Source organism: Periplaneta americana, chromosome 12, assembly GCF_040183065.1.
Source record: "Periplaneta americana isolate PAMFEO1 chromosome 12, P.americana_PAMFEO1_priV1, whole genome shotgun sequence".
Classification (NCBI taxonomy): Eukaryota; Metazoa; Arthropoda; class Insecta; order Blattodea; family Blattidae; genus Periplaneta; species Periplaneta americana.
In genome coordinates this window covers 35,371,458-35,432,405 of record NC_091128.1, presented here as the reverse complement: position 1 = coordinate 35,432,405, position 60,948 = coordinate 35,371,458, and the positions used below count along the sequence as shown (strand labels likewise).

The window sequence follows — 60,948 nt, the reverse complement described above, 5'->3', positions numbered from 1 at the left end:
TGTGGTTGATTACACTGTGACACCCATTAGTCAGCAATAGCATGTCGGAGCAATATATCCGCCCCGGTGAGAGTCGGTCAACGTCTAAATCGCCCTGGGCCCCATTGGGGCTCTACGTGAGTGTACTTGACCTCTGGTCCGGGTTCGGCACCTAAACTTGCATATAGAGGCATTATGAAGGGTCCACTATTGCTTTGTTGCTGGGCGCCGTGTCGGACCTCACAATTCGGATGTCATGCTCGAAACCATGGGACAAGACCACGGAGATAGGAAAGATCGCCACTGGTGTGACGGGAGTTATAAGCCTACAAAACTTTGCCTAATAATGAATATAAGTAGCTAGAAGGGGAAGAAATATGAGGCCTAATCAGGTATTCTCAGCAAATCCCGTCATGTAGGCGGAAGTGGCAAGTCTATACAGCGGGGATGGAAAGGTGAAAGTGGCTGTGATGATGATGTGGGCGTCCCACATGCAATGGTGGGTGGCAGTGAGAAATAGTGATGTGAAAGACGAGAGAAAGAAAAGGCTGGATGATGATACGATAAATGTGCAGAAAGGAATGCACGAGAGCCACCATTGCACCCCCCTGGTCACCAACTTGGGGGAACCCATCTCGACCGGTATAGTTATGCATGAAATGCATATAAAAAAAATGGAAGTGGCCATTCTTCTTATTGTTGCACTGCTCCTACAAAATTCCACATTAAATATGTTGTCTCTTCTTCTCCTTGAGAGAGAAATAAGATAGTATAGCTTTCAAATTCTTTAGCAAATGCTCTAGAGCTGGCAACAAGGACAACCATCGAATGGGAATATGCCTTTAAATTCTTGAATATTCCTGTTCCACAAATTATAAAAAGTTCTTGAGTTCATGAGTTTTCTTGCTGGAAGATGACAACTCATTATAAACTTTTAGGACAGTAGGCTACTGGACACTTGATATCAAATTTAATCAATTTTCACGCAATTTTGGCCATATTATGACTACCACGACAATTACAATTCACGTGAATCACATTACTCTTTAAAGATTTCAAATTCTGAAAAACTGAATGGTGTTTTCCATAGTTAACTGTACGTTGTCTCTACCGAAATTTGTTATATTAGAAACTTTCGAATTTTGTTCATTTAAAATAGGTCGAAGTTTCTCAAAAATACTGTCAGCTATTTCATTAACATTATTATAAATGCTAAGTAATTTTTCTTCAACCCCACTTACCTCAGGAAAGACTTATGGTTAATTACCATTGTTTTAAATTGACTGACGAGTTACAGACAAATTATAAAGCTACCGTTCCCAACACAATAATTATATTTATTTAGGTTTGGTGTCTCTTCATTCACTCTGCAATGGCAGAGAAAGGATTTTGCTTTATAACAACTTTTGCGGAGTCTCAATTGATTTAGGCTTTATGGGAATGTGATGAGAATTAGGTTTTTGGATATTCCACCATTTCCTAGAATATGATATTTCCAATGTTTCGGAACTACAAGTATTTACTTATCTGCTCTGAAGATGGAACTTGTAAGGACAGAGAGTATTGCCTACTCTGTTGGTCTCGTTATGCTGGCTCGGTCATCTGGATTAGCCTGGCACAAAGAGGCTAACAGGGAAGGCAATCCCCTCTGCCCTTACCTTGTCTGCCCTGATAATGGAACCTGTATGTAGTTACGAGAAGTTGGAAATGTCAAGTTCCAAGACATAGTGGATTATCCAGAAACCTAATTCTGATAAAATTATCTTCTTTGTTAAAAGTGTGTCTGAATACAGAATGTGATTCAACACGAAGGTACTGAGTGTTACAAATGATCAGCTCTTGCCATCTGTGAGAGAGAAAAAAAAAAAAATTCCGTATGGGTCTTATAGATCCAACCCATTCACTGATGAGAAAAAAACCCTGTGCACCAAAGCTTTAAAAATGGATTCATAGCAATCTACAAGGCATAAGTATGTGTTAAATTTTATGTAATGTATTATTCACAATTGAAAATTTTCAATTAGAACCACATTTAATCATGCCTTTTCCTTAAGAAGCTTACCATATTTGCCATTCTCTGAAAGATTGCCCTCATACAGGGAAAACATATTCAATCTCTAGTTTTAAGATTCTAGGTGGTCATGTGTAAAATACTCCATGATAATGTTCTTATTGTGATTGCAACACAAATATGATTATTTAGAGTGTTACAGAAGGAATATAAATTACTTCGGGATAATGTAGTTTCAGTTAAACTAATCGATTTAACCTGATCTACCTAAGTCCGAAATGTAACAATTGGGAAGTAATCGATTGTCGAATATTTAAATGGAGGGAGGCATTATAGACGTAGCTATTTCTACGTTTAGAACATTGTAATATAATACATTATCGTATTGAAAATTCTGCATCTTGTATTGTTTCGGTAGGTTTATTTCATAATTAAATAAAAACTCAGTAAGAAAATAAAATAATTACACAAGACAAATTACTAAGGTTGCCTTCTTTATGGATTCCATGAATTTTAAATTCATATCAGATGCCAGTACCGGTTCTCTTTCTGACGTCAATGAAACACTTAGCAGCTTGCCAGTATTAGATAAAATCCGGTAAACACGGGAAAAAAAGACAGCTAGTAGAACACATGGATTGGGAAAACGTCGTCTATATTCCTCAACCGCAGCCAATGCATTGCCATCACAAAATCCATACACAAAAAGTATGTCGGCATTATTCACTACGCGAATACACAAATTAAATGTCAAGTGGACGTGTATTCAGTTGTGTGTTTCGCTGGCGTTGCAGTACTCAGAAGCTGCATTGTGCAAATGATCTGGTGTATCACGTCAAAGTATAGCATATGGAACTGCAAGGCATTCTAGTATTTTTCCCCTTAATTTCACCCTAACTGTTAGACTTCAGACATAGGTATAACAGGTTAAATCGATGTAGGTTAACTCAAACTACATTATCTTAAAGTATTTTACATTCCTCCTGAGACATCCTGTATATATTTGGAGGGAGGGGGGGCACTTATACTAAATTAAGATTTATTTTACTCAGATTCTGCCGTACAATATAAAGTACCTACAACGTGCATCTTTGTGAAAGTGTTCATTGAATGTGTACAATGACAGCAATCATATGCTGAAATGAGCAGTTACAGTAGTATATTTAGACGAGATAATGGAAGGTTCTGTGCATAATCAAATTCAAGCACGAGTAGCCTACATTTGAACTCTGTGGTACTTACATATATGTAGGCTATGTATCTAATGCTTACTCACTTCACTCTACCTGATTCGAATTCCGCATATTGTGATAGAGGGCAGGATTGTGACCCATTTTTCTAGTTGCACACCACTTCGGGGCCATGTTGTACATGATGTATATCTGTGGAGAGTTATAGTACATAAGTACTAGAATAAGTGTATATGTAAGTGTTCATGTAAGTGTAGTGTACGAAATGAGTGATGATGATGATAAGGAATGGAGAAGGGGAAACCTGGTGCCAGCACATAGCCTACCCCTGTCGAATAGCACCAAGGGGGCAGCCAGGCTTAACGTCCCTGTCTGACGGACTAATCACTATCAACAATGACATATACCTTTACTTCATATGCACTGTGGAGACATTTGAGATTTAAGCCAGGCATATTGATGCACAATCTAGAGATTAGAAGTTGTGCACTGCCATCTCTCCTAGTCCTGAGGTAGAAATTTTATATGAAAATGCCTGATCCCACAGGGGATCGAACCTGGGCCAGTTAGTCTGGAGACAGACACGCTACCACAGAGCTAACTCAGTGGCATGTACTTACATATATTGTAATTTACAATTAATTTGTGAGTTTGCTTTCTAAGATATCTCACATTCTGCAAAATAATCACAAGAGTCTGTTCTTATCTATCTAAAAGAGTATTCACTGTTTTTCCTGAAATATTTGTGATAGGCACTATAACCCATTTTCAATGGTTCACCTGACTTGTCATAAAAGTAATGCTTGAACGCATTGTACAACTTCACAACATTCAATTCAGGATTGTCAAAATATTTTGTGGCTGTGTTCGATCTGCTATAATGTGCTTCTTGATGAGGAATCTGTTTCCAGTGCTCTTTCACGAGTTGCCACACATTTTCAGTTATTTTGTTTGGACGATTGGCATGTTTTCCTCTACGCTCTTCTAGAACACCACCTGTACAGAATGTTGAAGTGAAAGTCATTTAATTCCTCATTTAATAATAAATGATAAGACAAAACATGTAAGTGGTTTCAAAAACATTTAACCTACCTGCTTTAAAAGAATTCTGTACTGTCCTTAATCTCATTTCTGATATTTGGAATAAGGAGAGTAGAAATTGCCTGCAAACACGCTTATTATCATTCTTCACATTGATGGAGTAACCCCACACATAATTTCTCTCCTTTGTTATTTTTTGTTTCTGGCAAACCTTTTCTTTATTCTTCATATAGCCCAGTAACATAGCATCTTGATGTAATTTGTCCCCAGTATCCCAAAATGCTGTGAAGCAATCCTTTTGTTCTTCATAATTAATAATCTCAAAGCATCTGAAAAAAAAAATTACAAACATTAACGAAAATATTACAGTCGTCTTGATTCATCTTCTCTTTGAATACTGTGGCTTGAATATAAGAAAATATGAAACAAAATATACTGTACCTTTTTCTGCAACATTTATTCACTTTCCTGAACACTTTTTCCTTCACTTCATTTCCAGTTATGGGAGAAACGTAACCTCTGCCGCTGTTTCGCTTAAGTTTTGCAAGGTTCCTCCTCCAATTATTGGGGTCTCTCTTCCTTTTCTTCCCTCTAATGTACATGTAAACATTTATCCATATATTGTTTACCATTACCCACATTTGAATAACTACAAATCGATACACTAGATTTACAATGAGTATTAGTAATTATTATTTTCGTAAATAACATCACTTACTGTAGCCATTTTCTCCCATTCACGCTGCAGACCACAGACCACATACCAGTGTATCACTTTATTCCTTTATGTTTCGGAAGCTCCTGAGCTATGGGAACTGCACATGGAATTAAGTAGCAGTTTGTCGTACAGCAGAGCATTTGTGAATTTTGAAAATAATGTTATACAATAACGACGTGTGATAAAAGCAGAGCCTCCTAATGCTAAGGGACGCATTATACAATGTATGAACTGCCAGGAATATGGTCATAGTAAAAACTACTGTCATAAAAGGGCCTGGTGTGTTAAATGCGATGGAACTGATCCCAATTCAAACTGTAACAAATGTAATACTGTACCTCCAACGTGCGTAAATTGTAAAGGACAGCACACAGCTAGTTACAGAGGCTGTTCTGAACATTTAAAGCTCCAGAAAGCAACGTCTTCATTTCTATATAAGAGAAATATTTATATAAATATAAATCCTTTTCCAATTCGTATAAACTTATCCAATGTGAATTTTCCACTGCTTTTGGTCCTAAAAATAACATTTAATCAAAACTCCTGTGCTGAAACAACTAAAGAGCTTCGGTGCATCAAAGGTAAATCAGCTAGAAGAAGTTCTTACAAGCTAGATTCTCGTTTATCTCTGCTACATCCTCTAATAACTCGTTATCTCAAATTTTACCTGTTCTTGTTAACAGAAAATGAACAATATCTCTAATAAACAATACACATTTGCACATGGATTGCAAGGACTTAGCAATAACTATCATGAACTACTCTTGTTCCTTAATTTCCATGACACTGACATACTGTTAGCAATGGAAACCAAGCTAACACATCAAATCACTTCAGAATTCCTGGCTATATTGCATATCGAGCAGATCATCCCAGTGGTGTGAAAAAAGGGGGTTCTGCGATATTTATCAAATCAGACTTAAAACACAGTGAACTTGTACCTATAATTAAACCTGAAATTCAAGTTGCTCGCATACAAATCATCTTTGAAGGCAATGAATTACAAATTGTATCATTTTATTCTGCCCTTGCAAATAGAGTAACTATGGCGCATTTCTGGGACATTATTCATATCATGAAGACATATTTTCTCATCGGTGATGATTTTAACATTAAACATCCTAGATGGGGAAGTAATATGACCAATCTCACAGGTAAATTACTCCACGATGTAATTTATCAATTTACTCTACAAGCTGTTTACTCCAATGAATCTACAAGATTTAAGCACTCCAAACTTATTACATCTTTTTCTGGTAAGAAAACCTTGCTGATTTGTGTTCAGAGGCTTCTGTATTACATGAATTAAATGCAGATCATCATCCAGTAGTGATTCATTTGTCTATAAATAATTTAGATGCTCCTCTACATCCTACACTCATGAAATTTACATTTAACTGGCAATTGTATAGTTCAACACTACAAGCAATTACTGAAACACAAATACATCTCAGGAATATTTATGTAGCCTAATGAAAGGCCAACTTTTTCTTTAAAGAGAAGCTGATCGCCTAAGAATATAAACTAATGATATATGGACCTGGGGTAAACATTCGCCAAAAGTATAAGTTCCTTTAATATGCCAGCCAGAACTCTGATATTGTCTCCATAGAGTCAAAGGACTTGATTCTATGTTTTGCGAGATTCTCCCAGTGTCCCAGATTTAGAAACATTAAAAGTTTCGGAGATACATGTGTCACTCCATAAAATAAAAAAGGTAAAGAAAGGGGAACAGTTGAAAACCCAGTTCAATTTTTACCAACAGCTATTCTCCAGGACTGGAGTCCATAGGGAATATATCTACACTTGGAGCAATGTGCAGACAGGCAAAATCCTCGTATCACATTGGTCAATGTGAAGCCTCAAATCAGATTTGGTTCTCTTTGTATGATGTTACTAACCAAAGTTTAGAAGAATAATGAATAAGCAAAATGTCTGAGATATGAACCAAAGCCAAGAGGAATGCCATTTGCAATTTTTTTACGTGAAGCATATTCTCCAGACATGACATATATATTCAATCACATCAGTGTGTTGGCGTGAATAAATTTGATATATTTCAATTCTAAGGAATATTTTTCACAAATAATTTATTTCAATCGTCTGTCGTCAGTATGAAGGCGCAAGTGCCTTCTGGGACTTCCGGAATGTGAGAAACGCCTTGCACAAACATCGCGTTTGAAACACTTATCCCTTGCATGCACTACTGCACGCATCCTCAGTTAGCTAGGTCTGGAGAGATTTTTCACATATGCTGCACTCAAAAGGCCTTTCGCCCGTATGTCACCGTATATGTTGTATTCATTCAACGGGAAGGACAATTCACAAATTTCACATGTAAAAGGCCTCTCACCTAAGTGGATGCGTTTCAGATATCCCACATTCAAGAAACACTTTCCAGATGCATCGCATTTAAATGGTTTCTCGCCTTTGTAAAGGAGTGAATGAGTTTTAAGTTGATCAAATTGCGAGAAACAATTTGCACAGCAGTGGCGAAGCGAGAGGTCAAGGCCAAGGCATGCACTAATCAATTACCATAATTTCTCTTTGACGGGATGGGACATTGGTAGAGATGTTTATTATTATTACTATTATTATTATTATTATTATTATTATTATTATTTCGTATTAGCTTATTCAAAAGTAATTTATATTTCGTATAATAGAAGAAATGTTAATTATTTTCATTACTCACCGCTCTATTTATACATGAAATTCGGCCGCTGCTCCTTGACGAATTCCTCAATAACTGCATCATAAAAATTTGAAGTTAATTTATTTTTTATTTATTTTATTGGGTTATTTTACGAAGCTGTATCAACATCTTGGTTATTTAGCGTCTGAATGAAATGAAGGTGATAATGCCGATGAAATGAGTCCGGGGTCCAGCACCAAAAGTTACCCAGCATTTGCTTGTATTGGGTTGAGGGAAAATCCCGGAAAAAACCTCAACCAGGTAACTTGCCCCAACCGGGATTCGAACCCGGGCCACCTGGTTTCACGGCCAGACGCGCTGACCGTTACTCCACAGGTGTGGACTTTGAAGTTGAGATTGTCTTAATTGATTTTAACATCTCCTTTTCAATGGAGATGATGGCAAGTCCACTTAAACGGCCTTCACTCATCATACTGCGGGCATAGGTTTTGATACGTTTCAGTGTGGAAAACGATCATTCTACCCCAGCTGTTACAGGAATGGTAAGAATGAGATTGCACAAATTATACAATTCGGGCAACACTTCTTGGAGTCCATTTGAAGTTATATGGTTTAGAATTTCGCGGATATTTTTCATGTTCTGAAACGTAGGTTTCTTAAAGCAGACATTACACTCACTTCGAAAAGAAACAGTGTCAAAATAGCTGCCGTACGTTTCTTGGAGGCTGGTTAAAGCAGACGTGGGAAACTCATTTTCATACTGCAAGAACTTCGAAGAATCAAGAAGTTCAATGGATTTTAGCAACGCAATATTTTCAAATAGTGTGTTCATTTGCATGGTAATGTTGTTAAAATTTCGACATAGATTATATGGAAGGAAAGTGTTGGATCTGCTGAGGTGTCAAGAACAACACCCCTTTCTTTTTCCTTCGAGGCTGTGGTGGACCAGCCATCACAACACTGCGATCATAACAATCATCAAAATTATTTCTGATCTCCAACAAGAGTTTACTCAGTCCCATCACTTCCTTAGAGCAAAACTCAATGTCCATGTGCTTAGCTTGGAGTATCTTATAAAGGTGCTCCATAAGATAAAAAATGTCGGAAAAAAACTGTGAGAAGAATACAGTTTGTGAAATCCTCTAAAAAAATAAGGAAACCCTCGGACGCAGCAACAAAATCACCATCCCAGCAAGTTGGATTTTCTAGAATTGAATTAAAAACTGCAAAGAAATTCCATTCTCGCTTTTGATTACCCTGATCAATCTTTCATTATAGTTCCAACGAGTTGATGCTACTTTGGGTAAACAATGGCCAGCAATTTCGTTCAGCAACTGACTTCTTTTAGTAGAATGTGAAAAGAAAGACGTTAGACTGCTAATGGCACTGAAAAATATTTAACACTCTTTTATGTAGTGAACAGATTGAGTGAGAACTAGACGAAGCCTATGGGCTAGGCAATGGACAAAGAGGGCATTTGGAAAAGACTGTCTAACCAACGTTTGTGTATTACCCAGCATTCCAGAAAATACTGCAGCCCCGTCATATGCCGGAACTACAATTTTCTTGGAACAATTCAGTGCATTAACTACTGTCATGACATGGGTAGCTAAATGAACTGCAGAACGATCTTTACTTATGTCTGTACAACCCAGAAACCTCTCCTGAAGATGGAGAAACGTATCTGATAACAGTAGAAAGCTGCGACTTGTTGGACACATCAGAGGCTTCGTCTAACGGTATGGCTATAAAAGGAGCAGCTTGAATTTCCTTACTGATGGACCCTAATAGAACGTTACAAACAGATTGTGTTATATCATTTTGAATGTCGCTGGACATGCCAGAAACAATTGTTGAGCTGCTAAGATGCTCAGTTAGCAAATTTTCATACTCAGCTATCAAGTTAATGAGGTAAATATAATTTCCATGGTTAAGTGAATCGAGGTCTTCGCGATGCCCGCGAAATGGAAGTTCCTGAGTATCGAGGAAACACACGACATTTATTAAACACTTCAGTACTTCGTGGTTCCTCTTCTCTTTAGAATTGTGGTTTTCAACCTTCAATCGCCCGTGTTCATTTAGTGCAAGATCTACACGTCCTTTACCAAATTCTTTATATGTAAAATACGCATTAATATGACTGACAGATTTTTTCATGTCTGCTGATGGCAGTGTATAGGTTATGGAGGTCAGAGTAGCCAATACTGGTCCATGTCAATTTAACGTCCGAAATTTCGAACAGTGAACACGTCTAGCAAAATAGTTTTTTTAATCCTTCGCACCCTGTTAACCACTTGTGTTGTTCATAGAGTTTTGTGTTAAAATCATGGTTTATTCCCCTCTTATTACAGCTTATTAAGTTCGTTAATTTAGGTACAGGTCTGTCCTGAGAAAAAATAATTTGTTCTTCTACGAAGTTCAATAATTGAACTGAATTGCAAATGTCACATTCACATATCTCGTTACACTCACCCATCTTTACAAAAAATAACAGTACACACTTCACTATAAGAACAACACTTTAACACTGCACTGTGCAAGACTAACTGAATTCAAATTGTGGATAGTCACAACTCAAGGCTTCTAGAATGGTGAACAATAGTTCCGTCTCAGTGTCGGGATAACCATGAAAGTGTATGGTTTAACTAGCAGAAAAGTGTGCGTTATTCCACAGCATGCAGGGTGGAATTTGCTTTTCTGACAAGAAGATTGACGGGTTCTCACACCCTTACAAATTCCTTTCTTTTGTATTGGCGAAGGTCGAGCCTGTAGATAGTAACACACCTCGAGGCCACACGGTAGTTTTGCCAGAGATGCATGCCTTGCATATAACGTAGTGAAATCTAACCTGGTGGACTTCAGCGTCATTCATACACAATGTGCAGCAGGCCGGAACATTCTGGCCACGTCGGAGAGTTCGCGCGCGTCTGGGGAGAAAGGAGGCGCGCGGGGAGAGGAGACGCGAGCTTTAGCGCAGTGAGAGGGGGAAGGAAACTGACTGCGACAGAAGAAAAGAAACGTCTGGAGACCGATTGTTGTAGAAACTTCGGGATGCGGTACATTCGAGAATGTGTGATCTAATAAATGGGGCAAGTGAGCCGCAAAGAAGTCAATTTAGTTTGGTCAGTCAGTTTGTGAATCAGCAGCAAGCGAGTAAGGAAGCCAACCTTTGAGACCGGGGTTTGACGTGCAATGAACTTGAGTGAGGAACTGTGGCAGAGTCCAGGCGGAAACAACGCGTCCGGAAGTCTTGGGTTCGAAGTGCAGTGAACTGACTCTGGAAGTCTTGAGTTCGAAGTGCAATGGACTGTCTCTGGAAGTCTTGGGTTCGATGTACCGTGAACTTGAGTGAGTGAGCTAGAAGAACTAACCAAGGCGAACGAACTGTGAACTGACAGTTTTGTTTTGTAAATAGTGCTTTGTGAACATTAGTTGAGATTAGGAGTATATTGTTGTTCTTCTCAATAATCCACGTGAATAGTCATTGTCGTTCTGTGCAGTGCAATAACGACTACTGTGTTGCAGTGTTGAGTGGAATACCCATTGTTGACGGGTGTATGATTAAATTTGGAAATAAAAACAACATTATTGTTGAAAATAAAAGTTACAATAAGTTTGCAGTCCAACATGGGCAACTTTCAAACTTGATATCAGTATCTGTATGAAAAAAAAAAAAACAGAGCACACATTGTCAAACAATATACGGCATGTACTGCATGCATAGCATCCTCTAAATATTCGCCACTATTGCACAGACTTCGCATTTGAATGGTCACTCACCTGTATGTAAACGTGTATGTATATTTAGATTCCCCAGTTGTGAGAAATGCTTTCCACAGACATCGCATATGAAATACTTCTTGCAGGTACCGGTATGAATTTGGAGATGACGTTTAAGAGACTGGGGCGTTGCAAAGGCCTTATCACAAGGCAGCGCAATTTCGTTCCCAAACAAGTTAGGAAAGTTATCAGTTAGTATATCCTGAAGTTTCAGAGTTCAAATTCAACCTTGAATGCTTGTGTCAGGACGCTACAAAAGGTAAAACCTAGTTCGGTAAATGATAATAATAATAATAATGATAACAATGATAATAATTAATGATAGTAATAATAATAATAATAATAATAATAATGTTATGCCCCAGGGCTAATGAACGCCCTGTAGCATGATTTCCTATGGAGTATTCAATTCGAAACAGGAACAGTGTCAGTGGAATACATGGTCTTTAGCATAAATGTAATATAATTCCAGCTTGCTAAGTAGATAGATGCTTAGCCAGCGTTATAGAGTATTGTCGCGCATGCGGTAAATCACTGCCTATGATAAAAGTATTTTTACGCCACGATTACCTGCTGGACTAATCGCACTGGTCCAGTGGAACAAAGCATGCATTTTAATTGGTTAAATTATACCACGCATTGTTCGAAATCTTTTCTTATGCGTAGTCTCATTAAAGCGACTTATCACTATATTGCACTGAATCGAATCAATTGTAACAGATGTTTAATTAAGACGACATCGTAAGTACGGTACGTAAAATCGAAAGGGGTTTTAAGCCCATCTCACCTGGTGGATGGTGTGGTTGGTACACCAGGCGGGAAACCGATTAGAGAATAATAAAAATAATAATAATAATAATGATAATAATAATAATAATAATAATAATAATAATAATAATAAGCATTCCAAATTAAATGAAGCACGATCACTTAAAATAATATTTAAAGTAAATCTAATTTGTATCTTAACCCTAAGTTCGAACTAAAACCCACGAGTATGATTTGTTCATCCATGCACAAGTACCTTTCAACACTACACTCATTTCGCTGTCAACTCACTCGCTGGACTGAAACTGCGACACATTTCACTGATACTATCTTGATTTCACTAACACTTCAAAAACATTTTGCTGTTCAAATACTTTGCACTACCACTATAAACTATAAAAGTTCACCAACACAAACACACTTCACTGACACAATACACTTCTTCACTGATAAAACACTTCAAGTAACAAAACATCAATTACTCCCCTTTAAGTAGAGTGTGTAATATACTACCATCTATTAGTAAAGTCCTTAAGCCTATTTTTAAATACATTTTTAATTATTGGTAAAGCCTTTAGTAAGTCTGCAGGTAAAGCATTCCAGTCCCTGATAGTGCGAATGAGAAAAGAAAACTTTCCAGTGTCCGTCCTCTGTCTCCTTTCCCTCAATTTATATGAGTGGTCGTTCCTTGAAGAGAAATTTGGCGGCTGCAAACTAGTTTTTATTTCTCTCCAGGCAGGCTCACCTCTGTATGTTTTGAACATTGCGCATAATCGAATTCGCGTTCTCCTGTCCGTGAGTGTGTCCCATTTTAATGGTGAATTATTATGGCAATGCTTGAGAGCCCGTTTTTTTAATCTTTTCCAATGTGTTAATATGTTCTAACCTGTAAGGATCCCAACATGCACCACTATATTCCATTACTGGACGAACTTGTGATTTATATGCAATCTCTTTGGATTTATCAGAACCTTTTCTTAGTACCCTCATCACAAAGTGTAACGCTCTCCATGCTTTTCCCACAGTGTCAATAACATGTTCCCCCCAACCGAGATCGCTGCTAAATGTTATTCCTAGGTATTTGCATTTGTTAACTTCCGGAATGGTTTCCCCTCTAATGTATACAATGCGATTATTTTATTTCTTTTTCTTGTAAAGCTGACTGCTTTGCTCTTTAGAGAATTTATTTTCATTTTGTTGGTCATTGCCCAATTGTTTATTCTATTGAGGTCATTCTGAAGAATGAATAGTATCTTCATAACTTTTTATATGATACAATAATTCACGAATAAGCGAACCCTGGACGAGATGTTAACTGCCAGATCATTTACAAAAGCCAGGAATAGAAGGGGCCACAAGACATTCCCCTGTGGGACTCCGCAAGTAATTTCTATTGGGCTCGATAATTCCTCTCCCACCTATACTCTCTGAGTGAGACATATTAAAATTCTTTGATCCACTGCAGTACTCTGAAGTCAACCCCCGTTGATAGTAGTTTAACCAACAATATGTCATGTAGGACTGCATCGAATGCACGTGAAAAGTGAATAATCTCTGCATCTACTTGACTATTTGAATCTATTCCATCTGCTAAATCCTGACATACAGTAACTATGTGACTTTCACATGAGTACTCTCCTCGAAACCCATGATGACAATTATGTAACCAATTTGAATCATCCCAATGCTGCCTTAGATATGCTGAAATAAAGTGTTCCATCTGTTTGAAAACCACAGAGGTGAGGCTGACTGGTCTATAATTTTTTGTATCTGAGCGAGACCCTGACTTATAAATTGGTACCACTAGTGCATATTTCCAATCTCGCGGAACAGTACCATTGTTTATTGATATTTGAAATATACACACTAGATAGGGAATCATGCCTTCCCCTCCCAATTTTAACATGTCTCCAGCGATACCATGAGGTGCTACTGATTTATGACTTTTCAATTTACAGGTTCTTCTCCTTATGTCCCTAGGCTTGATTGAAAACTGACCTGTATTTTCCACAGAAGCTAAGTTAGGTATTATTACCCTCATCCCTAAAACAGTGGCATAATAGAAATTTAGCTTTTCTGCTTTTCCGCTGTCCTGTACGATAAATTGATTGTGGTCATTTTTTAGAGGGAGGCTCGAACAGTATTCCTTGCGTCTTCTCTTCACATATTTATAAAATTCCCCCCACCCATTTTACTCACCTTTGGAAAGTTTATTTAGGTAATTTTCCTGCGCTATATTTTTCGCATTAAGCAGTTGTTTCGATAGTTGTGTGAATTTTGTATGTTTTACAATGCTTTCCTTGCGCTGGCTGTAGGATTTCCTTAGTTTTCTTTTCAGTTTCCGAACGTGTTTATTATAATATTCCGGATCAGGATAGTTTGATAAATGTTTAACCAGGATAAATTTCTGTATTCCTGTTAATATAATCTGCTTGAACTCCACGTAGCATTCTTCTACACTACCGCCCTTTACTATCCAAAATGAGTAGTTTTCTCTACGATAATTTTGGAAGTCTGCTTTGTTATATTGCACGATATTTTTGTTCTTTGTTCCACTCTGCTTCTACTTAGGATTCCATAATATGCTGGCACTTGCTTTGTCAACTGCACGTAACTTCAGCTGAGTCTCATAGGTTAGTTGTTCTATCTCCATGTCTTCACGAAGTTTTGAGTCTTTCGTCATTTATTTCATTTACTTCACTCTGTGAATGTCTTCAATGGCCGATCCGCATGAATATATGTAGTTAAAGGTATCTCCAGTATACCTTGAAACCAACAGTTGTTTCTCAAGAATAATCTCTTCGTCTTTTAAGTGGATGAGTTTCATCTGCGATTTTATATAGGATAATTTGTGTTTACAATCTTTACGTTTCTCTTTTGGAAACTTTTCACTGGTCATTAGAAAAATTTCAACATATTCCAATTTTTCATTGATATCGTTCTCACTACATTGCTTCATAATGTTATACATTTCTTTTCTTGTCATTAATGTGACTCTGGATGACTCTATAAAGTAAAAATTAATTCAAAGTAGGAGTATTAAACTTACTAGATTAGTAAATGAATCCTCACAATGTAACGCAACAGCAGACAAATAATTTATAAAAAAATAATAAGTGATATTATTATTACTATATCAGAAAACTTTGTTCTTTCCATGCTATAAACAAAACCACAGGGACGGATCTTGAAGTACGAGGGAGAGTCAAAAAGTTACTTTAATAATTGTTTCATTAATAAATTGAATATGTACAATAAGATTACAAACACTTTATCACTTTTCAACATAGACCTAACTACATTCAATGCAAGTGTTCTTGTTATATTATGTTAAAAGTTATGAAGTGTTTGTAGTCTTATTCTACATATTCAATTAATAAAACAATTATTAAGGTTACTTTTTGACTCTCCCTCTTTAATATTAAAATAAAACCTTACATAAATAATGATATTTTTTAACGAGTTAAATTATATGGACCACATACTTTGTTTAATGCAAAACATGTTTTATTACGTACTTACTACATACCTTCTCAAGGATGATTCGTTATGCAAAACTTCCAACTGCTACTAAGAAACACAAGAATTCACTACTGAATAAACGCAGCTGGAGTGAGTGCTGATTAATAACACATGCACGTTAGGGACTTCAAAATTTAGACTGAGTGCAGCGTCTCATGTTTACGTGGAGGGACAAACAAAGTGTGGCCCATGATTCCTCATCTATTTAATTTTAAAAGCGAGCATTTCATTACTGGCAGTAATGACTTTCAGAAATTTGAATTTTGGCCAGGTTTTCATTGCAAATATCACACTGTGCCATGTCCGACTGCAGCTTCGGATAAGCAGGCGCAAAAGTCTACTGCATTAGCTGCGTCAGTGACAAGTGAAAATCCACATATCACTCACCTATCTGAAAAGACTTCATCTTCTTCCGTCATTACTTCCAGCTTCACCTCCTCTTTCGCTAAGTCCAGGTCACATGGTTTTTCCTGAAAAAAGAATAACAAATGAAACAGAGAAATGGCACATTAAATAAATAACAACCACATCAACTTCGTATTCCGTACGGAGACATGGATTAAAACCATACTGAATCCATAGAGAAGTTTTAATGGAAGAAGACAGTTAAGGGGTCAATTATTATTATACAATACTCCAATTTTCCAAACCAGTATTTCTATATTACTACTATAATAATGATGATGATAATAATAATAATAATAATAATAATAATAATAATCACCATCACCACCACTACCACAATCACAATTGCTCTCGTCGTCATCACAATTATCCAGAATGAATTCCACCCAAAACTCCTAAACTGACATTAAAAGTGAGAAGAAAGAAGTGCCGTAATTCCGTAGAATAAAGAGAAGAAGGGACTGTATGGCTCATAGACAATCAGAGCAGATGAGGAATCTATCCATTGATTCTCTGGATAAAAAGAAATAAGTGTAACAAAATGAAAATAGTTCTGTAGTATGGCATTGGCAAACGAATTTAATGTAAATTCATGCACCCATTCATATGTAAATAACTCAGAATCATGAACTTGGGATGTCGGTAACAAATGAATTACGTTCTGAAAGTATAATGAAAATTCATTATGTGTAACATGCAAGTAAAATGTCGTGTAAAAATTTAAGACACTGCTTCTGACTTAGCCCTCAAAATACAGAGGTGCATTCTCTAAGACTGCTTCAAAATTTTTAATATGGAATGAACCAGTTCCCACCACTCTATGAAAGTGAACGCTTGTCTATTTTCTGGTGGGAAACTGGTGACGCAGTTCACTTAGTGGTATTCAATTACTTCATGTAACTGTAGATATTACAAATAGTAGCTATATTGTTAGCGCTCTCGTAGACTGCATGTCTGTGTAAATGGACTATGTTTTTCCATTCTTGCAATGGATTCTACACAAGGTCCTTCGCAAAAAGTTAGTGTTAGTGATGGAAACTTTGCTGAGGCAGTGCTTGAGTGGACAAAGGATGAGGATAGTGAAGTTAACTCTGCAGGTGAACAAGACTTCATCCTTGAGAGTGATGAACAATTATTATTCCCTATAAAAAGTAGGTAGTGTTTAAAATATATATTTTTTGCTTTAAAAATATATTATTTCAATTTTTACTTCATTTAATCATTAAATGTATATTAGTTCGCTAATTTCATTCAAAACTGAACATTAATACACATTGACTTTTAACAGACGCGTCTAAATGTTTACTCGTGTATTTCCAAGCAGTAGTTGTTTTAGAAATCGACCCATTGGGTGACATGTTCACAATATAACTAGGCTTGTGACTTCCATCAAATTGTAAACTCAAAATGAAATCTATGTTCTTACAAGGAACAATTTTCATATACAGAGTGAATCCCACCTTCGAAGACCAGGACGTAATAGACCACATCAAAACATGCATAAATAAGATAGGAGCCAATACTCTATGTTGCAATTTTTTTCCAAACGTCTAATGGAGCAAGTATTATTTCCGAGGAAAACGTTCTGTATGCAAGGGTATAAGCTCAGACTGCAACTCCCACATGTCCTCGTCAAACATCTCTTACTTCCAAATTAAAATTTCGTTATTCCAAGGATCGTGCACACAGGTTTGCTAGGATTTAATTCAATGCTGGACATTTGGTGGGTCACCCAGCATGCTTTGAAAACTGGTGCCTGCTTGATGTACACAATGTAAACATCATGTGCTTAATTTAATTCACAATGCGAAACAGATGCGTATTGTAGCATCAGTTTGATCTGGAACACTGCACTGAACTGGAACTCACAATACAGTACTTGAAGACAGTTATTACTTCGCAGTTCTTGTATTTAAGCCAAGAAATCCTATTCAGGGATAGGTACATATCGCACATATCACATTGTTGTTGTGTTTTTCATATTTAACTCCAATTACTATGTGCTATGCATAAAAAGTAACCATTACCCTATGTGACTTGCGGTTATTGCCTCTAATATCTTCACAACTAATCATCATACCATGATGGTTCTTATTTCGAGTTTTATCGCCACAATATCCTTTATCACACTCCTCTCTTTGAAGACAGCATTTAGTATCCATCCTGTGTATATATATATACATACCAGAATCTTGTACACAATGGCCCAGAATAAAGTGTACCGAAACTAAAGAACATGATATTTAATTGAGAAACATACAGTACCAACCAGTAATGTATATATGTTGTAAAATTCTCCATTATTCCTTAGACATGTTTCGTAATACTCCTGAAGATTACTGAACATTTTTTCCCACTGTTATATAGTGAAGGATATGTCTCATGGTGACTTTCTTGCAGTGTATGGGGTTGTACCATCTTGTTGCCACCACTGTGAGCAGAAAGATGTCACCTGCAACAAAATCTTCTTAAATCTTGAATCGTAAGGGTCGAATTATCATTTGGTGATACCTATCCTGGTTTACAGTTAAAAGATTGCCATGTTCATCTTCAATAAAGTAAGACTTACAGTTAAAAGATTTCCATGTTCATCTTCAAAAAAGTAAGGCCCAATTAGACCATGTCCTGAAACTGCACATGAAATTGTGACTTTATCGCTGTAATGAGAATGTGTAACACACTTGGATGGCCTCTCGAATCCAAGATATCGTGTTGTTTGCTTGTTAATGTATCCATCCAACATAACATGATTCATCAATAAACAAAAAGGAAATCTTCATTTTTATATACATTTTCAAGAGTCCGAGCACAAAACAGACGCTTTTCATTTAAATCACGTCCTTCCAAACAGTGACTAACCTGTATGCAGTACGAAAATGCACCCAATTCATGGACCATTTGTTGAACTGACATTCCCATCAGATTTAATTCCTTGGCGAGCCATCACTGGCTCCCCTAAAAATTCACAATTTTGTCAAAAACCATACCCGCAAGTGCATTGTCTGTAGTGTTTTTCTTCTCCCACTTCTTCCTTTGCATTGACACAAAACTGAGTCAGTTCTGGGCCATATTGTACCTTGAAAACCATAAGGATTACTGTTGAAAACTCTTCCTTAAAATTTGAAAATTATAGTCACAAGGTAGTTCAAATTTAGGATATTCTGGAACAAACAGGTAAGTAGCAAACGATATGCTGAGTTTCACTCTGTCCACATTATAAACCAAAGACCACTACCAAATGTACAGTAAGTGTCAATGGCGAACTGGGTGATAGTTAAAAATTGGTAGATGAAGAAGATGATAAACAAAAGAAGTGACAGAGTGCCGCTGAGCCCCACTTACCTCAGATTCACATTTTATCATGGTGAAACTATTTGGCTCTACATTTTCCTCAGATTTCATCCCAGATGTAACATCGTAACTGTAGTCCAAGCATTCCTCCTTTATCCTAACCATGTGCAGATCCAATAAATTCCCTTCCTGTAGAACAAAGAGAGACAATGAATATTGCAGTGTGCTATATGCCGCTCACATGTGTTACGGGTCTGCACAATGGTGATTCACTAATACTTGCACCATACAGTAGAAATTATGATACTAATTGGGAGCAGAACAGAGGGCGCATTTTAACAGCTGCATGTCTGAGAAAAGGGAATGCTTCACATCTGAGATTGAATAAATTATCAACAAATGTATAATGGAAACCAATTTACATTATGCAGTAAAACTTAAATCATACGTTTCACATTTAAGCATTTCTTTTTCACTTAATCTGAGGTCCTAGCAAGACTGCTATATTTTTCTTGACGAGTTATTTTGGGTACTGTATATTTGTCATTTGTATGTTCTAAAATCAATTTTACTCGAAATTATGTTTGCTGCGAAAATGTAACATTGCGAAAATACATTACGTGTTCAATGTAACTTTTATTCACAACAATGTGACTTTTAGTTCTAAATCGAAACACACACCCATCAACAATGGGAATTCCACTCAACACAGCAATACAGTAGTCATTATTACATTCCACCGACCGACAATGGCAATTCACGTGTATTATTGAGAACAACAATGTACTCCTAATTCCAACTAACGTTCCAATGTACAAAACAAAACTGTCAGTTCTCAGTTCGTTCGCCTTCACTAGTTCTTCTAGCTCACTCACTCAAGTTGACGGTACATCGAACGCCAAGTCTTCCGGATACAATTCACTGCATTTCGAACCCAAGACTTCCAGATACGCCGCACTCGCCTGGACACTGCCACAGTTGCGGACCTACTCAAGTTCACTGCACGTCGAACTCAGGTTCACCTCACTCCAAGGCTTGAAGACTAGCTAGCTGTCTCACAACTGACAAACTAACTGACGACTCACTCGCCCTTTTATTTATTAAATCACACGTTCTCGAATCTTTGGTTAGCGTGGCTTTTTCGAACCTTCCAGGGGATACGTTTCTAGATGTTCCCCCCCTGCTCCCTCTGCTCTGCATCACCACGCAACGTGCTGCAGCCCCCTCCAAAGCCCGAGCCTCGTCTCCCCGCGCCTTCCTTCGCACCGTGTTGCGCTGGATATGCACCCGCAATCCCGAGGCAACTAGACTGTTCCAGCACGGTTGCCACATTATTAAGATGAGGCCCATTTTGAAAATCATGAAAATTGGAAGATCCCCATACTCTCCTCCTACAATCTTGTGTTCCTTTAAAGATGCTGTTACTGATTTAGAAATGGTGAAACGTTTTGTAACATATCACGATGTAAATGAACAAATTATGGAACATTAATCACAATCTGAGAGCACTGCTTATTCTTTAGGAGCAAGCAGACCACAATAATTGACTTTTTTTTGTAAAATAATCACATGTTTTTAAATTTAATGCTAATTCAATGTTATTGTCATCAGCTTTACGTTGTTCTCACTTATGCTTCTTTTTCTTCAGACCCCCATATAAAAACATGCAAATGAAGTTTTACTGTATGAGGTAGAAAATTATCTATGCAGTCACTGCAATGTTTTCTTGTGCCATCTGCATATTTGATGCAGTCTTCACCACGATACCTGAGAAGCATACTTAAGAAGAAAAACCGAAGTTTTATCGATGTTCAAGCTCAATGTGAGCAATATTATTGACTGCAAACTTCTTTACCGTGTTAAAATGATATTTAAGTGTTAAAAGTTTACATCGGAAAATGAAGAACCCATATTATTGATTCAAGTCACACAGGGGCAATAGTCTAGATGCAGAGCATTTCATGATCAGGAATCTCTGATCAATGTCTGCCACAATGCCAATTGCAGCAGGGAACAATGTCTTTACAAAACCCAATGAAAAGATATTCAGTGGCATCATATAAAGCAATCTTCATGAACAATCCAGAGTGCCTCTGTGCTTGTGACGAAGATGGTCAGCCATAAGATTACATTTTACCTGTCACAACAGGAAGAATCCTGAGAGTGGATTAATAATAATAAAGGTAAAGATAAAGGTAAAGGTATCCCCGTAACATGCCATGAAGGCACTTGGGGGGCATGGAGGTAGAGCCCCATGCTTTCCATGACCTTGGCACTAGAATGAGGTGGTGTGGTCGGCACCACCCTCTGACCGCCTTTTACCCCCAGGAAAGACCCGGTACTCAATTTTATAGGAGGCTGAGTGAACCTCGGGGCCATTCTGAAAGTTTGGCAACGAGAAAAATTCCTGTCACCACCTGGGATCGAACCCCGGATCTTCCAGTCCGTAGCCAGCTGCTCTACCAACTGATTATTACTTACTACTTATTTATTTACTAATATTTATTGTGCTGTACAACAGCCTGGGGCCAATAACAGTTCAGCACAAGATAAAAGTTAGCAAAAGATTTACAGTGAACAAGGAATTACAAAAACAGTGCATACAAATAATTATTAAACTTAGAGACAAATACAAATAAACAATAATGACAAAATGGATAACTCCAACATACATGATATAGAAAAGCTCAAAAACAACATAAATGAATGAAATTGAGATGAATGTGATTTGGTGAGTATGCTTAATATAAGTAGAACCAAACAACTATACATTAATCGGATCTGAATTAATACAATGTAAATTTCCATCTGTCATGCATCTGACAACTGGAGAGATAGATTTCGGCTTATTGGTATAAAAATTGTTTGAAATCTTAAACCATTCAAAGGGGCTCGAAGATAGATATTGCTTATGAAGGATTCACAATCAATATCACCCTTTAAAGCCTTACAAAAGAATAAGTAGTCAAGTTCAAGACTTCTAGTATAAAGACTAGAAAAGTTAAAATATTTACAAGCACGCTCATAATTGAATACAGGTGAATTTGGTAAAAACCTAAAAGCACATAGGGACATAAATTTTCTTTGGGTGATTTCCAATTTAACTGAATCAGTAGAAGTAACAGAATTTCAGGCAACAGATGCATATTCAAGTTTAGATATTATTAATGTATAGTATAGAATTACAAGAGTAGCAGGAGTAGAAAAAGAATAAGTCCTTAGAAGTCCGAGCATTCTAATGGAATGATTATAAAAATATGTTTGACATGATTATGAAAATGTAATTTGGTATCGAGTAGAACTCCCAGGTCTCTAATGCAGTCTTTCCTTATAATGCTGATATTATTAAGAGTATAATTAAATTTAAGAGAAGTGGTTTTTCTAGAGAAGGAAATGACAAAAGTTTTCGATTCATTATATTTTCATTCCATTATCAGCAGACCATAGCTCAATAGCATTTATATCATTTTGAAAAGTTAAACAGTCTGCCAGACTATTAACATCTAACTAAACACACTGGGCCAGTGGTTCATACTGCAGCTCGAAGAGAGCATTTCAAATCCAAGGTATCACAAATACAGTACCTCACTACATGTTTACCTCTGAGAAAAGCTTACTATCCGGTACTTCTGTGTCATCACTTGTATGTATAGCCAATGGGTTGATCTCAGATTCCATCTTGGTCACATCCATCAAAACTGAAAGACATTTAAGATATTGCATTTATCTCTAGAATATTAGCTGTTGTAAAAGTCTTATTCGAAGTGGTTACAACATATTTGCTAAGACTTAGAAACTTCTCATGAACTAATTACCTGCTATGAGAAGATAGAGATCACACTTGGTATTAGATAAAAGGCCATTATGAATTAGATTATGCACACCGCCAAAAAACAAAATCAAATTCCACTTCGTTATAGGATGTCTAGACAGTGTGCAAGCACAAGTGTTAATATGTCTATCAGTTAAGGATACTGCTACGTTAACTACCATGTTTTCAAAATACATATTTTTTCGTATTGTATTCTATAGTGGAGCAGTAGGGCTCTACTGTATTTTAAGATATGTTTTAAATTCTACAATTTTTCGTAACGTATTCTACAGTTGAGTTGTAGGGCTCTTCTGTATTTTACAATACTAAATGTTAATTTCTGTTTTCCTTTTCAGTATCCCTACAAAAATCACTATTTTGTCCTCTGCTGGGAGTAATGGTCAGCACGTCTGGCTATGAAATGAGTGGACCTGGGTTCAAATCCTAGTCGGGGGTATTTTACAAAATCTACAGAACTGAAAGGAAAAATAAACATGGTGAAATCCTATTAAAATTTCGAACCTGGAAAATATTGAATGTAGTGCCACAACTGTATTGCTCAATCATCATGAAACAACAATAATACTGTGTATAACCAACCTATAAAATCCTTGCTCTTATCAGACTTGGACAAACTCATACATACCACACAAAATGTAATTATTTTAGGAGATTTAAATGCTAAACATCAAAGTTGGAACTCCTTAACTCAGAACTCAAGGTGGAAAGTCTTGCAGATTCACAGCACTCAAAATAATTACTGGTATGCAATTGTAACCCCGGACATATCAACAGTTTACCCTTACAATGCTAGATTTGCACCTGATATTCTAGATATAGCTCTATTTCATCATACTGCAAACATACTGTCTCTTACAACAGCTGACTTAAACGCAGATCACAATCCTGTATTAATAACCATTGATTAGAGCGAAGGTCATACACTTTTCACGAATTATAGGAAGAAATTCTTACCAATATCCCTAGAAATACGACAATAAACTAAAAGTGAAATAGATGCAGCTTTTCAAATATACACATGTACAATTAAAGATGCCTTCGAAAGAGTTACACATTACAAGACACATAAACAAGTGCAATATAAAATTATAGAACTTGAATCACTTCTAAACTGTAAAAGGAGATTCAGAAGAAGATGGCAGAAATAAAAGATTTGTGCAGATAAAACTGCACTGAAAGAAATTAAAAATGAAGTTAGAAACTTACGAAATTCAGACAGGATAATTTTGATGAAAAACTTCTATGTGAATGAGACACTTACAAAATGAGGAAAATTAGTCATACCTTGTCAGGAAAAAGAACCAGACCTGAGAACCATACGCTATAAATCTGTGATGAAACAGTAGTGTATAGCAATCAAGAGAAAGTAGATATTATTGCTAGAAATGTATAGTCAAAGGCTTCAAACAAACAATCTTGCAAAATGTAATGATAATTTCACTCCTGATGTAGAATTGACATTTAAAAATTATTTCAGTAAACGTCCTGGAAGTTTGCCAGAAATTATTAAATTTGTTGTTCAGAAGAAAGATAATAAAAGATCAATTCTTGTCTTCGATTAAATTATTACCCCTATGAATAGAAGAAATGAATTGTTATTGCACTCCCAAAACCAGGAAAGAGTTCATTATATCCGGGAAATTTAAGAAAAACCACTGTATTAAATATGATAAAACTTATTTCACAATAAAAATATTAATTAACTTACATACCTAATGAACAGTTTGGGTTCAGAGAACACCACAGTACAACACATCAACTCTATCGTGTATGTAATCACATAAATACTACTATAAGTATTAATCAACACACAGTTTGTCTTCCTAAATGTTGAAAAAGCATTCAACACAGTTACTTACAAAATTGATAATAACATCTGACCTACCTGATACCTATGTTCACATCATTAACAGCTTCCTAACAGAAAGAACGTTTAAGGTGAAAATCAGTAACATATTCTCTCCTGAAAAAAACAATAAATGTGGAATTTTATAAGCTAAACTTTTTTAATATCTATATACCGCAGATTTCTCTCGTACCAAAAAATGTCATTTTGGCCAATATGCTGATGAATCCGTCATATTCACTAGAGACATGGATAATCATAATACATACAGAAATTTAGAAGGTTACTTAAGCAAGACATAAAATTGGCTCATAAACAGGAAAATAAAAATCAATGCCTGTAAGAGTTCTGTAGTAATTTTCACTCAAAGATGATCACAAGAACCATTTGAACTGAAGCTTCTTGACATAGTACCGGTAATTCCAAATCAAAAAGAAACAATTTATTTGGAAATACTTATGGACCACAGACTTTCTTTTAAGCCTCGCATAAATAAAATTGCTGCCAAAGGATCTGCTATGTTTCAATATTTGGATCCTTTATTCAAGTTGCCATCACTGAGTTAGTGGACTAGAAAACTTTGTATAGCCTATAACAATAACCAAAGCTAGTCTGCTATATGCTTGGTCATCTGTAAATGGGTCTACAGAGAAGACTGTGTGGTGTACAGAAAAGAGTTCTGCGCATAATTGCTGGAGCTGATTACACATCATCCAATAAATTTTTACATGAAGTTTTGGACACCACATCAATTAAAGAGTTTTCGGAAACTTGAAAACTAAAATTTATACATATATTGAAAAAAACATCCAAACACTTTGCTACAAGCATAAACAATAAGACCCAAGTTATACCAGCCATACCTTTTATAAATTCATCCTGAATTAACATCAAGGACTGAAGAACTAGACTCAACAATCGATAAGACTGAATGAATTAAGCTAGATTAACAATTACATTAAACAACAAAATTAATTATTGGCATAAAAAATTTATCCCAGCGAGATTCGAGCTTATGTCTTTCCCAGAACAAACCCTATAAGTACACAATTTAGCGACCATAGCTAAACATACACTTAAGAAACGTTATGATAAAACTAGTATATCGGTAAAATCCTAGAATCAGTCGCTGTTTTTCCAGACCAACCAGCATCTGTGAACTGAAATTATTCTATTCTCCCTGGACCTCTCGACAAAGTGGATTATGCAATAGTGTGATCAAAGAATCAGTCGCTGTTTTTCCAGACCAATAGGAGATCTATGACGCGATATGCCATCACGCACAATGGCAATACTTAAAATATGAATTTAATCGGGGAGTGGTCACCCCTGCTGCAACCACTTTTCTTTGTCCCACCTTACACTACTCGATTGCATTCCCTTCTTCACATATTTTTCTCTAGGGATTTATAAATAGCAAGAAAAAAAGGGATAACATTGGCATACGTTAGGTGTAATATAGGTTTGCATAATTGTGTTATTGCGTGGAAGTAAACAAATCAGCATCTGTGAATTGAAATTATTCTATTCTCCCTAGACATCTTGGCAAAGTTGATTATGCAATAGTGTGTTTGATTTGAATTGGGATATATGTGTACGTCGTGTGTCAAGTGAACAGGGAGAAGAGAAATCTAGAGGGAAGGGAAACCTTTTATACCCATATGACTTAGCTATAGCTGTGCATAAGAATATAAAGGTTAATATTTTTTTACTGCTATCATGATATTTGCAAGCGGAAGGTAGAACATCTTGTTTATCAGTGAATACACGTCGCAGAAGACAACAGTAAAATAAAACAGTCTCTTTCACTTGTTTCAATTCTTCTGAAGAATTAGCGTAACATTGTCAGTAACTGCGAGAATCCCTCTTAAGGACATTTGACTCTTCCAGAGCCTTCTTCAGTTACAAGCCGGAGCCATACATCGGTAAAACTGTAATTAACTGTCAAATGGAGGCCTATGATCCATAACATGTGCTGGTGCTAATGCCGATTTTCAATGTAAATTAATGTTACAATATAAGTGTGTCTACGGAATTATGTTCGCAGTCATACCAAACGTTAATTGTTGATGTATTATAAACTAAGTGCGTGTTGGCGATAAAAACAAGACAATAAATGAAAATATGGCTGCAGTCTTTAGCAACTTTTATGGTTATTATTCATGACAAAGTGATTGACAATTCTCCTAAATATTAAATATTGTATAAACTACATTTTTACAGTCTTACTTGTGGTTTGTGGTGTGTCAGAATTCTGGCCAAATTGTTGGGTCTCGCCTGCTATATCAATAAAGTTACGCCGTTGATTTTCAAGCTCATTGTAAACACCTCTTTGTGATCCCATAAATGTTGCAGTTTTGTTGAAGATTCGGAATGCCTGCTGTACGTTAGAACTATCTATAATTTGTAGAAGCATACACTCACTTTGTTGATTTTCAAGGTTTGTTAATTAATATTATTTCTTTTATAATAAATTAGTTATGAACATGTTTCTTTTCACTACGTATTTACAGGATTTAAAGTTCACTGAGTTTACGCTAATTGGCACACACTTAATAGATAATGTTGTGTTTTGTTACGTACTATGTTGAAAGTATGTTTCTTCAGTTTTTCATAGGTCTTTATACTCGGCCTTGGCCTATTTAAAATTATATTTTTTTAAATTTATAACAAATAATTTAGGATAACAGTATTGCTATGGTGACTGCCGAGATTGACTAAACTGGCTTCCCCGGCATCTGAAATATTTATAGAAAAACGCAACAGATGATCACATGAAGTTAAAATGTATATGATATCCTACACCTTTCACGTCAGAGGTGAAACAACATAAAGCGGCAAAACATTGTCAATTTACTAGCCACATAATGGTTAATTGATTGGAATAGGGTATTGCGAAAGTACGTCATTTTGTTTATTTTTGGTAGGCCTACAAGTAACATTTCTTGAAGTATTTATTTATTTTCCCTTGTACCATCAATAAAAAACACGTATGCTTTTAATTTTTTAAAGTTATAAGTGGCTGTATGCAAGTACTTACGCGGTATTCTGAAACTCACATAAAATACCATTTCGGATTCCGTACTAAATTACGTACATCCATACACTGATTTTTTTTTATTTTAGTAGCTTATTTTACGACGCTTTATCAACATCTTAGGTTATTTAGCGTCTGAATGAGATGAAGGTGATAATGCAGGTGTAATGAGTCCGGGATCCAGCACCGAAAATTACGCCGGAAGAAACCTCAACCAGGTAACTTGACCTAACCGGGAATCGAACCCGGGCCACCTGGTTTCACGGCCAGACGCACTAACCGTTACTCCACAGCTGTGGACAATACACTGAATCTTGATCACATGCACTTAGTTTTGTAACAATTAATGTCAAAAATGTACATGTGACAACGAAATCAAAACACTAAAACGTCATACCTTTATTTCGCCTCCGCCCGCCTCCACTCAGCGTTGCCAAACATACACATGCTCCGGCTTGTAACTGAAGATGGCTCCGACTGTTCCCAGATATAATTACATGGTGTTGCTACGAAGTGACGGTGGTATTAAATATTTACCAATTTTTTCCATTGTTTCTTACTACCAAATTGCTATTATGTTTTTTACAAATTGATAAATAATATAGTATGATTATGAACTAGATTAAGATCTAGAAATGAGCTTGAAGCCAAGATTTCCAACATTCACTGCACAGCAACTTGGGTAAACATCGCCAGAATTTCAGCTGACAGTACAACAGGCAAGGGTATTCAGGTTGCCGTGACATCAGCGTATAGATCGTTGCTTACAAGATTTCTTTGTTTCCATTAAATTGACATGTCATTAGTGACGGCAGAAAACACCTGAGAGAAGCGAGATGCAGACATTACTAAACCCCATTTCAGTTTGGTTGATAGGCTTTCCCCTCTATTCACACTCTCTACCGTCAGTAAAGGGGAAGCTGCAACTGTCCATCTTACTAATGATCGACTAATTGACTTTCAACACAGGACAAAATTGTATTATTGAAAATGTTTACCGGTAATCTATATTTTGAAAGCATATACTAAGTGTTAATATTTTCTTTTATTGCTGTTTATATCAACTGGTACATTAGAAAGCTACTGAGAGCAGAAGATAAATTTTTTATTTTAGTAGGTTATTTTACGACGCTTTATCAACAGCTTAGGTTATTTAGCGTCTGAATGAGATGAAGGTGATAATGCAGGTGAAATGAGTCCGGGGTCCAACACCGAAAGTTACCCAGCATTTACTCATATTGCGTTGAGGGAAAACCCCGGAAAAAACCTCAACCAGGTAACTTGTCCCGACCAGGAATCGAACCCGGGCCACCTGGTTTCGCGGCTAGACGTGCTAACCGTTACTCCACAGGTGTGGACAGCAGAAGATAAATGTTTTCTTCACCTCTAGTTGCTACTCTATAGCATACACAACGAGACAATCTGCACTGTGTCACTCCCTCCTGATATAATACAAACTAACATTTCTTAATTTAATTATTAATTGGAAATAGTACGAACGACACTAAAATATACACAAACATGTAATTGTCAAACTTGTATCACTGTATTTTATATCCATTTATGTACTTTATTTAATATTTTATTTTCTTGTTTGTACAGCTTGGGGAGTGCAGGTATAAGAGGTAACAGCTACCCTTCTGTTACTGACGGACTCAGGGCAAGTAGAAGGGGAAAGAAATGCCTTCGCATCCTCTCAACTTGTATGAAATGTCGTTTAAAAGAGAAATGGGGATCGTGAAGAGCAGATGTGCATGTGCATATGAGCGGCAATATTCTAAAAAAAAAAAAAAAAAAGAAATCATCTCTGAGAATCCGGAGATACTTGTTTATGTTTTGGGAAATCGTCAAATGCGGAAACCATTTCTAATCACATATATTGCTGACTAACTTCCTAATTTAATTTAATTCTAACTCCTGATTTAAAAACTGTTTACACACACTAAAATATCACATCATTTGCTATTACAATCGACTACAGATTAATCAGGCCTATTAGATATTTATTTCATCACTGCAAGGTGTGCAAGGAAAATCGCACAATTTTACTAATCCATAGACTTACTAAATAACCGCTAGACCGCTCACTGGCGCTAGTGTTATGCTCCCAAATTGAACAGTCGACGGGCGGCCATTTGTTTGGTTGAGCTGAATAAGTATGTTTCGTTTTTAATTGCAGCAATGCACACGGATATAAAGATAAGGAAGGAAAGTTACATTTCACTAATTAGTTAATCTTTAACCCTGCTGTTCTGTTCGGGTCTATATGACCCAAAGTGAATATTGTTTCCTTAATATTTTCTTGAAATAGTAAAGTATGCTCATGAGATTCAGTGACTTTGTCTAATAATGCAATATACGCTTGTAATTCAAAAGTAATTAAAATTTTTCAAATAGATTTGTTGTAATTTGTAATTGTTATTTATGTAATGTTTGGGTCAATATGACCCAACATAAGATTTTATTGCTTTCTAATGTGGTATTATTACTTTTCTAGAAATTTTATCTTACTTTTATTATAATGTGTAGAAATTCAATTATTGCCGACAATAATATACATCAATTTACAACAATTTACTGGTTTCCTGTTATTTTTCAGAATGAATTCCTTCTAAGCTGTGACATTTTACCTGAATAAATCAGTGGCGTATACTGGTTAAAGGGTTTGGGCTACCACTGACCCTATTATTACACAAAATATATCTAACAATTACTTTAATTTTAATTACTATGGTAAAACTAATAATACAAAATTATTACATTATGTTATATTATAAACTTTTTCTTTTGTAATTTCCTTGAGCTACCGCCGGTAGCCCGCAAAATACGCCCCTGGAATAAATATTTCAGTGTTGTTTCTCAGTTTGAGTTCAGACACCATGACGGAAAGACCATTGAGTAATGTTCAGTTAGTATCAATTGTGAATTCCTCCGATAGTGAAGAGTTGTTTCAGAATTTGAAGATAATGTAAGTTGTGAATCTGAAAGTGAAAGTGATGACGATTCTGACAGTCAATATTGTTCAGTCATTTCTTTCAAAAAATCAAGGTATAAAATGGCAGTTGAATCCACCTCCACAACAGGACCATCTTTCTCCCTCGAACGTAATCAAGACTACACCGGGAGTTACTAGGTATGCCACCACTAGAATAACTGATATAAAAAGTTGGTTTGAAGCAATATTTTCTGCAAGAATTGAAAATAAAATAATATAGATGGCAAACATAGAAGGGTGGCGAGTTTACGGCCAGCAATGGACAAATATCGACAGTATTGTTTTCCAGGCTTATGTAGGACTCTTGCTTCTTGTTAGTGTTATTCTATCTCATGAGGAGTCAACAAAAGTTTGTGGTATCAGAAAACGAACAGACAAATTTTTCGGGCAACTATGTCACTTGAGAGTTCTTGCAAGATATCACGAGTCTTGCGATTTGATAAGAATTCTAATAGAGAATAACGAAGACGAACTGATAAACTTGCTGCTATTCGTTGCATTTGGGAGAAATGGGTGGAGGTCCTTCCTAAATTCTTCAATCCTGGCGAAAGTATGACTGTCGAACAGTTAGTAGGATTTTGAGGTCGCTATCCCGTCAAGGTGTATATTCCCAGCAGACCATAGACATATGGAATAAAAATATGGATGTTTGTGACAGCCAAACTTCATATACATAGGTAACACAAGCTTATAAAGGGAAAGAATATGGAGCACTAGAAAAAATCAGGATATGAGGATAGTGTGTGATCTTACCAGTGACCCAAGGGGTCAAAATGTAACGTGTGACAACTTTTTCAGTTCTTACAATTTGGAACAAATACTTTTGAAAATATTGACGATGTTGGAGACTATACGGAAAAATAAGTCAGAACTTCCACAGCAAATGAACAACAAGGAAGTTCATAGCTCTTCATTCTACTTCACAAATTATATTACTGTGGTCAATTGTATTTCAAAGAAAAAAAATGTTGTGGTAATGAGTAGGCCTACACTGCGTCATGACAATGGAGTCAGCAACAGGAATGACAAGAAGCCTAAAATGATTTTAGATTATAATGTATCCAATGGGGCTGTAGATACATTTGACCAAGTAACATATACATATTATACTTGCAAACGAAAAATAAACAGATGGCCAGTGATACTTCTCTACAACATTCTTGATGTATCTGCTTACAATGCGTATGTCTTGTGAACTTCGATAGACCGAAATTGGAATGCAAACAAATTGACTAGAAGGAGATTATTCTTAGAGGAACTTGCAAAATCACTGACAAAGGAACATTTAAAACCTGAAGTCGACCTGGTTGGCGAGTTGGTATAGCGCTGGCCTTCTATGCCCAAGGTTGCGGGTTCGATCCCGGGCCAGGTCGATGGCATTTAAGTGTGCTTAAATGTGACAGGCTCATGTCAGTAGATTTACTGGCATGTAAAAGAACTCCTGCGGGACAAAATTCCGGCACATCCGGCGACGCTGATATAACCTCTGCAGTTGCGAGCGTCGTTAAATAAAACATAACATTTAACATAACATTTAAAACCTGAAAATGTGACAAGTACCGGTATCAGAGTCTACAACAGGAAAAACTGTAAAACGTGCACGCTGTAAGTTCTGTCCATCAAGCAATGACAATAAAACGAAGCTACAGCAAACATATTTATAAAGGTCATGTTACATACTTGTGTCCAAATTGTAAGCAATGAGGGAGAATTGTGTTATAAATGTATATTATACAATCATGTGATGTCACATATGTGTGTCCAAATTGTATTATAAATGTAGGATATATCGTGTGTTCTAGTTCCTTATGTTACGCAAAACATAAGACAGAAGTTAATCATTGTAACATAGCACGAGCATTTTGTTCAATCTATAATTTTTCATGGCCTAGTGCTGTATTATAAGTTAAACATTTGAGTCAAATTAATGTTTCTTCAATTTGTTGTTATTAATTTTTAATAACAATATACAAAAATAAAATAACAAAAGAATAATACGGCAAAATAAAATAACAAAACTGAATAATAGTAAAAAAGCAAAATAATGTAAGATTATAATAAAATAAGAAAATAAATAATAATAGTAATATTAACAAGAACAATAATGTTAAACTATGTTATTGTAGTCATACAAATGTTCACAAACATAATTTTGTAATTTTATATGTAATTTTAATAGGTCGGGTCATATTGACCCGAACAGTACATTCGTATAGTAAAATGTAACAGAACAGCACGGTTAATTTCTACGACGATTTTTGCTCCGTATTATGTTACAGAAGACAAACTATTGTACTTGTTTATGCTTCAGGTTTCCTCTGGGTAAAGATTCCCGTAAGGATAGTGGATAGGTGCAATATGCAGAGAGAATTTCTACCCTACAATGAATCATTCAGTGTGTTCAACTCATTTCGAAGATAGTTGTTAAATTTCAAACTACGTTATTACCATATAGGCCTACATTGTTATTGTCCTTCATCCACTCCATATACTTCATTTTCTGCAAACAGCTGTTGTTTCAGGTTATACATGAATAATTATTCGCCGAATTTAAAGAAACTGTATAAATTATAAAAAGTTAATTTTTTAATATGACTGATTGAAAGCAACTCTTGTCTTAGTTACGGATTAATGAAACAGTTTCTTATACTACTAGTTACTACTGCTGCTGCTACTACTACTACTACTATTACAAGTCATAATAATAATAACAATAATAATAATAATAATAATACTAACAATAATAATAATAATGATTTTTTATTTCATACAGCAGTTTAACCTACAGATTAAATTAAAAAGTAGACATTAATTCTTCTATTAACCGTGGTTATGAATATTCACATTCAGAGTTTGATATTCAGATTGCGAGAAACACCACAAATGTAGCACTTGAACTTCTCGCCTGTATGTAGGCATGAATGCCTCCTCACAGATCCTGGAATGTGAAAAAATTTTTTTCACATATATCGCACTTATATGGCGTATCACCTGTGTGCAGACGTCCATGTCTCATAAGATCTCACAAAGGCGAGAAATCTTTTCCACAAAATATTGCATTTGAATGACCTTTCGCCTCAATGTTAGAGTTCATGTCGTAAAATGATCTCACCGAGAAAAACTTTTACCACAAACACGTGAAAAGCTTCTCGCCTGTATGCGACGTATTTTTAAGTCTATAGGCCTAGATCGAGAAAAACACTTACCACAAACTTTAAATTGGAATGGTTTCTCACCAGTATGCTGGCATTTATGAGATTTTAGTAATTCCGATTCAGAGAAGCATATCACACACACACACATCACATTTCAATATTTTCTCACAATTTACTACTGGGATTCTGGGAATTTTCTAAAATCTTGGCATTATTATTCACTTTGGTAGAAATCTTGCCTCCAATGCGACTATCAGTCTTCAAGTATTTTTCTCTTGCAAACAATTTGCAGATTTCTCTGATGACATAAAAAAGTAGGACAGTGGTTTATCGTCACAAACTCTTCAAACGTCTTACCTGTGTAATGTGGTGACAATTTAATGGCCTGGTTATCTGCAATGCTGTCACGAAAACATACTATAACTTTTAATTCAACAATAATATGATTTTTATTTCTAACTTTAACCACACACCCGTCAACAATGGGTATTCGACTGTACACAGCAACACAGTAGTCGTTATTGCACTCCACCGAACGACAATGACAATTCGCGTGCATTATTGAGGAGAACAACAATGTACTCCTAATTTCAACTAATGTTCACAAAGCACTATGTACAGAACAAAGCTGTCAGTTCTCAGTTCACAGTTCGTTCGCCTTGGCTAGTTCTTCTAGCTCACTCACTCAAGTTCAATGTACGTCCAACCCAAGCCTTGCAGATACAGTTCACTGCACTTCGAACCCAAGACTTCCAGATACAGTTCACTGCACTTCGAACCCAAGACTTACAGTTAGTTCACTGCACTTCGTTCCCGAGACTATCAGATATAGTTCACTGCACTTCGAACCCAAGCCTTCCAGACGCGGTTCCCTGCACGTCGAACCCAAGACTTCCGGGTACGCTGCACTTGCCTGGATACTGCCACAGTTACGGACCTACTCAAGTTCGCTGCACCTCTAACTCATATCCTCTGTAACATCTCCACTGTCCAAGACAAGACTAATTAGCTCTCGCAGCTGACTGACTAACTTACTCACTCACTTTACCACGATAGTCTAGAACGTTCTGCGTCGCGTAGCTTCTAGACCTCCACAATAATCGGTTTCCAGACGTTTCCTCCAGTCGCAGTCGCTTTTCTTCCCTCTCCCTCCGCACCACGGCTAGTGTCTCGTAGTTTTTCCATCCCTTCGCCCAGTACTGCGTCACAGCGCCCGCCAAAGCTCGAGTCTCGTCTCCCTGCGCCCTTCCTTCTGCAGGATGCGCGCGCGACTCCCGAGGCAACCAGACACGAGCAGAATGTTCCGGCTTGCCACCACAATACTTTCAGTGTGTAAATGAGCCACGAGTCAATAAATAATAATCTACTACAGTAAAAAATCTCCAAGGATCACATTTATAGAACATATTTCAATACAATATCAGAAACTCAAACTCACAATGTAAGATGAATATGAATTCTTTAATTATATAATATTTTTAATAACTAAAATATTACGGGATTCAAAATCAGTTATCGCAATAAGTTCCATAACACGTCTGCTACATCAAACTTTAATGGGAATTCGAAATTATGCCCATGAAATTATCACAATTTATAATATCATCAATAGCGATACAATTTTTACACTAGTCACTACACAACTTCTTTAAAAATACTTTTTAAGGAATCCAAAGGTTCACTGCCGCTTGTCATTGGTCCCTATCCTCAGCAACATTAATCCAGTCTCTACCATCATATTGCGCCTCCCTCATATCTATTTTAATATCATACTCCCGTCTACCCCTTGTCCTCCCCAAAGATCTTTTCACCTTCGGACATTAGTCACATCAGTCACGAGAAATATTCTTCAGTATATTTAAAATGCAGAGTAACATCAAAATGAAAGGTACTCCTGAAACATGCGAAAAATTAAATAACACACGCTTCAAAAATATTTGTTATTTAACGAAAGTTATTCAAGTTTGTAATCGGAAAGATACTTTGTAATAACACTGTATAAATAGTAACATGAGCTGCTTTCAGAAAGTTAAAAGGAGGATAGAAATGACAAAGGAAGCTTTCAATAGAAAGGGGAACATCTTCTGCAGACCTCTGGAAAAGAAACTAAGTAAAAGACTAGTGATGCTTTGTGTGGAGTGTGGCATTGTATGGGGCAAACACACGAGCATTACGACGAATTGAAGAGAAAAGATTGGAAGCATTTGAAATGTGGATATAGAGTGCGAAATGAACAGACAGAATAAGAAATGAAGTTGTGTTGGAAATAGTGGGCGAAGAAAGAATGGTCCTAAAACTGATCAGAAAGAGAAACAGCAATTGGTAGGATCACTGGCTGACAGGAAACTGCGTACTGAAAGAAATGGTTAACAGAAGAGTTCGGGGCAGGAAAATATATCCAATGATAGACGACATTAAGATACAAGAATCACATGCAGAGAGAAACAGAAAGACAGAAAATAGGAAAGATAGTGCTGGGTTTGCAGTGAAAGACCCACGCTTAGGGGGAAAACTAAAAAGAAATCAAGGACTGAAATATTCATCAAGAGTGACTGAATAAAGAAATTCTTTAAACTGTAGTATCATTCCAGTCTGAGGGTCAGTAAAAATTCTATCTTTTATTTTTGCTTGAGATAAAATGAGAACACTTGCCTGATGAGATGTAACTTAGAGCTTCAGAGTTCCTATTCTAATTTTCATAAAAGTTTACAAAGACTAATTTTATACAGATTGGAGGTAATCAATTCTTCTTTCTGGACACAAGCGGTTAATGAATTACACGTTTCAGGCCTGGAGCCAACTCTTTCTTGGTTAGATATCCCTTCCTGCACCAATACCTAAATAGTGTAGCCAATTTGAAGCCTCAGAAGAAATCCCAACATGTTAAAATCGCCACAAATGTCCCACATCCAAGGTTGAGTTTCCTCAAAAGGAACTTGACATTTACATAATTCTCTTTGACATGAGAATGTATTACTCTTCTTTCTATTGGCAGAACAACTTTGGGACTCTTTGCTATATGATATGTCAACTGGAGCAATGGATGACGGTATGTTAGAATATCGATAATATCTCTGATCTTTATACTTTTATAATATGTAATGTCCAACATGCAAAAGAAACAGTTATCGTCAAAGTTTTATAACGTCTCTCCATATTCGTGGATTTGCCGATTAGCACATATCCAACTCTCTAGACTGAAAGCCACCAAAGGACATGTAAGGAGTCCATGCAACATTCAGGTCATCAAGCAGTACTCCAATATAAGCTTGCTAAATCCCACACAACTCTGTTACAAACACAATTTTGTTTACTTGTCTATATCGGATATTATGTCCACAAACATAACAAAATGTGTCTATTGGAAATTTAGAACCTCTGGATACTGATAATGTCCATGTTTCTGCTCCTTAATTAAAAATGAATTAACAATTACCTTTTAAAAAACAAGTAGGCTAAAGGCATATTTGTATTCAGAACGATCATTTTATTCAGTAAACACTAACAAAGGAACATAAAACAATTTTTTGTTGCCTAGTGTTAGCACGGTATCATCTTAATAGCATTACAGACGCAGGTATATCAAAATGAAGACAAATTCTATGTACGGTATACGAAATCTGGTTTCCTAAAGATTCCAAGTTCTTTAGAACTCACTAAAACATATGAATTTTAACCTTCAGTACTGCACGTTCACAAACGTTACTGGATTTTTACTCTATGCTGTAGTAAAGATGTACAGCTATGAATTCCAGGACGCTGTAACAAATTATTCCCGAACAAGGATAATGAGTTACAAGAATGTTGATTTAACAAATAAATATATCCTCCCATTATTACACACCAAAAAGCAAAACGCCGTTAATATCAAAGTTGTTTCTAATTCATTTATATTAAATGACTAGACTGAAAGTCATGAGTAAAAAACACTAAAACAGACCGCAAAGCAAAACATTCACGCTCATAGCATCCGTGATTGTGCACATATTTTAATATGGAAATTTTCAAAAATTCAAAAATAATATAAACAGACTAAACATCTACATAGCTTTTAGTTCGTATATTTGCAAGCATGGAGTTTAAGATAGCTCAATTCACAAATGAGAAATTAATTACGCAGGAAAATAACTTCTTGCTTGAATATTAACGGTCATGCTTACAGACAACCCGACCCCAAGAAATATATAGAACAAACTGACCATTTAAATGTCATCTTATGCTATCATGCATCAAATTTCAAAGTGCATGAAACTGTGAAACGCTTTCCGCAGACATCACATTTGAATGGCATCTCTGCCGTCTCGCATGGATTTGCAGACGGTGTTTCTGTGTGAAACACTTACCACACACATCACATTTAAATGGCTTCTCGCCTGTGTGCAAGCGCAGATGTATTTTGAGAGAATACGCTCTTGAGAAACTGATATCACAGACATCACATTTGAATGGCTTATCGCCTCTGTGGTTACGTAAATGCCTTGTCAAAGTATTCAAAGACGAAAAACACATTCCACAGATATCGCATTTGCAAGCCTTGTCGCCTTTGTGCTGACGTGCATGATAACTAAGATTTCTTGAATTTGGAAAGCACATGTCACATACATCACATTTGAATAACTTCTCACCGGAATGTTGTTCTACAAGTTTTATGAGAACATCCAATTTTGTGACACCTTTTCCACAGATATCACATTTAAATGGTTTCTCTCCAGTGTGCTGACGTACGTGGACTTTCAAATTGCATGACTGTGAGAACCCTTTACCACATATATCACATTTAAAGGGCATTTCGCCAGTATGCTGTCGTATATGTATCTTCAAGGAATACGCTCTTGAGAAACTAGTGTTACAAATATCACACTTGTATGGTTTCTCGCCTGTGTGAATACGTATATGCCGTGTTAAGATCTGGAATGAAGATAAATACATTCCACACACATCGCATCTGAACGACTTTTCACACGTATGTTTCCGAGCATGGGCACCGAGATAACCTGAGGCAGAGAAAGCCTTACCACAAACTTGGCATTTGAAGGGCTTCTCCCCTGTGTGCTGACGTTTATGAATTCCGAGACTTTTCAAATTTGAAAAACGCTTTTCACACACACTTCACATTTGAAAGGCTTCTCTCCAGAATGCGTGTGGATATGTATCTTCAGAACATCCAATCTTGAGACACCTTTACCACAAATATCACAATTAAATTGTTTATGGACAGCGTGATTACGTCCGTGAACTTTCAGTTGGCATGACTGTGAGAAACACTTGCCGCATACATCACATTTTAAGTCAGTTTCGCCACTGTACTGACGTTGATGCATTTCCAGGGAACATGCTTTTGAGAATCTAGTATTACACATGTCACACTTAAATGGTTTATCGTTCATGTGACGAAGCACATGTGTTTTTAGTGAATTTAATAATGAGAAACTCTTACCACATACGTCGCATTTGTACGGCTTTTCGCTTGAATGACTCTCCAAATGTCTTCTGAAAGAGACAGAAGCTGGTAAAATTTTGTTACAAGTACCGGTAACAGATTTGTTTGAACTCTGAATTGTGTTATTTTGAACTAAGCCTTCGAGGACGTTGTTGCTGGAAAGAGCTTCCAACTTATCCTCTTTTTTTAAACATTCGTCGTTAATTTTAAGGTAAACAGTAGAGCGTTTACAACCATAATTCTCTAAGGAACTCGACCCTGGTTGTCAAGTGTTCTTCTAGTGGAACTCCACCACCTTTTAGTAACACTCTATTGTCTAGGATACCTACGATAAAAATCTGTGATGAGTCTAAACTAACGACAACGTAATAACGTTACAAAAAGTCACTAGCCACATCAACATAAAAATATCTAGTTAACACAATTAAAGAATAGACATGAAGAGCAAATTTGATATTATTACCATAGTCTAGTAGCCTACATACAGTCACTAAGCTTGTGCTGATTTTTTTCGTTTCTCGCGATACAATGCTCCAAGAGGTCAGCAACTGAGAATATTAGTAACAACAGACTGTGCGATAGTAGCGATCCTAGTGGCTAGCAACTAAAGTTCAACTGTCACTGGATGCATTGGATACGTACTGAGCCTTGTGACTGTATGTACTACACTGTATTACTACTCACTGCTCTGTGATGAACGCATAAATTTCAACTATAATCTTTTTTATTTAGTAGGTTATTTTACGACGCTTTATCAATATCTGAGGTCATTTAGCGTCTAAATGAGTTGGTGATAATGCCGGTGAAATGAGTCCATGGTCCAACACCGAAAGTTACCCAGCATTTGCTCATGTTTGGTTGAGGGAAAACCCCGGAAAAAACCTCAACCAGGTAACTTGCCCTGACCGGGAATTGAACCTGGGCAACCTGGTTTCGCGGCTGGACGAGCTAACCGTTACTCCACAGGTGTGGACAACTATAATCTTATTGGTGTTTAAATTTCTCTGTAGCAAACATTAGCAAGCGACTGAAATTAAGCTTGATTGGCTGCTGCTTTGTGCTACCGCTTCTCAGTACGTCATCTTGTCCACTGTTGTACATTTTGTTTCACATTAAACATTTCCCATTACTCATGAAAGTAGACCTTACGTTGGTGCTCTACATTTAGGCTAACTAAATCAATGGAGCATTAAGAATTTATATCTTATAAGCTATATAATAAATGTCCTAATGAATTATTATTTCATTTAGACAGGAAAGTTTTTCGGAAACGTATTTCTGGTTGGCTGATTGATAAGCCTTTTTATGATATTGATGACTTTTTTAATCTTAGTGATATACGTTTTTAATTTATTTGTGGTTATGTGGTAATTTTATGAGTTAATTATATGCCATTATGTTTCGATGTGATTTTATTTATACTTGACAATTAATCAAGGCACATTATTATGCTCATGGATTTGTAAATAATACTGTTAATAATAATAATAATAATAATAATAATAATAATAATAATAATAATAATAATAATAGTAAGTCATAATAATAATAATAGTCAAATAATAATAATAATAATAATAATAATAATAATAATAATAATAATAATAGTAATAATAATAATAATAATAATAATAATAATAATAGCAGTTACTTTTTAATTAATCAATAGTCAATCGCTGTTGGACAAAAGTGTTATTCCTGTCAACAGAAGAAAGGAATAAGACGATGCACACTGAAACCATACTACCACGTGCTCACATGCACAACAAGCACAAGTTCAAGTCATGTAATTTTTTTACAAGAACGGACTATCACTCTTTGTATTCATCCACTTACACTGTGAGTAACAAATATAAGAAGTACCTTTTCTTCTACATATGAGTCGATTTACATGTTTTATCGTACACTAAAATTCAAATTTTATTTTAAAATAAATACAAGATTCTAGTCATCGAGTACAGAAGTAGGGAGAATGGTGGGTAGACCCGGACACCAGGGTTTTCTCTAAACTAACAAAAGTTGGTAATCCTGTTTTACTTGCATGACTTCCCATGTTGTTGGACCTTGAATGTTATCAGTTGATTGAGTTGCGTCGACTGGTGTGCTTGTAATATAATTCTTGTGAGTAATTGTTTAGACTTCTGGCAGCGAGATTAAATTTGAAGACTTCCTACCGGGTACACAAGTAAGTTGATGTCTATTATTATGCATCCGGTGTGTTGTTAGGAATGTGTTTTATACGTATTGCATCTTACAGAGTTAAAGCTGATATGGTTCTGGTTCTATTAATTTATAGAACGTTATATGCACAGTGACAATCAATTTGCGGGTAGCCATAGACAGCTTCTATTATAAACTGGCATGTATATTATTAGGTCTAGTAGTAATATTATTACTAGTACTACTACTACTACTACTACTACTACTACTACTACTACTACTACTACTACTACTACTACTACTACTACTACTATTACTACTAATAATAATAATAATAATAATAATAATGACGCCTACATAGTCATGAGGTTAGACTGTCTGACTATAGATCCAGAGGACTCAGATTCGATTCCTGGCACTCCACTCCAAGAAATATGTTCAGAGTAAAAACTAAAATAGTGTTATGCTTATTTGGTGATCAATATAATATGAAAGTTTATTGTCTCTATCACAAGAGCTTTTTTGTTCCTTGCAGTTCTGCAGATAATAATGCCGAATTTTAAGGGAAGGTGCACTAACCGGGATTCCTGGTCAGAAGAATCTATGAAAAATGCGGTTGAGCAGGTCTTAAGTGGGAAAATGTCCATTAGAAGGACAGCAGATTACTTTCAATTGCCAAAAAGCGTACTGCAGGATAAAGTTACTGGAATGAAAAGGGGGAAAGAATGTAATTTTCAACCAAAACTTGGACGTTTTGAGACTACTTTTAATAACAGTTATGAAAGCCAGCAGCACATCAAAGATTTTGATGGCAGATTGATTGGACTAAGTAAAAAAGAATTTCTCAACCTCGCATTTGACCGGGCAGAAAACCTCCGTATCGAATATAGGTTCAATAAAGAGAAAAAGTCTACGGGATGGATTTTTATAAATCGTTCATGTCGAGATTTTCTCAGCTAAGCCTCTGTTCTCCAGAATCAACAAGTTTGATGCAGTGTGTTGGGTTTAATAAACCTCAAGTGAACTTTTTCTTTGAAAAATTGTCTTTCTTGATGGACAAATATCACATTTTTGCATCAAGAATTTATAATGCTGACGAGACTGGTGTTTCAATAGTTCACCAGAACTCTAAAGTTTTGTCTTGCAAGGGAAAAAAAACAGGTGGGAAAACTTACATCTGCAGAGAGAGGTCGTAATGCGACTGTGATGTTTTATATGAACCCTCTTGGTCACTTCATTCCTCCACTCTTTGTTTTCTCACGGAAGAGGATAAATCCGAGACTCACAATTGGAGCACCAGATGAGTCAATTGCTGCTGCATAACCAAATGGCTGGATGAGTGCAGCTACCTTTCTAATCTGGCTCAAACATACTAAGCCCACACCTCAGAATCCTGTGCTCCTGATTTTGGATGGGCACAGTAGCCACAAGGAGCTCACAGTAATCAACTGTGCACGAGAAAGTAATGTGCACATGATCAGCACTCCTCCTCACACAACGCATAAACTCCAACCTTTGGACAGCATGTTTATGAAACTGTTCAAGGCAGCATGTGCAGAAGCTTTGTTATGTGGATTTGGCAAAATGCTGGGCTTCGAATAACTGAGAATGAAATCTCTGGGTTGGTTTCAACCACGTACGCTAAATCTTGTCGCCTGGATATAGCAAGAAATGGAGTTTCCTGCACAGGAATCCACCCCTTAAATCCCGGAGTTTTTACAGAATATGATTTCCTGGCATCACTCCTCACAGACATCCCAGCTCAGGAGGGCACAGCCGAACCACCCCTAGACGAACTACCTGCTGACAACACATCTAGACCAGCTGTAGATGAACAAACTCTTGTACAAGCCTCAGAAGAACGAAATGCTCCCTCAAAGTCCAGGTCAGATCCACATATTTTTGAAAGCCCCACCACGCCATGAAACAGAAGCTCCAGACCTGCAGATGAAAGCACTAAAACATCATTCGAGGTGGACAAGAACAAGGCTATGCCAGTTGTCAATATTTTGAAGTAGCTTTCACCTCTCCCAGAGGCCAGTAAAAGGAGCGAAACTCGGGAAAGGAAATCTCAGAGAAGCGAAATTTTAACATCAACTCCATTCAAGAAAGTCCTTGAAGAAAAGAGCATTCATAAATCAAGCAGACCCAATACAGCACGAGGAAAATCACAGAGAAAGGTTTTATTTGGCCCTACATCTGCGATTTAGTCAACTTCTAAGGGTGTTTCTCGAAAGAGAACTGGAGTGCTTGAGAAAACTGTTTGCATAACATGTGGAGAAATATTTGAAGAAAACTGGATTCAATGGTGCACGTGCAAAGGGTGGGCACATGAAGAAAGCGCTGGGGTTGAGCCAGATGACGTTTCGTTTCATTGTGATCGCTGCTTTCAGAAGAAAACGTGAAGTTGTGCATGGATTTAAAGTGTTCGGGGGTACCCTACATTTGCCAATGAAGCTTAGAAATGTAACTTCCAAATATTACTAATAATATTACTTCCAGTGTTTTCTATCATCTAGTAACGTGTATAAACAATGTCCTTATGTCATGCAAATTGTATTACATCAATGTGTAAGTTGAATAAATGTCAATTAGTTCCTGTAGCAGTACTAATTCTTAAGTGTCTGGCACTGCCCATCTTTTTCCTATATTTTCCTGTATCGTCTGAGTGTTCTGACTACCAGCTAATCATCCGTATGACAGCCATGTGCTTGTGTTTACATTAGGATTATTTTATCAGAATTTAATCACAGAGGATTCATCATAAGGGATATGAATGTGGTATGTACTCTGTTCCCTACATTATGAGTTAGTCTATGAATACAGCACATTAACAAAATGAACAACTCTATAAACATAGAGAGATTCTTGAGATTACTAGGTTCTTGAATCATCTTTGATAACAATTATTTTATATTAAAAAAAGTCCGTCTTTTTAATAACCCAGTTTGGAGAGCGAGATTCTGCAGAACGTAAAGTGGACATACACATTCAAATGGGGTAGTGGTCACTACCATGTAGGTCGTGAATCACAGACCATTCGAAATGCGTGGACAAAACTGGGCTACAAATGGAGATATCTAACATGGAGTATGTACCGTAAGCAAAGAAAAGGTGTGTTGCTTCTCCTGAATTCATGGTAATGAGATTTAGACAGGTACATACCTCTGCTATTTTATTTCCTGTCATCACCGGATTTTGAACCCCAAGAGTGGTAGGATGCACTGAAATCCCCCACTACCAGATATGGAGTAGGTACCTGCGAGAGAGTATGTTCAAATGCTTGCACTGTGAAAGGTGTATCTGGGAGTATATAAACAGAGACAATTGAAAACTGTATGGTAGGCAAAGTTACTCTAGTGGCTATGTATTGGTGTGGACTGTTAATGTTGATAACAGAGGAAAAGATACTTTGACGGAGTAGGAGGGCACAACCTCCGCTGGCATGAATACCGGCAAGGTGATTGTACTGCTGAATGTAGTACCCAGAGATACACAGGGAGTTTTCGGGCTGAAGGTGTGCCTCCTGAAGACACAAAATAGCAGGGTTCTCATGATAGATCAATTATTGCAGTTCTGCATATCTGCTGTGTACACAGTTCACATTCCACTGTACAATATCAGTCATAGCAAGGAGCTAAATCATTATGGTAGCTTTACAGGGGATCTTCTCTTTTTATCTTTTCGATGATTTGATGCTTTTGACTGCGACTGCTTTAGCTCTCGACCATAGGACTCACATGCAGATTGTCGCACACCTGATCGTGATCTTGATCGAGGATGTGATCGATATCTTGATCTCGACCCGCCACCTGAACTAGGAGTGCGATGTTGTGGCGTTCTACCAGGCCTAGAATCCTTCTCTGCTGTCACGGCAGCGATCTTTCTAGGGAAGTAGGGCATGATATCAAGCCCAGACGAGTCGTGACTCTGCAGTCTGTGTGGTAGCGTCCACAGATGTCTGGGTTGCGTTCTCAATTCACTTCCCAGGATACTTGCAAGAGATGACGTCTGCACGAATGCATCAATTTCCTCTGTTGCCTTCTGCAATACTCATGAATAAGACATTCCTATCGCCTTTTTTTATTGATCAAAAAATACGCTAACGCGCCTCGAAAAAAGTAATGTTTTCTCGAACTCCCAGTTCTTGTATCTCCTTCTCTACCACAAACTTCGACAATGTTTAGAGTTAGCGGTATGGTCCCAGAACAATTCACACAGTGCTGGGCGCCGGCACATCGGGAATCCCCAAGGTCAGCACCGCCGCACTTTGCACATATGATATTGTTTGTGCAATGGAACCATTGGCACCTAAAGTACCACATTGGGTTTGGCACATACGCACGCACAGGGACACACTCGTATCCGACAAAGATATATTCTGGCAAAAGAGACGTTTCAAAGGTCAGAACGACTGTGCTCAGGGGTTCAGTCCGTCCGTCTCGCTTATGCAGTAAATGGTAAGCCTTGGACATGGACTGTTCCGCCAGCTCTAATTGGATCACTTCATCCAACATACCATCTAGAGAATCCATATGCACAACTCCTCTCGTGGTGCTCAGCGAGGAGTATCGCTCAACTCTGATGGGATATGACCCCAGCAATCTTGCTCTCAAAAGCGTCTCACTCTATTTTGCAGATGCAGTCTCAACGAGCAGACTGCCGTTGCAGAGTCGTGATGCATTTCTGACCTTGCCCAGGAGTCCATCGAGTGCGTGATTCACGTAGAATGGACTGATGTTCTTCATAGTTTTTTCGGTTCCGTCCAAGGTGATACTAATAAATTTTGGAGGCAACACTTTAACTGTTACTTTCTCAGGGTCCAAGTCCATTGTAGCGTTCGTCTTATTACTATCAGTTGTACTGTCTTTTGATATTATCTGTTTCTTTGTTTGCTGTTTTTGTGGAGGAGAAGAGGAGAGCGAAGAGGCCCTTTTGAAACTGCCCCCCCCCTACGGAACCGTCGGCGTCAGCCTGCCACTGGGGGGCACGTAAGAAGAAAAACACCTAAAAAGGCTTCTCGGACTGTGCCGGCCATGGGGTCCCCTCCACAACCAGATCCCAGCAACCCACTTCACGCAAGTTACCCTTCAAACTGGGCATTAAACACCTAACGGCAAGTCGTATACCAGACGCGATACGAAATTTTATGGCCCTGCCACGGGAATAACAGCCCGTGGTTCCCCACTCTACACTAAACAATCCCAGGACTATCCAGCTTCCACAACCCAACTCGTGAAAAGCTTGCCCGACCATCTTCAGCTGAATAATCCAAGACAGCAAAGCTTCAGGGGACTTGTGGTTGATTACATCGCGTAACCCTTTCATCAGCGGTAACAAGTTGGAGCGATATATCCGCCGCAGCGAGCAGAGTCGGTCTAAATCGCCCCAGGCCCTCTCTGGGGCTCTACGTGAATGTACATGACTACTGGTCCGGGTTCCGCACCTAGACTTGCATATAGAGGCAGTGTGAAGGGTCCACTATTGCTTCGTTGCTGGGCACCCTGTCGGGCCACACAATTCAGAAGTCGCGCTCGAAACTTTGGGAAAGGACCACGGAGATAGGAAAGATCCCCGTTGGTGAGACGGGAATTATAAGCCTAAGAACCTTAACCTAAGAATGAATATAATAACTAGCAGGGGAAGAAGAAGGAAGCCTCATCAGGCATCCTTAACAAATCCCGTCATGGTGGCGGACGTGGCAAAAATTAATAGTGGGGATGGAGAGGTGGAAATGGCTGTGATGATGTGGTGGGCGTTCCTCATGCAATGGTGGCTGGCAGAGAGAAATAGAGTGATGAAAAAAACGAGAGAACGAAAAGGGGTGGTTGGTGATAAGACGAAAAATGGCCGAAAAGAAGACCACGAGAGCCACCATTGCACCCTCCGGTTACCAAATTGGAGGAACCCACCTCGACCGGGGTAGCATTGGTTCCATCATATTTATAATGACCTAGGAGCTTTTATTTGATATTGGACAAATTGATGAAAAAACCGTTTATTTTACAAAACTGAAGATGAAATAAACAAAAAAGCTGTAGGTGATGGAGAAATTCCGAATACATACTGGTATTTCAAAACACGATAAAAAAATGCATTAAGTACAACTATTGGTACTCGTGAGACGAAAATAATGTTGACTAGTAATTAACAACAAGATAGGCCTGCTGAAAGTTATATTATGCAAGAATGGGAAACAAGACTTTATAACATACTATTTACTTACTTACTTACAAATGGCTTTTAAGGAACCCGAAGGTTCATTGCCGCCCTCACATAAGCCCGCCATCGGTCCCTATTCTGTGCAAGATCAATCCAGTCTCTATCATCATATCTCACCTCCCTCAAATACATTTTAATATTATCCTCCCATCTACGTCTCGGCCTCCCTAAAGGTCTTTTTCCCTCCGGTCTCCCAACTAACACTCTATATGCATTTCTGGATTCGCCCATACGTGCTACATGCCTTGCCCATCTCAAACGTCTGGATTTAATGTTCCTAATTATGTCAGGTGAAGAATACAATGCGTGCAGTTCTGCGTTGTGTAACTTTCTCCATTCTCCTGTAACTTCATCCCACTTAGCCCCAAATATTTTCCTAAGCACCTTATTCTCAAACACCCTTAACCTATGTTCCTCTCTCAGAGTAAGAGTCCAAGTTTCACAACCATACAGAAGAACCGGTAATATAACTGTTTTATATATTCTAACTCTCAGATTTTTTGACAGCAGACTGGATGATAAAAGCTTCTCAACCGAATAATAACACGCATTTCCCATATTTATTCTGCGTTTAATTTCCTCCCGAGTGTCATTTATATTTGTTACTGTTACTCCAAGATAACATACTATTAGATGGAACTAAAGATGATCTCGAAAGATTAACTGCAGATGTGCTAACATTTTTTGTTAATCAAATAGCGGAACTGCCAGGACCTGTTCACCCTACAATTCGATACTTCAACTATCATAAATCTAATAAACACAAAAGCTCGCATACTTCTCGCATCTTCTTGTAATCCACAAAGGACAACAAAGAGACAACGAGAAAAAAATAAAAGAAAATACGAGTTTGAGGTCGCTCAATACAATTACTATAATCATAGACACCGAATTACCCGAAAAATCTTGACAGAATTAAATAAGTAGTCATGCAAAATCCCACTTCCTTCCTTAACGAAACATTTCACTAAAACACTTAGCAAAGAAAATAATCTACCTTCTTCTTTTTCTGAGGAATTTCTCATCACGACTTTTCTGAAGATATTATAATATTAGTGAAGGTGAAGTTCATAAGTTCTCTTTGGTATTAAAGTCGACACAGCTTCTGGTCCTGATAAAGGTACGGTTCGAGTCTTGAGACATCTCAAAAGTACAAAATTTCTTACTTTGTTATCCAATGCCGTGCTTAAATTTAATTACATAACTAAGCATCTGAAAATGGCACGAACAATACTTATTTATAAAGAAGGTGATGCAAACAACATTAAGGAATGGCGACCTATCACTATTTTTTCAGTGATTAGAAGAATTTTTGAACAAGTGATTGATTCTAAATTACGAGCCATCATCAGTCTAAACCCTTTACAATCAGGTTTCATGCCTATAATAAATGGATGTCTTAAATCAGCCATACAAAACAGAAAAAATTTGCACTACTGTCTTCTTAGATGTGTCAAAAGCCTTTGATTCCAAAGGACATAACCACATGTTACAAACTCTTCATTCATTAGGTCTTCTACATAATCTCTATGCTGTGATCAAAGCTTTATTAACTGAACACATCATCCAGATAGAGGCGGATCTTATGAAAACAAAACCAATCACTGTAAGTTCTGGAGTTCCTCAAGATTCTCTTTTGTCTCCGATATTGTTTCACTTAACCTTAGATGGTATACTTCAAAATCTGACAGATCCTGACATTTCAAAAGCATATGGATACAGCCTATCTGAAGAACTTCCTAATTTATCTGTCCTTGCATTTGCGGATGACTTGGCATTAGTATGTTCTTCTGAAAAACATGCTACCTCGTTAGTCACTCAAGCTGAAAGCAGTCTTCAAATTAATTCTGATAAAAGCAATGTATTATTCTACGAAAAGGCCTCTTATCCAGTGGACAAATAGTCTCTCTACAGGGTTCAGCTATTTCATCACTTCAAAATAAAAAAGAGCAAATCCGATATTTAGGTGTAGACTTTAATGATGGAATCTGTTTTGATAAGAGCAAAGTATTTTCATCTCTGGCTTCAGATCTGCATTCTTTGACACAATAACAATTACTTAAGGCAGAACAAAAGATCAAGAGTGTCAATAAATTTATATAGCCAAGACTCATCTACTCCTTACAATGCACTCCTCTAATCCAGATCTCTAAAACATTTTTAAGAGACATTGATAAACTTATAAGAAGTGCTGTGAAGGAAATAATGATGCTTCCTGATGACACCCCTAATGCCATCTACACTTCTGGAAAACTTCATTCGAGAGGAGTGTGAAACTAGCATTTTAAATTTTAATATATGCACTCAAATTTTACATATAAATGACATCTATTTAAATGTTGTCAGGGATCTTAACAAAGAAAGACAACACGTTTTAACAAATCTTAATATCTCTGAAAATAATTTCCGAACTTAAAGAAAAGACAGCAACTGAGAGAGATCCTAAGGAAAAGATCTTTTTCTTCATGGTGTGAACTGCCGCATAAGGTAAAGGAGTCAGATTTTATGCGGAATGTCCTAAGACAAATTCCTGTATATTCAATAAAAAAGGCCTGTCATCATCTGATTATATTAATACGGTGAAGATGTCATGCAACCTTTCTACAGTACGGTCAGTCCCAGGTAGAGCATTCAACACAATCCGTTGCTGCCACCTAGGCTGTGACGAGAATGAAACACTAGAACATGTGTTGGGTTTCTGCCGAAAGACTGAGTTACTACGGAACAACTGCCATCACAGGGTGAGGACAATGCTTGGTGACATCCTAAGACAACAAGGATTAGAAGTCCATGAAGAAGTGCATTGTATCTCAGAAGATGAGTTAACAAGACGAGCAGATATTGTTGTCATTGATAGAAAAAAGAACACAGGAACAATACTAGACCCGACTATCAGGTTTGAAAGAGATGCACAACAGCCAAAACTTACTGATGATGAAAAGAGAATCATCTATGAACCTTGCATTCCTTATTTAGCAAGCAGTATAATATCATGTTTAATCATTGGTGAGTACACTGACTTCCTTTTGGAGTTCGTCGTAGGTACCATCTCCAAATACACCTACAACCTTTTAAAATCAAAGGGATTCACATTTTACAATGTTGAGAAAATCCTTAAAGAAATTCTACAGGACTAAATTAAAATTTTGTAATTTCATCTCTATTTCAAGCAATGATTCACTTTAATTTTCTTTTATAATTTATTGTATGTATTTTCATTGTAAACTTTTATATATGTATATGTTTTCTGGATCCTTGTGGTCACCCTTATTGAAGGACAGATTGATTTATTTTATAAATCCGATGTGTAAGGAAATGACATAACACATTACAAATAAATGTCCTATGTCGTACGTCGTCATCATTTAACTCAAACTGTGATATCATCAAAGACAAATTGCAGGCTCAGACACTACTCACCTCTCAATTAAGACTTCATCCTCAATTTCTGGCTGTCCTAGATTCGGCTCCTCCTTTACTGTTTTCAAGTCACAAGACTCTTCCTGAAAATATTATTGTCAATTTGAAGAAAGCATCAAGAATTTTGTCATCCTATCACTCATTCTCAATACATAGTATCCATAAGAACATATTTTACAATTAAGAATACAGACATATTAAGTGACTCTAGAGTCAGAATACAATGAGCAGTATCAACAAGTCTACTTAAAACGGATAAAATAAAATAAATGTATTCAATGATTAACCAAATCCAAACTTCAAATAAAATCACAGTTCTTCAGTGGATTCCCGCACATTGCATTATAAGCGGAAATGAGAGTGTCGACATTCTAGCAAAGAAAGGCACTAAAACTGAACAAAAATAAAACCATAATTTTGCATATTATTCAATAAAATAAGTTATTAAAAATAAAATTAAAAATAATTATGCTGTCTAAATATTTAATACTACAGAATATTCTCATTGAAAAAATGTACTAGAAAGACCTTATTTAATTTCTGACAATGTAAATCTGCTGTGGCCATGCTGAGACTCCTTATTGGTCATGATTGTCTGGGTAAACATTTGTATAGAATTCATATTCTGTCTACTCCAAACTATGTATTGTGTTTTTAAGAACAAGAAATTCATACAAATCATTTCAACAATATAAGTCTTATCGTACATCTATATACTGGGAAGTAAGAGAGAAAATAACTACTGTATATTGAAAAAATCAAGAGCATTACATATCTACCTAAATTAAGAACAATAGTTGTAATCACTGTTCTACAAAAACAAAAATATTGACTTCAAAAGAAAAAAAACACGCACACACACACACACACACACACGCACGCACACAATTCTATTTTAATTATTATTGGGCACATTGTTGTTGTTTAGTCAACTGTCCGAAGAGAGCCTGAACCTCATAAGTGATACCAAGAAGGCACCGTTTATGAGGCAACTAGGCCAGGAGATAATGGGATGGGTGGCCAGCTCTTTTCCCCCTTCATTATATACATCGCCAATTACTATATGTCTATATATTACACTACCTAATCACACTTCTGATGCATATAAACAATTGTTCTTCCTCTGACATATATTGTCAAGAGAGATGTACTGTCTGATAATTAATTACTAGCTGTACATGTCAGCCAGAACTTCAATAAGAGAATATAGGATACATTACTCCAATGAAATGTTATCTAAAATAAAGAGTACCTTCTTAAGCATCGACAAATAAAGCCATATCATATTCGACTATATGGGATAAATGAGGAATATGTGGTAGAACTTTGTTATATAGCCAATAATTGCATGATATACTTACATTGAATTTAGCTACTAGGTAAAAAAAAGGTAAAAAGGTAAAGGTATCCCCGTAACATGCCATGAAGGCACTTAGGGGGCATGGAGGTAGAGCCCCATGCTTCCATGACCTCGCCACTAGAATCAGGTGGTGTGGTCGGCACCACGCTCTGACCGCCTTTTACACCCGGGAAAGACCCAGTACTCAATTTTATAGGAGGCTCAGTGAACCTCGGGGCCATACCTGATAATAATGTCAACCTAATAAAAGACTATGTGAGGGACGAGGTAGTGTCGGAGTTTAAAGCCACATGCGACAGAAATTGTGCTCTTATCGAGGAAGTGTAAGCAGCCTTAAAGGAGGAGGAGGAGAAAATTTGCCTTCTTGAAGGTAACTAAGAAAAACGAAACTATCTGGAGAGTATCAACATTGCCAGTGCCTGCATACTTCAGCATCCTTCAAGTATGAAGCTGAGGATACTGACGTGACAGCAGTTGATGTATCAGCCTAACTCTGTATGGACCTGGAGGTCCAGGACATCGACAGAACCATCGTGTGCTGATGAGAGGAGATCGTCCATAACTAGTGATCACCGATTTGTATGTTATAGGAAAAGACCAGCCTCATGGTATAGTGGTCAGAGCTTCTGGCTATAGTTCATGAGGTCCTGGGTTCGATTCCCGGTTAGAGCACAGGAATTTTTCCTTAAAGGGGATTATTCCTGTGTTTGTCCATGGTCTGGAATTTAGGTTAAGTTTAGATTTAAGACATCTCCTGGCACTACATTATCATAATCATCCTATCACATCATCGGGGTAATGTAACTCCGCCTTCCAGGCGCCCCAACCTCAGAAGTGGGTTACAATTAAGCCACAGCCAGGAGAGAAGACCAGAAATGTCGAAAAGACAACCTGGTGGCATTGGATAAAAGAAAAAAAAAATGTTATAGGAAAAGCAGGCAGGTGTTCTTAAATACGAAACCTAGTAAGTAAAAGCATTACAACCAGGGAAGACCTTACTCAGGCTAGCCATAAACTCCTAAGAGAACGTATTGCCAACTATGGCATTAGAAGTGTTTGAATAAAATTGATGGCAATATCTCTGTTAGAGTTGGAGATGTAAAAAGGGAGATTTTTCAAGCATATACAATATGTATTTTTATGTGACACACCTGCACTCATAAATCATTTCAAAAATTTTATTTTTGTATTTCTTATTTCATTCGTTCTTCAATTATTTTCTTTAAATATTTAATTTGTATTTCCCCATAAGGTTGTACTTAAATATACTTGAACTTCTCCGGATGGATTGACACACAACCAAATAGATGACATTTTGATAGATAAAAGAAGACATACCAGTATAGTAGACATTCGAAATTTCAGGGTGGCAGACTGTAATTCTGACCATTACTTGGTAATTGGAGAATTAAGAGAATGACTATCAATAGCCAAGCGAGCAGAGCAACGAGTTAATATTAGTAAATTAAATATCCTGAAATTAAAGGACAAGGAAACTAAGCAACATTATCAGGTCGAAATTTCAAATAGGTTTGCTGCTTTAGGAAGTTCTGACAAAGTTGAGAGGGAGTTAGATGTTAACAGCGTGTGGGAAAACATTAGAGATAGTATCAAAATTGCAGCTCAGCAGAGCATAGGTTATTATCAGGGAACGGATTTATATGGACTAAAAATATATGAAATATGTAAATATATATGTAGTTATTTTTACCAAAATATGGAATTAAATATGGATTTTTACCAAAATATGGAATTAAATATGGACTTAAAATTATAAAAAAATGACTATGTACGTTAAATATTGGTACATTTTAATCAAACTAAACAAAAAATATAATGGACGTACCTTATCTTCCAATGTAGTTTCAACAAAACACAATTTTTATTGTCTGTTACCATAACAATAGGTTACAAACATTTCTTTCAAGTGCTGAAAAGTGAATCTTCTTCTATTGTCTCTGAGGATAGATTTATACTGACTAAAAGAGCGTTCGACGTCACAAGAAGTAACTGGTACATAATTCAATTTCACAATGTCTGCTGGGGATAAGTCCAAGTTAATCTTCACTGTTGATTCACCACTCATCACAGCAACAACCTTTTGTAGTTCTTCATATCCAGGGTTTTTTTGAAAGTACAGTGTCCACCTTAGCTCTTACTGCATCTGCAACTTTACCTCTACCACGATTCAGTTGTTCCACAGTACTATTTATAATTTCAAAACTTTCAGATAGTGAAAGGTGCCTATTTTGGAGACTTTTGAGCGTTTTTATGATGCATGAAAATGTATGCTGAATGTGAGCTAAGTCATTCTTCACACTTATGTCACAGGTAACTGTTTTCGCAGTATCAATTGAGACTGCATCTTCAGAGTCCAATGCAAGGAGAACATTGTTAATAGAGTCTATATGTTCGGCATAATATTCAACTGCTTCTAGCCATGTACCCCATCTAGTTAAAATTGGCTTTGGTGGCAATGGAATTTCAGGGTACATTTCTTTCAACACGTTAACTCTACTGGGAGCTTTGAGAAATACTTTTTTCACTGATGAAATCAACAAATCTACTTTAGGGAAATTGTCTCTGACCACTTCTGCCACACGATGAAATGCATGCGCCACACAAGTAAAATGAGTCAATTTAGGATATACAACAGATAATGCTTGTCCAGCTTTGACCATATAAGGGGCAGCATCGCTAATAAAGAATAACACATTATCGTACATAATACCCTTTGGCCACAGGATACCCATAGCTTCGTTGAACAGTTTAACTATAGTTTTGTTATTGCACTTTTCTAGAACATCACAATGTAAAAGAATTCGTTCAGAATATTGTTCACTTAACAAACCGATAACTACATTACCAACAAGTCTACCTTCTTTGTCGGGAGTCTCATCAATGGAAACCCAAATTGAACTATCTTTAATTTCATCTCTTATCTTCTGTATTGTCTCATCGTAGATGGATGGAGCATACGTCTTCCTAAGTGTTGACTCATCCGGGATTGTATGTTGAGTATATTTTTCAAGGAATTCCCTGAAGACCTTATTCTTTAGTTTGTAGAGAGGAATATCAGCAGAGATGAGAGAACGGCACAGGTCGATGTTAAACTCAGATCTTACATTCGATGTTGTTGGTTGTGTTAAAAACAATTGTCTCTGCTTGGAATTTAGTTGTTTGTTGGCCTGATGTTTACTAGTTGTAATGTGTTGTTGCACCAGGAACTTTTGTGTAGATGATACTGCACACTGACACAAATTACAAAATAATATTTTATTGTCAGTTGATAAACCATCTTCTTTAAATTCTGAAATGTAACTTGTTAGTTTTGATTTTAAATTGACTGAATGACGTACTTTTGGCATATTTACCGTCTTTATAGTATGATTTACAAAACTGAACCTATGTGTACTCTGACTGGCATTTAACTGTTGAGCTGCACAACTGAAGTCTGTTAAAAATTTTAAATTAAATTAATACAGTTTTGTAACTTACTTTCCCATTGTTGATAGGACTGCTAATTTTCAAATAACTCTGATGTTAAAGGGATTACTGAACATGTGTTTAAATCTCTATTGTTGAAATGTATTTTTAAAAGTTAATGGAATTTTGTTTTGTTTTATTGTTAAACCTAATATAATATGGACTGTTTTATATGAAATATGGAAAATATATGGAAATTAACGAAAATATGTACTAAACTCTAAAATATGGAAAAATATGGAAAATAAAAGTAGGATTTTTCAACCCTACACATTGTGAAACATAAAGATAATGCAAAATATAAATTATATTAGCTTTATAAGTAAATATGTATTTACATATAAATCCTTTCCCTGGTTATTATGAAAATAAGAAAAAGAAACCTTGGTTTGATGAAGATTGTTGCACGGTAGTAGAAAGAAGGAAACAGGCAAAATTGAAATTCTTACAGGATCCAGTTGAGACGAATAGAGATAATTATTTCAATGAAAGACAGGAAGCAAGTCGTACACTTAGGAATAAAAAGAGAGATTACTTGAAGGAAAAACTGAATGAGGTTGAAACAAATAGTAAGAATACAAACATTCGAGATTTATATAAGGGTATAAAGAAATTTAAGAACGGATATCAGGCAAGAGTAAACGTGATCAAGATGAGAATGGTGACTTGCTTGCAGACTCTCATTCAATCCTGAGCAGATGGAAAAACTATTTTGGGCAACTACTAAATGTACATAGGCCAAATAGAAATGATCCAGACGAAATTCAAATATAAACTGCTGAGCCATTTATACCCGAACCCATACTTTCTGAAGTCGAAATTGCGATTGAAAATCTGAAAAAGTGCAAGTCTCCAGGTATCGATCAAATTCCTGCAGAATTAATACAAGAGGGTGGAAGCGCATTATCTAACGAAATTTATAAGCTTGTACTTGCTATTTGGGAAAAGGAAATTGTACCAGAACAATGGAAGGAGTCCATAATTGTACCTATTTTCAAGAAGGGGAAAGAGACTTACTGTAGTAACTTTCGAGGCATATCATTTTTCTTGACGCCGTACAAAATTTTGTCCAATATTCTTCTGAGAAGATTAACTCCGGATGGAGATGAAATCATTGGGGATCATCAGTGTGGCTTTAGGCGTAATAGATCGACTATAGATAAGATTTTTTGTATTCGGCAGATAGGAGAAAAAATGAGAGTATGAGGGTACAGTACATCAGTTACTCATAGATTTCAAAAAGGCATATGACTCGGTTAAGAGAGAGACTCTTATTGAATTAGGTATTCCCAAGAAACTAGTTCGATTAAATAAAAAATGTGTCTCAATGAAACTTACAGTAGAGTCCACATAGGCCAGCTTCTGTCTGTTGCTTTTCCAATTCACTACGGGCTAAAGCAAGGAGATGCACCATCACCTTTACATTTTAACTTCACAATAGAATAAGCCATTAGGAAAGTTCAGGATAACAGAAAGGGTTTGGAATTGAACGGGTTACATCAGCTGCTTGGCTATGCAGATGACGTGAATATATTAGGAGAAAATCCACAAACGATTAGGGAAAACACGGGTATTTCACTTGAAGCAAGTAAAGCGTTAGGCTTGGAAGTAAACCCTAAAACGACGAAGTATATGATTATGTCTCGTGACGAGAATATTCTACGAAATGGAAATATAAAAATTGGAGATTTATCTTTCAAAGAGTTGAAAAAAATCAAATATCTTGGAGCAACAGTAACAAACACAAATGATACGCGGGAGGAAACGCAGAATCAATATGGGAAATGCCTGTTATTATTCGGTTGAGAAGCTCTTGCCATCTAGTCTACTGTCAAAAAATCTGAAAGTCAGAATTTATAAAACAGTTATATTACCGGTTGTTCTGTATGGTTGTGAAACTTGAACTCTCACTTTGAGAGAGGTACAGAGATTAAGGGTGTTTGGGAATAAGGTTCTTAAGAAAATATTTGGGGCTAAAAGGCATGAAGTTACAGGAGAATGGACAAAGTTACATAACGCAGAACTACATGCATTGTATTCTTCACCTGACATAATTAGAAACATTAAATCCAGACGTTTGAGATGGGCAGGGCATATAGCACATATGGGCGTATCCAGAAATGCATATAGAGTGTTAGTTGGGAGGCTGGAGGGAAAAAGGCCTTCGGGGAGGCCGAGACGCAGATGGGAGGATAATATTAAAATGGATTTGAGGGAGGGGGGTATGATGATAATGGCGGGCTGATGTGAGGGCGGCAATGAACCTTCGGGTTCCTTAAAAGCCATTTGTAAGTAAATACGTAAAATATTTAACTTGTAATATTCAACGTAAGTAGATTTCAAAACACGTTTTGTTAGTGAAATATTTAAGTGAAATTTACATTTTAATAATTCTGAAATAATTAAATTAGTTTTGCACTGTAGTCCTCCTTACATACTGCAGCTGTCTAATAATTCTATAAGTTGACAAACGTGACTCTTAGGAATGTCATCCCAGCAACCCCTGACAGGATGCTGATCAAACAGCTCTCACAACAGCGTTTGGCAAACACCCCTCATCCCTTCATATTGCCTACTTGAATATTCAAGTGTTACTACTCATTTTGATGAATTAATCTACATTATCTTTCTTAAGCCTATACGATATTTTAATCTCAGAATCTTGGGTCAAACTCACTCTTCCTTCTTTCACTGTTAATTTATATAAGAAATGATAGAGTAATGAGACATGGAGGTTGAACAGCTACTTATATTAGGTCTGACTTATAATCTAAAAGTATATACAGATGGAGAGTACAATGCTAAACTGGAAAAATTATTTATGGAAGCCAGTATGGGATTTCAAAAGTATTTATTAAATTTGGTACATGAACCTCGTCGTATAAATGAAGTTATTCAATTAGAAACGTCAATGGTCAATGTAATTACGCATTATGAACATGTTGTCTTGGGTGACTTCTATACAAATTTATTAGCATTAGACTCAGTAGGCCTACATACAAAAAAAATTAAGGTTATGTTCCAGACGATTGTTATACAAATCCTTTCCCTTCAACCTACCCATGCTGATATGAAAATCTATAGACACCGAGGACCTATAATTTGAGTATCGACATTAGTCTCTTTTTCTTTTATTTACTTCATTTCTAGATATAATGAAATGTTCCAAAAGACGACATAGGTACTCCATTAACTAGCTACCCAACAATCTGTTTCTAGGTCTATGTGGGTTCATTTTGAAGAGTCAAATATCAAGCAATTGAAATGTGGGAAAAATGAAGAAAAAGATAAAATAATTCAATTGACGGCAATCAATCATATTTTCAGTCTTAAGTATTTTATAAACAAATATCAAAACTGTGACTCTAGATATCAGACCTTCACCTATTAATTCGAGGAACTCATTCATTGCCAACCACGTCCACCACTGTGGAGTAACGATCATGAAACAAGCAGACCCGGCTTCAAATCCTTGTAGGGACAAGTTACCTGGGGTTTTCCCCTCAAACCACTAGACCTCGGATTCATTTTGCCGTCGTAATTACACTTCCTCACTTTTATCATCATCCTCGTTTCTTTCCTATATTTTGGGCTTCCTTTGATGTAGAGTTGCCTGTGGTTGCTGTGGATATGTGGTCACTGTGCCGTTTTAGTTTCGGCACTTTGTGTTTCTTTCATTCTTTTCTTTTTTCTTCCTTATTTATGTCATTTTTCTTGTTGTTAGTTACCCTTACTTCTCATAGATGGCATTCTATTCCGCCATTTTAGGTCTCTTTCTTCCTTTTACAGATAGCTTGTTTTCTTTCAGCCATTCATGGTCTCTTACTTCTCACGTATAAGGAGCGAATTTAAGTTATCACGTGACATAGGTTTTAGATTTTCATTGGCCCTATTCACATTAATTATTAATTAGCGTCGGTTCTCCTGAGAGGGACGCTTGACACGGTGCAGTCTGGGGTCGACGCTCGAAGAGTATGGTTGTGTAACAGCCGTGGAGAGCTGAGGGGTTTTTGTTTAGTGACTATCTGTGATGGGATCACGGATAACCCAGTCCGGACAGGGACGTGTACTGCTGTAGTCAGGGCTCGATGGGGGATAGTGTCTTACTACATGTAGAAGCATGGCCGAGCTGTGGTGTGGTGTGCTGTGTGATTATGGAGGCATGCAAGTTGAAGAGAGACCATTGTTGTCTGATATCGAGACTGGCCTACCAGGGATCATAACAGGTTTTTCTACATCAGTAATTGTATGTTTCTTTTGATTAGTAGAAGTATATTTGATTTCATACCGAGTATTAGGTAATTCAAGAATAAGCTGGCATTCATCAAGTATATATTTTACATTGGTTTTGTTTGGTTTCATTTTAGTGCTTTCTGCCACATCCGACAAGTTTGGACTTGTCTAGCAAGTTACTTATACTTATAATCTGTGGGTATAGATGGTGTTACTATTGTGTGTAATGGTGAATGCCAGTTTCGATGCATTGGTGGAGTTATAGGTGGCTGTATTTCTACTGCATCCTTTGTGTTCATTTTCCAATTACTGGAAGTGCTAATTAAAACGGATAGTTGATTATTTATGCTGAGTGTTTTCTTTTGTACCACCTCACCCATGAGACAATCGACCCTATCATA

At 36.7% G+C, this 60,948-nt stretch overlaps 1 protein-coding gene across 4 annotated transcripts; it reads right to left on the bottom strand.

The window, feature by feature from the left end:
* Positions 1–1,950: 1,950 nt before the first annotated feature.
* Positions 1,951–39,722, bottom strand: LOC138710248 (uncharacterized). 4 transcript variants are annotated; one of them, XM_069840942.1, is made up of 8 exons: positions 28,474–28,753; positions 25,079–25,156; positions 22,962–23,059; positions 19,413–19,550; positions 16,053–16,135; positions 4,663–4,812; positions 4,273–4,550; positions 1,951–4,176 (listed from the first exon to the last, which is right to left on the bottom strand). In XM_069840942.1, exons 3-8 carry the CDS (start codon positions 23,052–23,054, stop codon positions 3,887–3,889), a joined length of 1,032 nt encoding a protein of 343 aa, XP_069697043.1. In that variant the 5' UTR covers positions 23,055–23,059; positions 25,079–25,156; positions 28,474–28,753; the 3' UTR covers positions 1,951–3,886. The 4 variants fall into 4 exon arrangements, with proteins under 4 accessions (XP_069697043.1, XP_069697044.1, XP_069697042.1 ...); XM_069840943.1 differs by lacking the exons at positions 25,079–25,156; positions 28,474–28,753 and adding an exon at positions 33,950–39,722; XM_069840941.1 differs by lacking the exon at positions 25,079–25,156 and having other exon boundaries at positions 28,474–28,752.
* Between the last annotated feature and the right edge of the window lie 21,226 nt (positions 39,723–60,948).

Coding starts and splice junctions, on each gene's coding strand:
- LOC138710248 (XM_069840943.1), bottom strand. CDS start 23,054: ATGGATGTGACCAAGATGGAATCTGAGATCAACCCATTGGCTATACAT. Junction 19,551..22,961: donor ATAGTAAGCTTTTCTCAGAG/GTAAACATGTAG, acceptor TTTGTTCTACAG/GAAGGGAATTTATTGGATCT. Junction 16,136..19,412: donor TGATAAAATGTGAATCTGAG/GTAAGTGGGGCT, acceptor TTCTTTTTTCAG/GAAAAACCATGTGACCTGGA.